General features: G+C 45.7%; 2 protein-coding genes and 1 non-coding gene across 4 annotated transcripts in view; 1 reads left to right on the top strand and 2 right to left on the bottom strand.

The window, feature by feature from the left end:
• Positions 1 to 12,808: 12,808 nt before the first annotated feature.
• On the top strand, positions 12,809 to 21,859 carry LOC123111428 (serine/threonine-protein phosphatase BSL1 homolog). 2 transcript variants are annotated; one of them, XM_044532236.1, is made up of 21 exons: positions 12,809 to 13,195; positions 13,297 to 13,357; positions 14,183 to 14,261; positions 14,344 to 14,423; positions 14,531 to 14,625; positions 14,774 to 14,873; positions 15,980 to 16,049; positions 16,935 to 17,036; positions 17,224 to 17,305; positions 17,398 to 17,565; positions 18,186 to 18,255; positions 18,430 to 18,655; positions 19,097 to 19,267; positions 19,337 to 19,575; positions 19,731 to 19,815; positions 19,914 to 20,012; positions 20,090 to 20,289; positions 20,379 to 20,454; positions 20,645 to 20,780; positions 20,857 to 20,996; positions 21,243 to 21,859. In XM_044532236.1, the coding sequence occupies exons 1-21, from the start codon at positions 12,982 to 12,984 to the stop codon at positions 21,324 to 21,326; spliced, it is 2,577 nt and encodes an 858-aa protein (XP_044388171.1). In that variant the 5' UTR covers positions 12,809 to 12,981; the 3' UTR covers positions 21,327 to 21,859. The 2 variants fall into 2 exon arrangements, with proteins under 2 accessions (XP_044388171.1, XP_044388163.1); XM_044532228.1 differs by having other exon boundaries at positions 12,810 to 13,195; positions 18,186 to 18,351.
• A 693-nt stretch (positions 21,860 to 22,552) lies between these two features.
• TRNAN-GUU (transfer RNA asparagine (anticodon GUU)) lies at positions 22,553 to 22,626 on the bottom strand. The gene has a single exon. It is a non-coding gene; the product is annotated as a tRNA-Asn (tRNA).
• Positions 22,627 to 70,827: 48,201 nt separating this feature from the next.
• LOC123111441 (probable E3 ubiquitin-protein ligase XBOS34) overlaps positions 70,828 to 72,089 on the bottom strand; it is a 5,234-nt gene continuing 3,972 nt past the window's right edge. The window contains exon 10 of the mRNA XM_044532246.1: positions 70,828 to 71,866. Coding sequence (XP_044388181.1) covers positions 71,072 to 71,866 — 795 coding nt within the window. The 3' untranslated portion in view covers positions 70,828 to 71,071. The remainder of the gene's footprint in view (positions 71,867 to 72,089) is intronic.

Consider the following 72,089-nt stretch of genomic DNA (forward strand, 5'->3'; position numbering starts at 1 on the left):
TTTGGGTGTTAGTCACATGGGGATGTGACCTGTGAGTGTTAATCACATGGCGATGTGAACTAGATTATTGACTCTAGTGCAAGTGGGAGACTGTTGGAAATATGCCCTAGAGGCAATAATAAATTAGTTATTATTATATTTCCTTGTTCATGATAATCGTTTATTATCCATGCTATAATTGTATTGATAGGAAACTCAGATACATGTGTGGATACATAGACAACACCATGTCCCTAGTAAGCCTCTAGTTGACTAGCTCGTTGATCAATAGATGGTTACGGTTTCCTGACCATGGACATTGGATGTCATTGATAACGGGATCACACCATTAGGAGAATGATGTGATGGACAAGACCCAATCCTAAGCATAGCACAAGATCGTGTAGTTCGTATGCTAAAGCTTTTCTAATGTCAAGTATCATTTCCTTAGACCATGAGATTGTGCAACTCCCGGATACCGTAGGAGTGCTTTGGGTGTGCCAAACGTCACAACGTAACTGGGTGGCTATAAAGGTACATTATAGGTATCTCCGAAAGTGTCTATTGGGTTGGCACGAATCGAGACTGGATTTGTCACTCCGTGTAAACGGAGAGGTATCTCTGGGCCCACTCGGTAGGACATCATCATAATGTGCACAATGTGATCAAGGAGTTGATCACAGGATGATGTGTTATGGAACGAGTAAAAGAGACTTGCCGGTAACGAGATTGAACAAGGTATTGGGATACCGACGATCGAATCTCGGGCAAGTATCGTACCGCTAGACAAAGGGAATTGTATACGGGATTGATTAAGTCCTTGACATCGTGGTTCATCCGATGAGATCATCGTGGAACATGTGGGAGCCAACATGGGTATCCAGATCCCGCTGTTGGTTATTGACCGGAGAGTCATCTCGGTCATGTCTACATGTCTCCCGAACCCGTAGGGTCTACACACTTAAGGTTCGGTGACGCTAGGGTTATAGAGATATTAGTATGCGGTAACCCGAAAGTTGTTAGGAGTCTCGGATGAGATCCTGGACGTCACGAGGAGTTCCGGAATGGTCCGGAGGTAAAGAATTATATATAGGAAGTGCTATTTCGGCCATCGGGACAAGTTTCGGGGTCACCGGTATTGTACCGGGACCACCGGAAGGGTCCAGGGGGTCCACCGGGTGGGGCCACCTGCCCCGGGGGCCACATGGGCTGTAGGGGGTGCGCCTTGGCCTACATGGGCCAAGGGCACCAGCCCCTAGAGGCCCATGCGCCAAGAGAAGAGAAAAAGGGGAGAGTCCTAAAAGGGGAAGGCACCTCCGAGGTGCCTTGGGGAGGATGGACTCCTCCCCACCCTTGGCCGCACCCTTCCTTGGAGGAAGGGGCAAGGGCTGCGCCTCCCCCCTCTCCCTTGTCCCTATATATAGTGGGGAAAAGGAGGAGCAACCATACCTAAGGCCTGGCGCCTCCCTCTCCCTCCAGTGACACATCTCCTTCCTCCCGCAGCGCTTAGCGAAGCCCTGTTGGAATCCCGCTACTTCCACCACGCCGTCGTGCTGCTGGATCTCCATCAACCTCTCCTCTCCCCTTGCTGGATCAAGAAGGAGGAGACGTCTCTGCTCCGTACGTGTGTTGAACGCGGAGGTGCCGTCCGTTCGGCGCTAGGATCATCGGTGATTTGAATCACGACAAGTACGACTCCGTCAACCCCGTTCTCTTGAACGCTTCCGCGCGCGATCTACAAGGGTATGTAGATCCACTCCTCCCTCATTGCTAGATGACTCCATAGATAGATCTTGGTGACACGTAGGAAAATTTTGAATTTATGCTACGTTCCCCAACAAAGCAATCAACAAATGAATGGATTCAAGGCGAGCAACGGGAGCAAAGGTTTCACCATAGTCGATACCCTCGACTTGGGAGTAGCCTTGTGCTACCAATCTTGCCTTGTTGCGAATGATGTTCCCATGAGCATCTTGCTTGTTCTTGAAAATCCACTTGGTTCTAGTGACGTTGTGGTTCCCCGACGGCCTTGGCACCAATCTCCACACCTTGTTGTACTCGAAGTTGTTGAGTTCTTCATGCATGGCATTGAGCTAATCCGGATCTTCGAGCACCTCATAGAACTTTTGGGGTTCAACACAAGAGACAAACACGTGATGTTCACAATAGTTTGCTAATTGTCTACGAGTGCTTACCCCCTTTCTTAGGCTTCCAACCACATTCTCCATGAGATGACCTTTGGTGGTGAGCTTGGAAGCAATCTTCGTGGCACGACGCTCTAATTCCTCCTCGGATGTGGAAGGAGGAGGGTTCACTTGATTATCTTGAGCGTCGTCTTGAGCTTGTTCTTGATCTTGAACTTGCTCGAGGGGGAGAACTTGACCTTGGGCATCATTTGGTGGTTCACCACCACCTTGAGGTTGATCTTGCCCTTGGTCTTGTTCACGAGGTTGAGGGCCTTCACTTTGTTCTTCAGAAGCGTGTGGGTCTTGGGGAGGTGATGGCTCCACTTGAGTGGAGCATTGTCCTTCTCCTTCGGCCACAAGGGGTTCCTCAATGGGTAGAATATGACCAATACCCATTCTTCTTATGGCTCGGGGAGGAATTTCATCACCTACATCACAAGTACCACTTTGCTCCACTTGGGAGCTGTTATTTTCGTCAAATTCCACGTTACACGTCTCCTCAATGAGTCCGGTGGACTTGTTGAGGACAGGGTAAGCATGAGAGTTTGTAGCATAACCAACAAATATGCCCTCATAAGCTCTAGCCTCAAATTTAGACAAACGAACACCTTTCTTAAGAATGAAACACTTACACCCGAACACCCGGAAGTACTTGAGATTGGGCTTGTTACCGGTGAGTATTTCATAAGGAGTCTTGTTCAAGCCTTTGCGGAGATAGAGTCGATTGGATGCATGACATGCTGTGTTGATGGCTTCAGCCCTAAAGTTGTATGGAGACTTGAACTCCGCCATCATGGTCCTTGCTGCATCCATCAACGTCCGGTTCTTCCTCTCTGGGACACCATTTTGTTGAGGGGTATATGGTGCAGCATATTGATGCTTGATCCCCTCATCACTAAGAAACTCATCCAAGGTGTAGTTCTTGAACTCGGTGCCGTTGTCACTCCTTATTGTCAAGATCTTTGCATCATGTTGACGTTGAGCTTCATTTGCAAAGTCGATGATGGTTTGTTGAGTCTCACTCTTCCTCTTGAAGAAGTATACCCAAGTGTATCTTGAATAATCATCCACAATCACCAAGCAATACTTTCTACCTCCAAGACTATCAAAGGATGGAGGCCCAAAGAGATCCATGTGAAGGAGCTCCAAGGGTCTCTTCGAGTAGATGATGGTCGTGGGAGGGTGAGCCTTCTCATGAAGCTTTCCTTCAATACAAGCACTGCAAGCACGATCTTTGGCAAAACTAACATTTGTTAGTCCACGGACATGGTCCCCCTTGAGGAGACTTTGCAAAGATCTCATATTGACGTGGGCTAAACGGCGATGCCAAAGCCATCCCACATCAACTTTAGCCATTAGGCATGTCGCGGTCTTAGTGGGTTGCTCTGAAAAGTTAATTACATAAAGACCATTCTTGACATGCCCAACAAAGGATACTTTAAGAGTCTTGCTCCACAAGAGGGTCACGGTATCAATATCAAAGAAAGTGGCAAAGCCCATGAGTGTAAGTTGACAAACGGAAGAAGATTGAATGCAAGGGACTCAACAAGCATGACTTTCTCGATCGTTAGATCATGAGAAATGACAACCTTGCCAAGACCCAATACCTTAGAAGATGAGGCATCACCCCACTCGACATTGGTGGGCATAGAAGGAATCTTGTGCACGTCCACCACCAAGTCCTTGCTCCCGGTCATATGATTTGTTGCTCCACTATCGAGCAACCATGATCCCCCACCGGAAGCAAACACCTACAAGAGATCAATGCTTGGTTTTAGGTACCCATTTAGTAATGGGTCCTTTGATGTTAGTAACAAGGGTCTTAGGAACCCAAATAGACCATTCAATGTACTCATAAGGAGAACCAACAAATTTAGCATAAACATGCCCATCACTAGCATGGCACAACACATATGAAGGGTTAAAGTCGCCGGCTTTGTTGGGGAAGGAGGTGATTTTGCCCTTTTTGACATCAACACCCTTCACATTGTTCTTCTTCTCCTTAGGAGCACCCTCTCCCTCTTTCACAAAGGTTTGCTTGAGAGGAGGAGGTCGTTTGGTCTTGTCGTTCTTCTTCTTGTTCTTGGACTTGCGTGCGAACCCAATTCCTTCCTTGGCAGCAACTTCCTTTTGATTGCTCAAAAGGTCGTTGAGGTTCTTCTCACCTTGAATGCATGTCACGAGGCCTTTCTCAAGTTGATCCTTCAACTTGGCATTCTCCTCCACAAGATGCACATGCTCACAACACGGGTTAGTGGCATATGCATTATCAATTAATACCATATGAGGAAAGGTGGCCTTTTCTTTGGTTAGCTTAACTTGGAGTTGAGCATGAGACTCCTTGAGGTTAGTGTGAGCACCCTTCAAGACCTTGTGGGCCTTGTCAAGTACATCAAACTCCTCCTTGAGTCTAGCATGATCAACCCCAAGTTTAGCCTTCTCGGAAGTTAGCACACGAGACACAACAAGAGCATGATCAATATCTTTCTTTAACTTAGCATGGTCATCGTTGTGTGACTCCTCAAGAGTCAAACGATGCCCACGCTCTTCCTCAAGAGCATTAGAGAGATACGATATCTCATCGGCATAGTCGCGACTATGACCTTCCATCTTAGAGATGGTTTCTTCATGAGCCTCGATCATGTCATTGGCTTCACCAAGTTGTTCCAAGAGAGCAACAAAGTGCTTCTTGGATTTGCCCTTGAGCTTACTCATAAATGACTCAAATTCATTCACATCCTCATTAGACCCCTCATGTTCATCAATGCAACCCTCCAAAGAGGGATTAGTAATGATGGTGGTTTTGATGTTGGGGGTTACCTTGTTAGAGGCTTTGGCCATGAGGCACTTGGCGGTGATGTTCTTGTTGGGTGAATCAAAGAGGGGCATCCGGGGAGTTGTGGCAATGGCAACGGATGCCATGGCCACCGCTTCACTATCTTCATCATCATCGTCATCCTCACGGTATTCTTCTTGAACCACCAACCCTCAAGAAGGAGTCTTTTTGGTGAAGTTGTTCTTGTTGGGGAAGGACTTGGCTTTGTCTTTTCGGATAAGCTTGCCACCATTGTCTTCCCGGTTCTCGTAAGGAATCCGCAACGAAATGGCTCACATTGCCACAGTTGTAACATGTTCTTACTCGTTGCTTGCCCTTGAAGCCACTTGACTTGGTCTTGTTGAAGTTTGGCCTTGAGTTCTTCTTGCTCCAAAATTGTCTTGAAGCAAGAGCCATGTGCTCATGATAATCATATTTCGTATCTTCGGGGTTGCTCTCCTCATCCTCCTCTTCTTCCTCTTCTTCCACAATAACCTTGGCCTTCAAGGCAAGGTTGGGCTTCTTTGCCCTTTGAGAGCGGAGCACCGCGTTGTCAGCGGTCTTTGTCCAAGATGCTCATTGCAACGAACTCATCCAACACTTCACTTGAGGTCATGGAGTGGAAGTCCGGTCTTTGACGAATGACGGAGGACATGGCCTTGTTGTAGGGCATCATGGCCTTGAGGAACTTGCGCTTGATCCAATTGTCATCCGTGTCCTTGCTCCCATGATCTCGGAGTGAGACCGCGAGTTTGGTCACTCTTCTAAAGAGCTCACGAGGTTCTTCATCTTCTTTCATTGCAAACTCATCGGCTTCATCTTGCACCACTTCATAGTTGGAGCGTTGAATGCTTGCACTTCCCCGATAGAGAGACACAACGCATTGCCATGCGTCTTTGGCCATGGCATGGGTCGAAGATGAGGGAGATCTTCGGGGAGGATAGCATCTTGGATGATGAAGAGAGCATTCTCATTGAATTGATTATCCACTACTTCTCTAGGGGTGAAGTTGCTTCGTTCATGCGGATAGAAACCTTCTTCAGTGATTCTCCAAAGATTAGTATTCACATGATTTAAATGACGCTTGAAGCGATACACCCAAGAATCAAAGTCCTCATTTTTCACGATCTTAGGAGGAGGACCGGCATGATTTAAATGAGTAGAGGGAATCGGTCCTCCGTAAGTTGGAGGTTCCACAGGGCAAAGATGTCGGTGCCATTTCTACCACTAGTAGAAGGACCCTTCTCACTATTAGCTTCCCCCTTGTCGGAGTTAGCATCCGTCACCTTGTTAGTGGGATCACCCACTTTCAACGGCAAGGTAGGTAGTTTAAGTCCTTCTAAGAATTTATTAAACATGCTTTCAACCGTGGTTGTCATGGAGGTCTTCAATGTGTCCAAGGCCACATTGAATTCCTCACGGGACACCGTGGTTCCCCCATCACCCGTAGACGAGATCGGATTCATACCGGAGTGCTCCTCCTCCTCACCATCTACGGTGTCAACCATACTCTTCGGACGGTAAAGTCCTTAATAAAGAGACGAGGCTCTGATACCAATTGAAAGGATTGATATAGTTGGCTAGAGGGGGGTGAATAGGCAACTAACATTTTTTAACTTTTCTTTACCAAATTAAACTTTGCATCAAAGTAGGTTGTCTAGATATGCAACTAGGTGAACAACCTATATAATGCAACAATAACAAGCACACAAGCAAGCAAGGGATACAACACAAGTAAGCTTGCAAAAGTAAAAGCGCGAGATAACCAAGAGTGGAGCCGGTGGAGACGAGGATGTGTTACCGAAGTTCCTTCCTTTTGAGGGGAAGTACGTCTCCGTTAGAGCGGTGTGGAGGCACAATGCTCCCCAAGAAGCCACTAGGGCCATCGTATTCTCCTCACGCCCTCATACAATGCGAGATGCCGTGATTCCACTATTGGTGCCCTTGAAGGCGGCGACCGAACCTTTACAAACAAGGTTGGGGCAATCTCCACAACTTAATTGGAGGCTCCCAACGACACCACGAAGCTTCACCAGGATGGACTATGGCTCCGAGGTGACCTCAACCGTCTAGGGTGCTCAAACACCCAAGAGTAACAAGATCCGCTAGGGATTAGTGGGGGAATCAAATTTCTCTTGGTGGAAGTGTAGATCGGGGCCTTCTCAACCAATCCCGAGTAAATCAACAAGTTTGATTGGCTAGGAGAGAGATCGGGCGAAAATGGAGCTTGGAGCAACAATGGAGCTTAGGGATGGAAGAGGTAGTCAACTAGAGGTAGGAGACACCCCTTTTATAGCTGTGGACAAAATCCAACCGTTATCCACTTATCCAGCCCGCGACATGCGGTACTACCGCTCCAGAAACGCGGTACTACCGCAAGGCCACGCGGTACTACCGTGAGGGACCACGGTACTACCGCGACAGCTGCAAAGACTAGAACATGCCTAACTGAAAGCAGTACTTCCACGAGCGCGATACTACCGCTCCCCCTTGTGGTACTACCGCAAGGCAGGAAAGTCCTAGTCTGGGAAGGGCGCGGATGAATAAAAATACATCCGCGCCTACTTCCGCTGGAAAAGAAACGATGCAACAATCCGACACGGTACTACCACTGGGGAGCGATACTACCGCATGGTAGCTGAAAACAGGCCGCGCGCGGTACTATCGCGCATGAAGTGCAGTACTACCGCGGAGGCGCGGATGTAAAAAATTACATCCGCCCCTACTACCACGAAGCAGCGGCACTTGGCAGGTCGAGTGCGGTACTACCACGCACGAAGTACGGTACTACCGCGGAGGCGCAGATGTAAAAAAATTACATTCGCCCCTACTACCGCGAAGCAGCGGCACTTGGCCAGGGAGCCACGGTACTACGACTCCAGAGGAGCGGTACTACCATGGGCTCCCGCGGTACTACCGCGCCGTTGCACGGTACTACCACAGGTGCCTGCGGTACTACCGCTCCGGGGAGCAGTACTACCGCAAGCTCAGCAACAGCAGCCAGGACAATCGCATAGAGGATAAACGGGGGATGCTTCAAAGTGCAAGGGAAAGGTGGAGACAAGGAAGGAAACGTGTACGTGATGATTCCACCCGAACCTTTCCTATGCGGATCCCCTCTTAATAGTACGGCTCTCCTACGATTCAAATCCACCAAAAAGAAACGTAGAAAAACGCCGTCTTCAATAGTCTTTGAGGGGCACCGAATCGTCTTGTGCCTAGCGATGAAGCGTCTGAGAAACTCAAGGCACACGATTAGTCCGCAAAACCATTGTCATCAAGCACCAAAACACCATAGGGATAAATATGCCCTTACACACACAAATTATGAATTCTTGTGAAAGCATTATAGATGCATAGAAAATACAAATGATACACGCAAATATGAAGTTGTCAAGATATGATAAGATGAAGGCTATACCACAAGCAAAGCATGAACTAATACCGGATTGCCATGGTGTAAAAGAAAATGTGCTAACTAGATTATTGATTGTAGTGCAAGTGGGAATATGTTGGAAATATGCCCTCGAGGCAATATTTTTGTATTATTTATATTTCCATGTTCATAATTAAGAGTTTATATTCCATGTTATAACTCCTATGATCCAGGAATATGCGATTCAGTGCAAAATCATATGCACGTGTGGAATGATACACGGTAAAATATGATTCCTAGCCTCTCCTCTAAGACTAGCTCAAGAATTGTTGGTGATCATGTTTTCCGGGTCTTAGGATATTGTTAAGCGTAATGATAGTCCTAAAACAACATTGAGAGTATGACGTTGGAAGAACGATCATATTGAATGGATCCAAAACTTTTTTCTTATACTTTGAGATGCAATCATCAAAAGTCAATTATTATAACACGAAGTTTTAACTTGTGATTTAGTTCCTTAGACCATGAGAGTATTGCAACCACTTCTTACCGTACGATGGACTTTGGGGTTTCTCAAACATCATTTGGAACTGTGATCATAACAACAACTTACATGCTCTAATCTCCTCCCTCTAATTCTCCTGCGACGAGTAGCTCTGGATGGCGAGGCGCTGCTGGATCATGAAGACCGTACACTTGCAACCAAGTAGAGAGACCGTGCTTTTGGTCTTCCATCCGAGGGATCATTTGTGGGTGGTTCGAGGGATCGTTCATCGAAAGTTCGAGGGACTCCAAGTACAGTCTACACCGACTCATCTACTATCGTTGCACTCCGGAGTCGGTAACGATTGTGATCCAAACCGTTTTATGCATCTTCATACTGCTCCTGGGTGATCGTAGGGTGAATTTTTTTACTACTACGTTTCCCAATAGGTTCCGCCTCGAGACGATGATGCTTCATCCCGAAAGTCTTATTGTATTTTCTTCTAGGGAAAATGATCTCATATAGTAGAAGGAGGGCACGGAGGGCATCTGTAGCCCACACAAGGGGGCATGGCACGCCCTGGTGACTTGTGGGCCCATGATGAGTCTTCTTCGGTGCTTTTTCCTTACAATATATTTTTATATATTCCAAAATAACTCTCCGCAAAATTTCAGGTCATTTGGAGCTCCGAAGAATAGTTATCTCTGCTACAACTCTTTTTCCAGCCGTCGACGATTTCCCTCTTCATGTAACTCTTGCATATTAAGAGAGAAAAGGCATTAGATTGCAACATAAAGTAAAATATTAATAAAAACACTATAACATAACAGTAGAAAACATGATGCAAACTGGACGTATCAATGACCCCCTCCCTAGAGTTCTTCATCGAGCTTGTTACTCTTGGAGTTGTGGGGACTCCTAGGCGGCTGGAGTCATTTCATACGCTTCCAAGTTGTGGAAATGATTTAAAAGGTTTGTGAAGGTCTAGAGGTCCCCTCAAGAGGCCTACTAGTAGCGATTGAGCTCTGTCATGGTTTCTCGAGGCTCAAGGAGAAGAAGGACACAACTTTATGTTGTGAGGTGCTTTGTTGGGCCTTGTCCTCCCCAACGAAGATCGACACCCCGCCCATGGGTGTGAACTTTGGGACAGATCTTTGTCTGTTACTTGTGGTTACCACGTCCCACCTTTTACTTTAGGCTTGCTATCACTAGCTTTGTTTACCTTCGTGTTTATCTTGAGCTATTTGTCTCTTGTCATATAGGGTGATTCATTTAGTTGCAGATTTAGAGATCGTATCCTTCCACTCTTCCCTAAAGCAACTTAGAAAGTACAAATTTATGGTAATCTATCTAGGCCCACTTCTCGACATCTTGATCGTTCACCTACCTCGCTTGTCAAATAACATTGTGTTTTCCCACACGCTTCAAGACAATCAATACCATGCCCCATCTTTCACTGGAGTTTGATGGCTTTGCCCCTTATTAATTAGTTTAGCCTTTTCTTGGAACTGCATTTTCTCAACCTTATTCGTCATTTGATCATTTTCCCTTATTAATTTGTTTAGACTTCCTTAGAATTTATATCTCATACATAGACCATTGTGTCCCTCCTTTATCATTCATCTTCCTCCTCGGCTCAAAGTTCAAGTAGTGAATCATGAATACTTCATGAAAAGCATACTCATCAATATTTATGTAGTAGGATAAGAAATATACCACATTTCTATGATGTACCTACATGCGATGATAGATCTCCACCAAGTTAAATATCACAAAGTATCAATGTAACCTAAAAAACATACCATGCGATGCAAGCCATCAAAGTATGGCACGTGCTGGTTGAACATAAAGATAAGCAAAAATATAAAAGAGGCTTGTATTTATGACTTGCAGTTGGCTTAAATTTGAAGGAGCAAATCCGATGTTGATGTTTTTTCATGGTTTTGTTTCTTCTTGCGGGTTGGAGTGAACTATATGCATGTTTATAGTAACAACATCATTAACTTAATTATATGTCCATCCTTATAAAGTTTATTTCGAAGAGTGCTAGAAGTAATGATCGCCAACATGCCGAACATACATTATGTTTCTTCGAATGCCACCCTCAGACCTATAATCCATCTTTCATGTGGATTATAGTAGTTCGTCAATATCTTCACAATGATGTATTTATACTTTTGTTTTCCTCTTGTCAATATGCTTTCTGTCTAAAGTATATATTGGCGCATAGTGTCATCATCAATGCCTCCACCATTTACCACCCAGATGTGCAGAGAACCAAAAGATGTATGTAATATGATCACAATTATAGACCGTATGCATCATTGATAGGTGGGAAACCATGAGACAATCTCACTATTATCTCATAGTATTGCTCCAGCGTATCATTCTAAAAGTATGGTTTATTACTGTATCAACCACTCGAGATCTAATTGGATACTCTGTGAGTTTGCATACGAGTATATATTAAACACCCTTCTCTTGTTTTCTTAGAAAAGGAGAATCAACTCATGGCCTCTGCATCACTTATGCACACAATTATTTATTAATATTATCTAACAATGCCATGTAAAGCCAACATTGATGCCGAATGAGTTGCTTAAAGAAAATATCCGCTTCACGACAGTATTCCCCAAACCTAGCACAGACACCATGACACATGATTGAGCAATAACTACTCCTTGGCAAATCCTTCAGAAAGGCATCACCACACACACGTGGATGTTGACGGATCCAACCAAAGGTTGCACTTGGGATTTTCCCAACACCTTCAACAAGGGCACGACGCACCCCATGTCGACGTTGCCATCTCAAGACGAAGATAGGGGATCACGGGTTTTCACCTTGGATGCACACACTTGTTGTCGAAACCATAGTTGCCAACAACCGTTATACTAGTTGGCGATGACTCATTAGTCCCACTGTCGTGAGATGTCGGATACCACCCATGCCGCTAGAGAAAACACTCGAAGTAGGTAGATGGCTTTGCCGTCTCTGCTTTCGGACATTGCCGCACCGCCTCCAATCTTTGTCGGTGACGAAGATTGGGATGCTGGATGTAGGGTTACGGCCAAATGGGACAGCTGCCGCAGCCACCTTGCATATCTGCCGACCACATTCCAAAGCCGTCGTCCAAACGCTCACCACCACAGGTCAGACTCCTAGGCGGGAGCGACAATAAGTGAGAGTGAAGATGGACCGCAAATAGGGCTATCACCCGTTGTAGCCCCTCCGGCCCTAACGCACACACGCCAAATCTAGGCGCCATCTTGCCACAATGCCACCGTGTCTCCAACCGCCTCCACCCCACCATTCCTGCTATGACCATGGCCACATCGTCCTGGGCGCCGCCGCCGTAACCGTGCCACTCGCCACCGCCACCGCCACAAGCAAATCACCTTCCCATGTGACATTTACATGGGGCTGACTTGAGAGTTCTAGTTTGCATTCCTACAACTAGCTGACTAGCCATGCTCCATCGAGTTGACGATGATCTCCGCCGCACCGTCGCGGCCAGCCCCCGCCATCGTGGCCGTGGCACTCCCCCCCTCCACCAGCCTGCTCACCTGTCAGGATGTCTCTCTCTGTGGGTTTCCCTACACGTTCCAATCCAAAAGGAGAAACCTTTGTGAACTGTACCTATTCGAAAAGGCAACCAGTTATAAAGTCAGCCAGCCGGGCCGGTGGGGCCCACAGCCCACCCGGCGGCGGCCGTGCCTACCATTCATCCCTCGCCTCGCCAGCCCCTCCCTCCTTCCGTTGTGTACTTCCCTCCCCACCTCTGAGCTGTAGATGATGACGAAGGCCCCCATTGACTCCCCCAGCGCCCGCACCCGCGCACCATTTACCCCCGCCCACCGACACCCCGGCCCCACCGTATTAACCCCCTCCCACCGCCACCCCAGCCCCACCGTATTACCGCACACCCCGGCCCCCGCTGTCGCCTCTCTCCGCGTCCAGTGCGAACTGCAGTACTACTCTTCTCTTCTCTCCCAGCCGTTTCTCTTTCTCTCCTCACTCCCCACCTCCTCGGATCCCAAGCTGCGGGCTGCGTCTGCGTCGGCGCCGTCGCGGCTGCAGCCTAGGGTTTAGCGCGGGGAGTGGGGAAGCTAGGGTTTGGGTCCGACGAGTTGGGGCGGCGATGGGGACGGCGGGGAAGGGCGCGTGGGTCGTGCCGGCGCCGGCGTACAGGGAGGTGGAGGGGTGGGAGGGGTCGGGGGACGACTCGCCGGGCTACAGGTGCGGCCACTCCCTCACCGTCATCGCGCCCACCAAGGGCCACGGCCCGCGCCTCATCCTCTTCGGCGGCGCCACGGCGATCGAGGCCGGCGCGACCTCCGGCCTCCCCGGCATCAGTTCGGTGCCCCTTTTCTCTCCCCTCTCGCGCGCGCTGTGCTCGAGTTGAAATTCTCCTTCTGTTGTGCTCTAATGGTGGGTTTTTGGTCTTGGACTGAAGGGCTCGCGGGGGTGACCAACACGGTGCACTCGTACGACGTGGACAAGCGGAGGTGGACGAGGTGAGGCCGCTGCTCGACCCAGATTTTTGCTATGCTGCTTCGTCGGACGGCATAATTATAGCTCAATTTTGAGTCATATTCTGTTGCGGAGGCTGAATGTATAGATTGCGTCCGATCACTGGTACCTGTGTCTGGTTGTGTCAAATGTGGTGAACTCTGTATCTTATGTTCGAGCTCACCAGCAGTTGTTACGATTATATGCTTTACATACATCAGTTACTTTGCTTGGCGTTATTCGGTAGGCAAGCCGAATGGACTCGCAACGGTATATTCGTTAGGCAATCCGAATGGACTTGTAAAGCTAGATTAGAATGGACTCGTAATGCTTGACTTGGAACGGTATATTCGTTAGATTAAGTTCTACGTGCCTGCAGGTTACATCCAGCTGGAGAGCCTCCATTTGGCTTCATTACAAGGCATAATTCTGGGTCAATTTTAAGTCATTTCTTGTTGGGGAGGCTAAATGTGTAGATTGTGTCCGATTATGGGTTGTATTTGTGTCTTGTTTGGTTAAATGTGGTGAACCCTGTATCTTATGTTTGAGCTCACTAGCAATTGTGCACAATTATATGCTTTCCATACATCAGTTACTTAGCTGGGCGTTATTTGTTTGGCAAGCCAAATGGACTCGTAACAGTATATTCGTCACGCAAGCCGAATGGACTCGTAACGGTATATTTATTATGCAAGCCGAAATGTACTCTTAATGGTAGATTCGTTAGGCAAGTCGAATGGACTCACAATGCTAGATTCGTTTTTCGTAATGCTAGAATTGTATGGATTCGTAACGGTATATTCATTAAATTAAATTCTACATGCCTGCAGGTTACATCCAGCTGGAGATCCTCCATCTCCAAGGGCTGCACATTCTGCTGCTGCTGTGGGCACCATGGTTGTTTTCCAGGTATGAGGAACTTGGTATTTTTGAGTTTCGATTTGGTGCCATCCAACTTAGTTCAGTGGTGAGTGGTGCAATGTCTGTGCAGGGTGGGATTGGACCAGCGGGGCATTCGACAGACGATCTGTATGTGCTTGATCTGACAAACGACAAGTTCAAATGGCACCGGTGAACACAAAGATACTTTTTTTTTGCTTGTTTGTCAGTTTGCTCGCCTTTTTGGAGTTGATCTTTGGATGGGGATGTGATGTTTCCATTTCTGCCATCCGATGCAGGGTTGTTGTTCAGGGGGCTGGTCCTGGTCCTCGCTATGGTCATTGCATGGATTTGGTAGCGCAGCGTTACCTTGTGTCAGTCTCGGGAAATGATGGTTAGCTCTTAGCTGCAAAATTTACTGTATCATATATCTGCGATAATTACTTTGACAATTTGTTTTCTTACTATTTCATGGAACGGCATTTTATTCTGGCTAGCAGTATCCACATGAACTTGTCAAATGACTTATTTTTTTGGTACAGGCAAGCGGGTCTTATCAGATGCTTGGGCTTTGGACACAGCTCAGAAACCATATAAGTGGCAGAAACTTAACCCTGATGGTGATAGACCTTCAGCAAGGATGTAAGTGGATCCATGCTCTCCAGAGAGGTGGAGAATCAAGTCACTAATCATTGAGGCATACTTGCATATGTTATTTTATGCGTTCTAAATGTCTGTGGGCCTTTTGCCATCTAATCTGACGTCAGTTGATAGTTGACGGTGCCACTATCACGGGGTTGTTATGGCCTGAGTCTAAGGATCTTAGGTTGTACTCCCTCCGTTCCAAATTAGATGACTCAACTTTATACTAACTTTAGTACAAAGTTGGGTCATCTATTTTGGAACGGAGGGAGTAGGTGTGTTGGACAGGGAGGTGAGGTTGATAACCTTGCCAATGACTAGGTGCCATGGTGGCACGCTGTCTGCCAGCTAAAGAGAAGGCTAGAGGAGATAATGAAACTTCTTGTTTCTTCTTGATCTAAAAAAGCAAACATAGCCTTCTATTTATAGAGGTGCCTAACAACCCATCTCTAGTTTATAGGAACTCCTGAATTCCTTATATACGATAAGGTAACTGACCAAACTAAGGGATATCCTTCTATTTAAAACGCATCCTGCTAATTTTGGAAACAATTATCATAATGAAGTATCTGGAAGAGTTGGCCTCCAAGCCTAGGCACCGCGGCTGCTGTGGAGACACGGTGACTAGAAGTGAACATGTTCCCGCGTAACAATTATTGTAACTCACAGCATCCCGGCTTTAAGTATCACTCCATTTTGGAAATATTTGAATTTCTGTTGGGCTTCTTTTATAACTGAATGGACGAGCCCCTCAAAAGGAAGAAATAAAAACTGCATATGTAAGCCCGTGTTTCACGTAAATTCTAGTACTCTTAATTTACGGGCTTATTAGGGTTTTCCTGTATACTAAAATAACAATGCTGCCTTCTGCCCATAACACAACGGTAACTATCTCCCTCTAAACAAATGTTATGCTAATTATTGAGAAAAGCTACTGTTGCACTACATAAATAGGGCATACGCAGAATGTAGTACCTTTACTGCAAGCTTTACATGTGAAAATAAACTGTCACTTCAAATCTCCTAGGCACTAGACTTGATTGCAATTCAACCATTTGTATAAATATGCAATTGTCTTACTTTCAGTCTGTTTTAAATCACTATAGGTATGGCACTGCCAGTGCACGCTCCGATGGCATGCTTTTACTTTGTGGTGGAAGGGATGCTTCTGGGACGGTACAATCTTCTGCCTTATTACTGTTTGATAGTCATCCTGGGCCCTGTTTGTTTGTTATTATGTTATCTGTCAATGTTTAGCTCTGACATACTAATGCGGAACATCATATGTATTTTAATAAGAAGATCACCGGTAAAGCGTGATATAGTACCTATTGATAATTTTAAAATATGCCCTTTCATTACTTTGCAAATTTATATCCAGGAAGGCCTACATATTTACAACTTATGCAGCTGTGAAATCACTTCATAATACTCCCTCCAGACTTCAGCCTCTGAAAATAACATTTTGGACATTGACACAGTCCGTTATTTGCTATAATATGTTTGTTATACCTAATGAAATTATGGTTTATAATGTACTTTTCAGGATAAATCACAATCAGCACATATGATCACCAAGAGTCCAATGAAAATATTTTAAGTTACATATATAGTCAAGCCTCTACAGTTTAACAACACCCATGGTCAAAATATCAAACTTTCAAACACTGGAGGGAGTAATCTCTTTTGAATGTTAGATGTAGAATCATTTGTAAGGTAAAATTAGTTTAGTAATGTCACAAAAAAGTAATAAAAGACTAAAAGTAGAGAAATATCATGGTAAATAAGTTACTGCTAAATGACATCGGTCAATGATTGTTATGCAAAATGACAATCATGTGGGTGTACCATGTTGTGGGCTTGGAAATGCTATATTCATATAGTGAGTTCTGCAGCACATGACATTGTAACATGCACTGTTTTATCATTCTTAATTTTGATTTGTTTGAACTTGGGACCATTGGATGCTGGTCTAACTGGAGGTTCTAATATGTTCTTATTTATGCTGTTAATTTGTTGTATATTGAGATTCATTTGATGATAATTGTAATGCATTTACAGCCGCTCTCTGATGCTTATGGACTACTTATGCATACAAATGGTCAGTGGGAGTGGACTCTGGCTCCCGGGATATCTCCATCTCCAAGATATCAGCATGCAGCTGTAAGTTAGATAGAAGTGTGACAGCTGAATATGTTGTGATGTTCATGAAGAATAATTGTTTAGATTGCGTGGATAGTCGATGTCTCAATTGCTTGTTTCTTGAAAATGTTACCATATTGATTTGATTTGTGCGCTTGTGTTCAAATATTAGCTTCCCTTGCTTCTCCTGACAGTCTTAAGTTTTTAGGTCTTTGTTGGTGCTCGGCTGCATGTTACTGGAGGTGTCCTTAGAGGAGGGAGAGCTATTGAAGGGGAGGGTGCAATTGCAGGTTAGTGGCTTAGTGCACACTCTTAATACTTCCATTACATTCAAATACATATGTTTACTCTCCTAGACTCACTTGGCGAACACTTTCTGAAGTTCTGGACACTGCTGCTGGAGTTTGGTTGGATAGAAATGGCATTGTGACCTCTCGCACTCTAAAATCTTCCAATGAACATGATGCTTCTTCGGATCTACTTCGTCGTTGCCGCCATGCAGCTGCTTCTGTTGGTTCTCAGATATACATTTATGGTGGACTGAGGGGAGGTAAGTAATAGGAATATCAGTTTGGTGCTTCTTGCCACTTTTTGTATTGGTTCATCTGAAAATCGAGGAAACTATTTCCAATGACAGCATGTCATTGTTGTTTTTCTTTTGAGGAAACACATGATGATTGTTATTCTTTTGATGAAGCACATGATCATTGTTATTTTCCTTTTGAGGAAACACATGATCATTGTCATCGGAGCTGTATTTCCATTTTGCTGTCACTAGATGGCATTATCACATTAATGTTTATTTCTCAGTGGAGTGGATTTTGGCATGATAGTGTAGACAGTCTATCCATACACAGTCAGATGATCATACTCATAATATCAGGTAATTACAGTAGTTGCAACGTTTTACCTGAACTACTGCAGCATGATTGTACCAAGATCGCAGTATTAGGCGATGACAGGATCTCCTATCTTATGCATAACAAGTTCATGAGAACTTAAAATGGTTGAGCAGAGATAAGCACACGTGTTGGTCCTTGATTATATTGGTTTGTATTGTTACCTTTGACTCCGGGATTGAATTATTTTTGTTCCATCTTTGCATGATGAAAGATATATCACCAAATTTGTGAAGCTGAAATCTTATAGATGTTTTTTTTGTCTGAACAGATATCCTCCTTGATGATTTTCTTATTGCTGAGAATGCACCCTTCCAATCAGAAACTGATAGGGTCCCAAGGTCAGAAAATCAAAATAGAAACCATAATTTTAATTCTGACTCTCCGCCCTTCGAGCAATATACAAATAACAGTCATGAGACAGCTCCTGGTTTCAGGTTTCATACTCATCTTCTGTAGAGTTTGTACATCACTTGTGTATGGTGAAAGCTAAATATTTCTCCCATGAATTTCAGCACGGACAAGAAGTCAATTGACATGCTGACAGAGGCATCAGCTGCCGAAGCTGAAGCTGTTAGTGCTGTATGGCGAGCTGCAAAGGAAGCATCTCATGCATCTTCAGAAGACAGTCTTTCAGATGGAATAGGATCTGAGTCCCCTCTCAGTGAAACTTCACCAATGGCTGATGATTTAGATGATGGGGGCTCCATGGAACCAGATGTGAAGTTGCATTCTAGGGCAGTATGTATTTTGATGAAATTTCTTCCCATTTGTTTTCTTAATTGAATATGGACAAAAGCATCCGTACAAAATTAATCGGGTTGAAAAGGAGTCCTTTATATACCATTTTGCTTTAGAAGCATCCAAACACAATTCTCAGATTGCTGTGAAGTATATGATTCTACATGCACAATTTTCCAAGAGTGTGTGGGTAATATAGTTGAATTTTAGTGTAGCTATTTACCTCAAGAGAAGTTAATTCTACCTACGGTGGTAATATACCCTCTGCTAATTTTGTATGCTTCAATGTTTGTGGGGTTTTTGTAGGCTGTAGAAATGTCTTGACTGAGTTGCCTGTTTTACTTAAAGATTCTTCTGTGTGTTTTTTGTGTGTGAATGTAGCTACTTCATTTAGGTTGTTTGTCTTGCCAATTTCTGAATTGTTGATCTTCCACCTTGAAGGTTGTAGTTGCTAAAGAAGCAGTAGGAGATTTAGGATGTTTGGTCCGACAGCTTTCACTTGATCAGTTTGAGAATGAAAGTAGAAGAATGCATCCCGCGAACAATGATCAATCATATTCATCAAAGAAAGCATTAAATAGACAAAGGTCTCCACAAGGTTTGCATAAGAAGGTAAGGTCCCATCTTTAAATCCTCTGAGTTTGTGGAAGGAGCTATTTTTCTTACAATTTTTTGTTGCAGGTCATCTCGCTCTTATTGAGGCCAAGGAATTGGAATGCTCCAGCTGATAGGACCTTTTTCCTGGACTCTTATGAAGTTGGCGAGCTATGCTATGCTGCTGAGCAGATTTTTATGCAGGAACCAACTGTCTTACAACTAAAAGCACCAGTTAAAGTATTTGGTGATCTGCATGGGCAGTTTGGGGACCTAATGCGCCTTTTTGATGAATATGGTTATCCATCAACTGCTGGTGACATAACGTAAGTTGATCCTGAACCTTGTATGTACCTTTTTATGCAGGAACCGTCTTACAATCTTTTCTCTGTACACTCAATCTTCATATTCCACTATAAATTTTAAAATTATGTTGTTTTGTTTATGTAATGTGTTATTGCGCTTGCTTTCATATTTTCAGATATATTGATTATCTCTTCTTGGGAGACTATGTCGACCGAGGTCAGCACAGCTTGGAAACAATAACATTACTTCTTGCTCTTAAAGTGAGTAGTGATTTCTAATACGTGAAACATCTTTGCTGCTGTTAGAACTCTGTTTCGTGTAAAAGATAGTTCTGAGCCATTGGAAACAAATTTTGCAGATAGAGTACCCTGAACATGTCCACTTGATTAGAGGAAATCACGAGGCTGCTGACATCAATGCTCTTTTCGGCTTCCGTCTTGAATGCATTGAGAGAATGGTAGTTACGATCGTGCTTCATATATCTTTGGGGATTGAAATATTTGACGCGTTGGTTGACTTAATTCCTTTATGTAGGGTGAAAGTGATGGTATATGGGCTTGGACTAGATTCAATCAACTATTTAATTATCTCCCTCTGGCTGCTATGATAGAAAAGAAAATAATATGCATGCATGGTGGCATCGGGAGGTCAATAAACAGTGTGGAGCAAATTGAAAAAATTGAAAGGCCTATTACAATGGATGTCGGATCTATTGTCCTCATGGATCTTTTATGGTAGTACTTGGTGGCCATGCTATTTTCTTCTAATTATTGTTTACATCATTACATATCATAATTAATGAATACTTTCTACTTGTATGCAGGTCTGATCCTACAGAAAACGATAGTGTAGAGGGTTTGAGGCCAAATGCACGAGGACCTGGCTTGGTAACATTTGGGGTATGATTGTGTTATGATTCAGTTGCTGTAGGATGCTTCATATTAGCTTTCTAGTTTATCGAGTGTCAATTATTTTAGAAAAAACATTGACCATTTTATCTTATTATTGTTTCTTCCTTTCCAGCAATTAGTCTTACCGTAAGCTTATTATGGACCATGTTGATTGAACTTATTTCCTGTCAACTTGCAGCCTGACCGAGTGGCAGAATTCTGTAAACGAAACAAATTGCAATTGATCATAAGAGCTCATGAGTGTGTTATGGATGGATTTGAGCGTTTCGCCCATGGGCAGTTGATCACTTTATTTTCAGCCACTAATTATTGTGGTATGCATCCTCTCACTCATTTCATCACCTATGCAACATAATGTTCGATTGTTCGCTAAGATTGTGCATGCACCAGGCACTGCAAATAATGCTGGCGCCATACTTGTGGTGGGAAGGGGACTAGTTATTGTCCCAAAGTTAATTCATCCACTTCCACCACCTGTTAATTCTCCCGAGTCATCTCCTGAACGTGCCATGGATGCCACATGGATGCAGGTCAGAATGAGTATTTTTGTACTCTTCCAATTTCTTTAGTGAGCCGAGGCATTGATCAAATTGATCTTGGGATTTTTTTTACCAACATCATGCTTTAAATGGATGGTGGCGTTTTGAATGATTGTTTTCCATACTCATTCATCCCTGTTCTGGAAGTCCATAAACCATCATAACTCATGTTGTTCTTGTCTTGTGGGACTGGGATAAGTTAACTCACAACTGTGGTGAAATTGTAATCATCTGCAGGAACTTAACATACAACGGCCACCTACACCAACTAGAGGACGGCCGCATTCTGCTGGTGACAGGAACTCTCTTGCTTACATATGATATACATAGCCGGCCCCTCCATCTTCTTGACCCTGTATGTTTCTCGTCAGAAACTTCTTTGCCAGTTGCAAGGTACATACATTATACCTAGGGAAGCCAGCCAACAGAGCATCATGGACTCCCAAATTTTCGAGACATTTGCCCGGTAGTTAAGTTGATAGTGACTCATCAGTGTTCAGTGCAGTCAGCCCCTTATTGGGAAGCTACATACATAACAGTTCTGAAGGGAGGAATTGAATGTTGTCAGATAATTGTCGGAAAGCAGGAGTCCGTGTGTGTATCGTTGTCGTGGTTTACCTGTAACTGTAGTGTTGTACATGGTTAGATCATTGTTCATCCAGAGCAAGAAGGCTTGTAATGTGTTCCGTATACCGTGTTCGTTACCGTTTAGGACGCTGCTTGCACAGCGCAGCTATACAAGTTTTACTGAGTTAGATTGGCTGGAGGAAAACTACCTCCCCGTGATGTTGTAACTGAAGTCTGTTGTTGTTGATTAAATTTGTTATAGGAATAAATTAAGTTTATTTGAGTAACCTGAACCAAGTGGTTGGTTTAAGTTGTATCCTGTTTGGAGCGTAGGAGGAATATAAGAATACCTTCCTATTTTCTTTTCTTCAAGAAGTTGGTAGGAGCTCTGCCAATTTATCAGGAGTTTGCCACCTGTGTTTTACCGACATTTTTTTAGGCTTTTTAATGAAAGAACAACTTTTTTGCGGCTATGTTTCACAACAGATTTTAAAACAAGCTCTCAACGCAAATTCACACTGAGCCCTGCTCCGTTCAGTTAGGCAGGGAATATAATCTAAAAACTGTTCCAATCTGAATCTATGTTTGAAGTTGTGACTTGAAACACCAGTGTTTCACTCACTCTGGGGCTTGACTAAATCGTCAGCCACAATATGGGTGGATAACCACAGTTGGGTCGTTCTCTCAGAATACCGACGACGCACTACACTGCAGCTGGTTTCCAGCAAGCGCCACACGTCGGCGTGCAATATCCATGTAGAGCGGACGAACTGTTTTGACCAACCGAGCGCCCGAAAGAGTAAAACACCCAGCGTCTTAGGCATTTTCATCTTCTTCCAACTCACTCAAATACAGAAAGCACCTGGGATTCTTTATTTCTCCAAAGCTTTGGGTTTTTGTTTTACAGGCAGTCATAGGAATGACAGAATAAAAAGAATATTTTTTTAAGAAATTCAGAAGGGCTACAGGAAAAAAAATTGCGCTAGAAGGAGGGCTCGAACCTCCGACCTTGTGGTTAACAGCCACACGCTCTAGCCAACTGAGCTATTCCAGCTTTGTTCACTAGAGGTGTAAAGCACAATATTTCATATAGAGGATAAAGTCCAATGTAAGAAATAAAGTGGCGCGCTATATAAAGTCCAAGCATGACCTATGATCTTACTTTGAGTGCTCACGGTTTACATATAAAATGTGTAGATTATATATTTTCGATAAAAATATAAAAATCTGTGGAATGTACAATATAATTTGATCTAAACATCATCGTAATCCCAATAAATATTCTTAAAATTACATTGAGTTGTTACACAATTAGAGTTAACTACACATCATAAATTATTTTGCATATTTACACATGCCCCACCTCCACCCCTAGATCCAACTGTTGTTCTGTAACGCCCCAAGACCGACGCTCCAGAAGACTTCCAGCTATTCCGAGTTTCGCCGTGTGTTTTATTTGCTTGTTGCATTGCATCATATCATCTCTTGCATTGCATCGTTTCATCATGCCATCATATCATTAATTTTTATAACTCTTCTAAATAAATTGCATGGATCTTCGATCCATTTAAATCGAGGGAAGGGTGACTTCTCTTTATAACATATCTTCCAATATTAGGGAGCTATGATAAAAATTATTCCATTTATTTGGAATTAATCATAACCCACTTGCAAAATATCCCATGCCGTTGTTATCTCAATTCTTGGTCTCCAACCTTGCCCATAATTTCTTTCATCACTTTTCGGAGCCCCGCCGAAATCCTCAACATTTTTGGACACTTCAAAAACCTAGTCCTAGTTCAAACCCATTTGAGTGAAATTCAAATGAGTTTGAATTTACATCTTTCAACCTTGGCCTTTTCTATTTTCTTGGATCAAACTCATTTTTGTGAGTCCAGGAAAATAATCCCCATGCGCAAAATCTTTCCCTAACCCTCTCTTCCTTTTCCTCTCTCTATTTCTTTTCTGCTAGAAATTAGTGAGAGAGAGAGAGCCCAGCCCAGCAAACCAGGCCGACCCATTTGCCCCTGGAGGTCCAGTCGCCCCACCAGCTCGATAACCCTAGCCGCAGGGGAGAGCTCTGCTCGATCCCTTCTCCTCCCCTCGTTCCTCCTCTAGCGCCGCCAACGAACGCCCGCTGCCAGCGCCAGGAAGGGCTTCGCCCCGATCCCCTCGCGCCTCGGCTCGATCCCCATCCTCCGTTCCCATATCCCCCGCGCCCGATCTCCTCCTCGATGTCGGCCCCGCTGCCGAGCGCCGCCCCTCCACGCGACGCCTCCCCTTCTCGAGCGCCCCGCGACCACCGTGCCCGAGCCGTCCCCGCGCCCTGCCGTGCCTTGCTGCCGTTCCCCGCGCTCGTTCGCCTCCTCCCTCAACCACGCCGGCCATCGGAGCCGTTGCCGGCGGCCGCCCCGTCGACCCGACTCGTCCTTGCGTCTCCGGCTTCGTCCCCGACCCTAGGCGCCGGATCGAACAGGCCCGCGTCCACCACCACCACCACCACCATGCACCGCGCGCCAGCAACCCCCCGCCTCGCAGCTTGACCTCCTGTTCGACGCCGCCGTTCCCGCGGTATTGACCTCCCCTTCGGCTGCTCCGTTGTCGTCGCGTTGCTGCCCGCACTTCTCCTCTGCTGCACCTTCAACGACGGGCCTCGGGAACGAGTAGCTTACTCGGCCTTCTCTTGTGCCGGCCTCCTTGCCGCTGCCTGGACCAGGTGCCCCGCCCCAAGCTCTGACCAAGGTTCCGTCGCCTCCAAGCCGCTGCGCTGCTTCTCGAGTTGCCGCTCGAGGCTGTAACCCTATGTGTGCGACAAGACCACCTAGTAATTGTTGGACTCAAGCACCATCAAGACCAAGGCCGCCCTGAACCACGTCGTCTCACCGGATCGTCAAGACCATCTCGATTTTTGCAAGTACCTTTATGCCCGAAGACGTTGGATTCGTCAAGTACCTCTCCAAAACGAATGTGTACAACTACTTCCACTACCGTCGCCACGTGAACGACTACTTCCACTACGACCCGTGAATGACTACTTCCTTCGACGAACCCGAACCGCTCCGAAATGCACGCTTCAAAGGTATAATCCCGAGATGACGACCGCCCGTGAACGAATGCATGTGTTGTATGAGATGAATTGTATGTTTGCACGATGCCCGTTTGATCCTTGCACGTTCCTTCCTCGTTTGCCATGCCATCGTCCCGTAGGAACCCGGAATCCGGGAGCACCCCACCATCCTTGCATGACACGCTCACGCCCACTTCTTTTGCACCGGTATTCCCGTGAGCTACCGGAACCGATATGTTGCCGTGGCATCATTTTCGGATTCGTTGCTGTGGCACCCGTTTTGTTCCGCCATGGTGACCAAATGCTTCATAACATGCTCATGTTAACGTTTTCATAAAATTGTATAAAACTTGTATATGTCATCCGCATCATGATAACAACATTTAAAATGCTTAAAATTGTGTTTGCTTTAAATTGCTAAATGACATATGGGGATTTTCTGGATTTGTTGTGTTTCCGGCCTCATTTAAACTTGCCTAAATAGGTAGTTTAATTATGCTTCACCTCTTGCCATGTTTAACAACATTTAATATTGTTGGGTAGCCTAAACGAGAGAGGACTAAATAATTGATGTGGTGTTTCGTCAATATGCAACTCGTTGCATATTGAGCTCCACTTAATTTGTAGTATTGTTTGTTGCATATTGCCATGCCATGCCTCTTTAAACCGGACATGCATCATACTTGATTGTGCATCATGCCATGACTATGCTTGTGTGTTTACCATGTTGTTTGCTTCTCTCGTTAGCTTCGGTTTCGTTCCGGAGTTGTGAGGATTCGTTCGACTACGTCCGTTTGTCTTCTTCTTAGACTCGTACTTCTTCCTTGCGGGATTTCAGGCAAGATGACTATTACCCTCGATATCACTTCTATCTTTGCTTGCTAGTTGCTCCGTTCTATCGCTATGCTGCGTTACCTATCACTTGTCTACCATGCCTCCCAAATTGCCATGTCAGCTTCTAACCTTTTCACCCTTCCTAGCAAACCATTGCTTGGCTATGTTACCGCTTTGCTCAGCCCCTCTTATAGCATTGTTAGTTGCAGGTGAAGTTGAAGATTTCTCCATGATGGACAAGATTATGATTGGGATATCACAATATCTCTTATATTATTAATGCATCTATATATTTGGTAAAGGGTGGAAGACTCGGCCTTATGCCTGGTGTTTTGTTCCACTCTTGCCGCCCTAGTTTCCATCATACCGGTGTTATGTTCCCGGATTTTGCGTTCCTTACGCGGTTGGGTGATTTATGGGACCCCCTTGACAGTTCGCTTTGAATAAAACTCCTCCAGCAAGGCCCAACCTTGGTTTTAACATTTGCCACCTAAGCCTTTTTCCTTGGGTTCTGCAGACTCAAGGCTCATCTTTATTTTACCCCCCCGGGCCAGTGCTCGTCGTGAGTGTTGGTCCAACCTGTCAACCGTCGGTGGCCACCAGGGGCAACTCTGGGCTGGCCTATCGGAAGTTTGGACAATCCGGTGTGCCCTGAGAACGAGATATGTGCAGCTCCTATCAGGATTTGTCGGCACATCGGGAGGCTTTGCTGGTCTTGTTTTACCATTGTCGAAATGTCTTGCAAACCGGGATTCCGAGTCTGGCCGGGTCTTCCTGGGAGAAGGTATATCCTTCGTTGATCGCGAGAACTTATCATGGGCTAAGTTGGGACACCCCTGCAGGGTATAAACTTTCGAAAGCCGTGCCTGCGGTTATAGGCAGATGGGAATTTGTTAATGTCCGGTTGTAGATAACTTGACACTTGACCTCTTTAAAATACATCAACAGCGTGTGTAGCCGTGATGGTCTCTTTTCGGCGGAGTCCGAGAAGTGAACACGGTTTTGGGTTATGTTTGACGTAAGTAGGAGTTCAGGATCACTTCTTGATCATTGCTAGTTCACGACCGTTCTGTTTGCTCTCTTCTCGCTCTTATTTGCATATGTTAGCCACCATATATGCTTAGTCACTGCAGCAACCTCACCACTTTACCCCCCTTCCTTTCCCATAAGCTTAAATAGTCTTGATCTCGCGGGTTTTGAGATTGCTGAGTCCTCGTGACTCACCAGATACTACCAACAGTTGCAGGTGCCGATGATACCAGTGCAGGTGACGCAATCGAGCTCAGATGGGAGCTCAACGAAGGTCTTGATCATTGCTATGTTTCGTTTCCAGATGATCAGTAGTGGAGCCCAGTCGGGACGATCGGGGATCTAGCAGTTGGGTTATCTTCTTTTCTGTTGGCTTCGTCCGTAGTCGGACTATGTGTGTGTACTCTGAATGATGTATGATTTATTTTATGCTCATTGGTGAAGTGGCGATTGTAAGCCAACTCTTTATCCCATTCTTGTTCATTACATGGGATTGTGTGAAGATGACCCTTCTTGCGACAAAACCACAATGCGGTTATGCCTCTAAGTCGTACTTCGACACATGAGAGATATAGCCGCATCGTGGGTGTTACAAGTTGGTAATCAGAGCCATCCCCGACTTAGGAGCCCCCTGCTTGATTGTTTGCTGGCGTTGTTGAGTCTAGAACAAAAATGTTTCGAGTCTTAGGATTATATATATCGTAGAGTAGGATTCTTTTTACTCCTCAGTCCCTTCGTCGCTCTGGTGAGGTCTCCTGACGTAGATGTTTTGACTTTCCTCTCCTCAAATTTCACTAAATTTTTTTTAGGATCACGTGGGTATCTTGGAATCGTTCCGATGGCTTTGTGACGAGAACATAGTTCTTGGTGCCTCCTGTCTATTATGTGGCATTGACCCGGGGAGTTGAGCTCCGAGGTGTTGTCGTCATAATTTTATCGTTGTAGTTCTGGAATACCTGAGTTTTGCCGACATCGAAAATCTTTTTTATGCAGTTGTTGGTGAGATAACCTCGACGCCACCCAGTACTGGGGCGGGAGTTCGGGAGTATTGCCATAACTCATATAAGGGATGCTTTTCGAAGGTTGAGGTACATGATTTCCGAAGGTTTCTTGGTTGTGTGTTGATGGATGGATACAGCTTGGATGTAGGAATTGTTAGTTTTGGGTGAGATATATATTGCTTCCCCTTTATCCCCAACACTAGATTGCATAACTAGAAAGTTTCAGGAGTTTTATAGGTGGGAATTCAAGTAGCTCCTAGAATATATTTCCGACAAATGCATGATATGGGATTGGGTAAATCTCTATCATATGTATTTGTTCCGGCTTATTCTGCAAGCCAAATCCTTTGTTTTGTTTTATTTGTGGTATTCGAGTTGCTTCGAAGTCAAATGTTGAATCCATACCTTTCATAAACGGTGTTCTCATATTGCTATGTGAATACTAATCCTTCTTGATCATCGAGGTCATCATGTTAATTCTTTTCCAACCGGTGTGCTTCTCTTCAAGTGGATCCAATCATTTCAACATTTCTGAGATCAATTCTAAGTTTTTCTCAATGGTATCCATTCCATCTTCCCCAAGTTGCCTCTGTTTTCCCGCCCTCCCACCCTTAACTTCAAGGACTCAGATTTCTTAATCGGGTATCCATTTTATTGATGGGAAGTCTCTCCATTCTTTTCCGTCAATGTTCTTATCCGGTGATTCTCAAGAAGCTACTAACGGAGTTTCAAGTTCATCATTTTTCATTCTTTTCTCCTCCGATGGATTCAATTCAAGCTTTCTGTGTTGATCATATCCTTTTCCTTGTTACAAATGTTTTTCTCATGCCGGTGCACCTCTTAATCATTCACTTCTTGATATTCCTTCGTTCTTGAGTGTTGAATATATCTTAGAAGGCTCGTCTTTTCATTCAAGATCCGTTCAATCTATTTGGAGATTATTATCTCATTCTAGTCATTTAATTCAACCAGTGCAATCTCTCTTCAAAATCGTTCAACGGTGTTGTCCTTTTTGAGTGGGCCCTAACCCACAGGTCTTTTCCCAGGATCTTACCTGACTCTTCTAACTTATCCGGAGTGATTCTCAAATTCTTTCAAAGTTTGACATAAGAATGATTTCTCAACAGTCAAATGTATTCTCCAAGTTCGCTTTCATATTCTTTTCATCGTTGGTTCATCATTTTGTTGGGGAACGTTGCAGAAAATTAAAATTTTTCCTACGGTTTCACCAAGATCCATCTATGAGTTCATCTAAGCAACGAGTCTAGGGAGAGAGTTTGCATCTACATACCACTTGTAGATCGCGTGCGGAAGCTTGCAAGGTGATGATGTAGTCGTACTCGACGTGATCCAAATCACCGATGACCAGCGCCGAACGGACGGCACCTCCGCGTTCAACACACGTACGGGACGGGAGACGTCTCCTCCTTCTTGATCCAGCAAGGGGGAAGGAGAGGTTGATGAAGATCCAGCAGCACGACGGCGTGGTGGTGGATGCAGGGCGTCACAGCAGCAGGGCTTCGCCGAGACCACGAGGGAGAGACGTAACGGGGGGAGGTGGAGGCGCCAGGGGCTGGTGTGTGAAGTCCTCCTCTCCCCCACTATATATAGGGGTGCCAGGGGGGCGTCCGGCCCTAGTAGATGAGATCTACTAGGGGGGGCGGCGGCCTAGGGGAGGTTTCCCTCCCCCCAAGGCACCTAGGGGTGCCTTCCACCACTAGGACTCCTCCTAGGGGGAAACCCTAGGCGCATGGGCCTATAGGGGCTGGTGCCCTTGGCCCATGATGGCCAAGGCGCACCCCCTACAGCCCATGTGGCCCCCCGGGACAGGTGGCCCCACCCGGTGGACCCCCGGGACCCTTCCGGTGGTCCCGGTACAATACCGATAACCCCGAAACTTGTCCCGATGCCCGAAATAGCACTTCCTATATATAATTCTTTACCTCCGGACCATTCCGGAACTCCTCGTGACGTCCGGGATCTCATCCGGGACTCCGAACAACATTCGGGTTTCTGCATATCCATATCTTCATAACCCTAGCGTCACCGAACCTTAAGTGTGTAGACCCTACGGGTTCGGGAGACATGCAGACATGACCGAGACGCTCTCAGTCAATAACCATCAGCGGGATCTGGATACCCATGATGGCTCCCACATGCTCCTCGATGTTGTCATCGGATGAACCACTATGTCGAGGATTCGATCAAACCCTGTATGCAATTCCCTTTGTCAATCGGTACGTTACTTGCCCGAGACTCGATCGTCGGTATCCCAATACCTTGTTCAGTCTCGTTACCGGCAAGTCACTTTACTCGTACCGTAATGCATGATCCCGTGTCCAACACCTTGGTCACATTGAGCTCATTATGATGATGCATTACCGAGTGGGCCCAGAGATACCTCTCCGTCATACGGAGTGACAAATCCCAGTCTCGATCCGTGTCAACCCAACAGCTACTTTCGGAGATACCTGTAATGCACCTTTATAGTCACCCAGTTATGTTGTGACGTTTGATACACCCAAGGCACTCTTACGGTATCCGGGAGTTACACGATCTCATGGTCGAAGGAAGAGATACTTGACACTTGCAAAGCTCTAGCAAAACGAACTACACGATCTTTTATGCTATGCTTAGGATTGGGTCTTGTCCATCACATCATTCTCCTAATGATGTGATCCCGTTATCAACGACATCCAATGTCCATAGTCAGGAAACCATGACTATCTGTTGATCACAACGAGCTGGTCAACTAGAGGCTTACCAGGGACATAGTGTGGTCTAAGTATTCACACGTGTATTACGATTTCCGGATAATACAGTTATAGCATGAATAAAAGACAATTATCATGAACAATGAAATATAATAATACTTTTATTATTGCCTCTAGGGCATATTTCCAACAGTCTCCCACTTGCACTAGAGTCACCAATCTAGTTACATTGTGATGAATCTAACACCCATAGAGTTCTGGTGTTGATCATGTTTTGCACGCGAGAGAGGTTTAGTCAGCGGATCTGCGACATTCAGATCCGTGTGCACTTTGCAAATCTCTATGTCTCCATCTTGAACATTTTCACGGATGGAGTTGAAACGACGCTTGATGTGCCTGGTCTTCTTGTGAAACCTGGGCTCCTTTGCGAGGGCAATTGCTCCAGTGTTGTCACAGAAGAGTTTGATCGGCCCCGACGCATTGGGTATGACTCCTAGGTCGGTGATGAACTCCTTCACCCAAATCGCTTCATGTGCTGCCTCCGAGGCTGCCATGTACTCCGCTTCACACGTAGATCCCGCCACGACGCTCTGCTTGCAGCTGCACCAGCTTACTGCTCCACCATTCAACATATACACGTATCCGGTTTGTGACTTAGAGTCATCCAGATCTGAGTCGAAGCTAGCGTCGACGTAACCCTTTACGACGAGCTCTTCGTCTCCTCCATAAACGAGAAACATGTCCTTTGTCCTTTTCAGGTACTTCAGGATATTCTTGACCGCTGTCCAGTGTTCCTTGCCGGGATTACTTTGGTATCTTGCTACCAAACTTACGGCAAGGTTTACATCGGGTCTGGTACACAGCATGGCATACATAATAGATCCTATGGCTGAAGCATAGGGGATGACACTCATCTCTTCTTTATCTTTTGCCGTGGTCGGTGACTGAGCTGAGCTCAGTCTCATACCTTGTAACATAGGCAAGAACCCCTTCTTGGACTGATCCATTCTGAATCTCTTCAAAATCTTATCAAGGTATGTGCTTTGTGAAAGACCTATGAGGCGTCTCGATCTATCTCTATAGATCTTGATGCCTAATATATAAGCAGCTTCTCCAAGGTCCTTCATTGAAAAACACTTATTCAAGTAGGCCTTAATGCTGTCCAGAAATTCTATATTATTTCCCATCAGGAGTATGTCATCTACATATAATATGAGAAATGCTACAGAGCTCCCACTCACTTTCTTGTAAACGCAGGCTTCTCCATAAGTCTGCATAAACCCAAACGCTTTGATCATCTCATCAAAGCGAATGTTCCAACTCCGAGATGCTTGCACCAGTCCATAAATGGATCGCTGGAGCTTGCATACTTTGTTAGCATTCCGAGGATCGCAAAACCTTCCGGCTGCATCATATACAGTTCTTCCTTAAGATGCCCGTTAAGGAATGCTGTTTTGACGTCCATCTGCCATATCTCATAATCATAGTATGCGGCAATTGCTAACATGATTCGTACGGACTTTAGCTTCGCTACGGGAGAGAATGTCTCGTCGTAGTCAATCCCTTGAACCTATCGATAACCCTTAGCGACAAGTCGAGCTTTATAGATGGTAACATTACCATCCGCGTGCGTCTTCTTCTTAAAGATCCATTTGTTTTCTATCGCTCGCCGATCATCGGGCAAGTCTGTCAAAGTCCATACTTTGTTTTCATACATGGATTCTATCTCGGATTTCATGGCTTCAAGCCATTTGTTGGAATCCGGGCCCGCCATTGCTTCTTCATAGTTCGAAGGTTCATTGTTGTCTAACAACATGATTTCCAGGACAGGGTTGCCGTACCACTCTGGTGCGGAACGTGTCCTTGTGGACCTACGAAGTTCAGCAGTAACTTGATCCGAAGTACCTTGATCATTATCATGGTTTTCCTCTTCAGTTGGTGTGGGCATCACAGGAACGGTTTCCTGTGCTGTGTCACTATCCCGCTCAAGAGGTAGTACTTCATCGAGTTCTACTTTTCTCCCACTTACTTCTTTCGAGAGAAACTCTTTTTCCAGAAAGCATCCGTTCTTGGCAACAAAGATCTTGCCTTCGGATCTTAAGTAGAAGGTATACCCTACAGTTTCCTTAGGGTATCCTATGAATACGCATTTTTCCGACTTGGGTTCGAGCTTTTCAGGTTGAAGTTTCTTGACATAAGCTTCGCATCCCCAAACTTTTAGAAACGATAGCTTAGGTTTCTTTCCAAACCATAATTCATACAGTGTCGTCTCAACGGATTTAGATGGTGCCCTATTTAAAGTGAATGTAGCTGTCTCTAGAGCGTATCCCCAAAATGATAGCGGTAAATCGGTAAGAGACATCATAGACCGCACCATATCCAATAGAGTGCGATTACGACGTTCGGACACACCGTTTCGCTGAGGTGTTCCAGGCGGCGTGAGCTGTGAAACGATTCCACATTTCTTTAAGTGTGTACCAAATTCGTGACTTAAGTATTCTCCTCCACGATCTGATCGTAAGAATTTTATCTTTCGGTCACGTTGATTCTCCACCTCATTCTGAAATTCCTTGAACTTTTCAAAGGTCTCAGACTTGTGTTTCATTAAGTAGACATACCCATATCTACTCAAGTCATCTGTGAGAGTGAGAACATAACGATATCCTCCGCGAGCCTCAACGCTCATTGGACCGCACACATCGGTATGTATGATTTCCAACAAGTTGGTTGCTCGCTCCATTGTTCCGGAGAACGGAGTCTTGGTCATTTTGCCCAAGAGGCATGGTTCGCATGTGTCAAACGATTCATAATCAAGAGACTCTAAAAGTCCATCGGCATGGAGCTTCTTCATGCGCTTGACACCAATGTGACCAAGGCGGCAGTGCCACAAGTATGTGGGACTATCGTTATCAACTTTAAATCTTTTGGCATCTACACTATGAACATGTGTAATATTACGCTCGAGATTCATTAAGAATAAACCATTGACCATCGGAGCATGACCATAAAACATATCTCTCATATAAATCGAACAACCATTATTCTCAGACTTAAATGAGTAGCCATCTCGTATTAAACGAGATCCTGATACAATGTTCATGCTCAAACTTGGCACTAAATAACAATTATTAAGGTTCAAAACTAATCCCGTAGGTAAATGTAGAGGCAGCGTGCCGACGGCGATCACATCGACTCTGGAACCATTCCCGACGCGCATCGTCACCTCGTCCTTTGCCAGTCTCCGTTTATTCCGCAGCTCCTGCTGTGAGTTACAAATATGAGCAACGACACCGGTATCAAATACCCAGGAGTTACTACGATTACTGGTAAGGTACACATCAATCACATGTATATCAAATATACCTTTGGTGTTGCCGGCCTTCTTATCCGCTAAGTATTTGGGGCAGTTCCGCTTCCAGTGACCCTTCCCCTTGCAATAAAATCACTCAGTCTCAGGCTTGGGTCCATTCTTTGACTTCTTCCCGGTAACTGGCTTACCAGGCGCGACAACATCTTTGCCGTCCTTCTTGAAGTTCTTCTTACCCTTGCCCTTCTTGAACTTAGTGGTCTTATTGACCATCAACACTTGATGTTCTTTCTTGATTTCAGCCTCTGCTGACTTCAGCATCGAGAACACTTCAGGAATGGTCTTTTCCATTCCCTGCATGTTGTAGTTCATCACAAAGCTCTTGTAGCTTGGTGGGAGCGACTGGAGGATTCTGTCAATGACCGCCTCATCTGGGAGGTTAATGTTCAGCTGGGTCATACGGTTGTGCAACCCAGACATCTTCAGGATGTGCTCACTGACAGAACTGTTTTCCTCCATCTTACAACTGTAGAACTTGTCGGAGACATCATATCTCTCGACCCGGGCATGAGCTTGAAAAACTAGTTTCAGCTCTTCGAACATCTCATATGCTCCGTGATGCTCAAAACGCTTTTGGAGCCCCGGTTCTAAGCTGTAAAGCATGCCGCACTGAACGAGGGAGTAATCATCAGCGCGAGACTGCCAAGCATTCATAATGTCTTGGTTCTCTGGGACGGGAGCGTCACCTAGCGGTCCTTCTAGGAAATATTGTTTCCTGGCAGCTATGAGGATGATCCTCAGGTTCCGGACCCAGTCCGTATAGTTGCTGCCATCATCTTTCAGCTTGGTTTTCTCTAGGAACGCGTTGAAGTTCATGTTGACATTAGCGTTGGCCATTAATCTACAAGACATATTTGCAAAGGTTTTAGACTAAGTTCATGATAATAAAGTTCTAATCAAATTATGAACTCCCACTTAGATTAGACATCCCTTTAGTCATCTAAGTGTTACACGATTCGAGTCGACTAGCCCGTGTCCGATCATCACGTGAGACGGACTAGTCATCGTCGGTGAACATTTTTATGTTGATCGTATCTTCTATACGATTCGTGTTCGACCTTTCGGTCTCCGTGTTCCGAGGCCATGTCTGCACATGCTAGGCTCATCAAGTTAACCCTAAGTGTTTTCGCTGTGTAAAACTGTCTTACACCCGTTGTATGTGAACGTAAGAATCCATCACACCCGATCATCACGTGGTGCTTAGAAGCGACGAACTGTAGCAACGGTGCACAGTTAGGGGAGAACACTTCTTGAAATTTTATAAGGGATCATCTTATTTACTACCGTCGTCCTAAGTAAACAAGATGCATAATACATAATAAACATCACATGCAATTATATAGTTGTGACATGATATGGCCAATATCATATAGCTCCATTGATCTTCATCTTCGGGGCTCCATGATCATCTTGTCACTGGCTTGACACCATGATCTCCATCATCATGATCTCCATCATCGTGTCTTCATGAAGTTGTCACGCCAACGACTACTTCTACTTCTATGACTAACGTTTAGCAATAAAGTAAAGTAGTTTACATGACGTTATTCAATGACACGCAGGTCATACAAAAAATAATGACAACTCCTATGGCTCCTGCCGGTTGTCATACTCATCGACATGCAAGTCGTGAATCCTATTACAAAGAACATGATCTCATACATCACAATTCATCATTCATCACAACTTCTGGCCATATCACATCACATGATCAATCGCTGCAAAAACAAGTTAGACGTCCTCTAATTGTTGTTGCATCTTTTACGTGGCTGCAATTGGGTTCTAGCAAGAACGTTTTCTTACCTACAAATCACCACAACGTGATTTTGTCAACTTCTATTTACCCTTCATAAGGGCCCTGTTCATCGATTCCGCTCCAACTAAGGTGGGAGAGACAGACACCCGCCAGCCACCTTATGCAACTTGTGCATGTCAGTCGGTGGAACCGGTCTCACGTAAGTGTACGTGTAAGGTTGGTCCGGGCCGCTTCATCCCACAATACCGTTGAGCAAGAAAAGACTAGTAGAGGCAAGTAAGATGACAAAATCCACGCCCACAACAAAGTTGTGTTCTACTCGTGCAAAGGGAACTACGCATAGACCTAGCTCATGATGCCACTGTTGGGGAACGTTGCAGAAAATTAAAATTTTTCCTACGGTTTCACCAAGATCCATCTATGAGTTCATCTAAGCAACGAGTCTAGGGAGAGAGTTTGCATCTACATACCACTTGTAGATCGCGTGCGGAAGCTTGCAAGGTGATGATGTAGTCGTACTCGACGTGATCCAAATCACCGATGACCAGCGCCGAACGGACGGCACCTCCGCGTTCAACACACGTACGGGACGGGAGACGTCTCCTCCTTATTGATCCAGCAAGGGGGAAGGAGAGGTTGATGAAGATCCAGCAACACGACGGCGTGGTGGTGGATGCAGGGCGTCACAGCAGCAGGGCTTCGCCGAGACCACGAGGGAGAGACGTAACGGGGGGAGGTGGAGGCGCCAGGGGCTGGTGTGTGAAGTTCCTCCTCTCCCCCACTATATATAGGGGTGCCAGGGGGGGCGCCGGCCCTAGTAGATGAGATCTACTAGGGGGGGCGGCGGCCTAGGGGAGGTTTCCCTCCCCCCCGCAAGGCACCTAGGGGTGCCTTCCACCACTAGGACTCCTCCTAGGGGGAAACCCTAGGCGCATGGGCCTATAGGGGCTGGTGCCCTTGGCCCATGATGGCCAAGGCGCACCCCCTACAGCCCATGTGGCCCCCCGGGACAAGTGGCCCCACCCGGTGGACCCCCGGGACCCTTCCGGTGGTCCCGGTACAATACCGATAACCCCGAAACTTGTCCCGATGCCCGAAATAGCACTTCCTATATATAATTCTTTACCTCCGGACCATTCCGGAACTCCTCGTGACGTCCGGGATCTCATCCGGGACTCCGAACAACATTCGGGTTTCTGCATATCCATATCTTCATAACCCTAGCGTCACCGAACCTTAAGTGTGTAGACCCTACGGGTTCGGGAGACATGCAGACATGACCGAGACGCTCTCAGTCAATAACCATCAGCGGGATCTGGATACCCATGATGGCTCCCACATGCTCCTCGATGTTGTCATCGGATGAACCACTATGTTGAGGATTCGATCAAACCCTGTATGCAATTCCCTTTGTCAATCGGTACGTTACTTGCCCGAGACTCGATCGTCGGTATCCCAATACCTTGTTCAGTCTCGTTACCGGCAAGTCACTTTACTCGTACCGTAATGCATGATCTCGTGTCCAACACCTTGGTCACATTGAGCTCATTATGATGATGCATTACCGAGTGGGCCCAGAGATACCTCTCCGTCATACGGAGTGACAAATCCCAGTCTCGATCCGTGTCAACCCAACAGCTACTTTCGGAGATACCTGTAATGCACCTTTATAGTCACCCAGTTACGTTGTGACATTTGATACACCCAAGGCACTCTTACGGTATCCGGGAGTTACACGATCTCATGGTCGAAGGAAGAGATACTTGACACTTGCAAAGCTCTAGCAAAACGAACTACACGATCTTTTATGCTATGCTTAGGATTGGGTCTTGTCCATCACATCATTCTCCTAATGATGTGATCCCGTTATCAACGACATCCAATGTCCATAGTCAGGAAACCATGACTATCTGTTGATCACAACGAGCTGGTCAACTAGAGGCTTACCAGGGACATAGTGTGGTCTAAGTATTCACACGTGTATTACGATTTCCGGATAATACAGTTATAGCATGAATAAAAGACAATTATCATGAACAATGAAATATAATAATACTTTTATTATTGCCTCTAGGGCATATTTCCAACACATTTCTATTCTTCTCTGTTCCGAAGTGCCTCAACAATTTTGGTGGTTCTCGTCATCATTCTCAGCACGTGAAGACCGAAGAAGAGTTCCTCTTAAATCCTTACCCGTTCTTCCAAAGAGGCGTAGTTCAAGCTTGATGCCATCCTCTCATAATTGTTTTTGATTGTGAGAATTCTTTTCTTACCATCCGGAGCATTTCATGAGTTGTTCCCATTTCTTTCCTCTGTAGGCCATCATGTCATAATTATTCGTTCCAACTTTCAGCTCTCGTTCTCCAAATCTTACCGGTGAATCGTTCAAATACCCTCTAATCAGTTCATGATCTATTCGTTCTCTTGTATCTAAATCCCCTCAAGTATCTTCATTCGTTTTCCAATTCTTCCCGGTGAATTGTGCCTTTGTTATTTTCATTTTCAATTCTTACGGTGGTTCTTTCAACATTTCTCTTCCGTTGTTATCATATAAATTAATTCGTTCTTTCCGAATTGTACTGGTGGTTTGTTCAAGTTTTTTTTCCCAAGTTTGCGCTATGTCTATCCTTAATCCCTCAAGAAGAATAAGTAGTATGCCAAATCCGTTGCTTGTCATCAATTTAAATCGGTGAAGGATAGGCATGACATAATTCTTATTCTTGTTTCATCCAAGTGATTAATCTTTTCCTTTGGAGTTTGTTCAGGAGGAATAAATTCTTGGCTTCTTGTTGTTCATCTTTTTTTCTGGAGTTCCATGTTTTCTCGGTTATATCATCGCGAAGCTTCATCTAAATCACCGCAAGGCTTCACCTTGTGTTTTCAACTTCCCTTTCTTTTTATCATCCTTTTATTACCGGAGTTCTCCATGGAGGCTCTACATGATGGTTCATCAAGGATTTAATTCCTTCTCGAAGTGTTCATCGAGATTCTTTTCAGAGGAGTTCAAGCATTCTTCATCTTGCATTCCAAAGTGCAATTCTCCTACCTTATCTTTTGAGATGGTGTTATATCACTCTTGACAATTTCCATTCATGTTTCGCGATTCACATGTTGTCAAGAACGAGGTATTTTAAATCCATCAATCTCTTCGTTGGAGTTATCTTGGTATATATTTCACCTAAAGCCTTCCCTAAGGAATGTTGTATTGTGGTGCTTATCAATGATCCAAGTTTTCTCCTATCCTCTCGGCGAAAGCAGTTTTCATCTCTTCATTGATCTCAAGCAAGTAATTGTTTCCGTTAGTGCCCGGTTGTCACCTCATAATTTTGAGATGTTTTCCATAAGTCCACTACAAGCTTATCCTTTTGTTGTTGATAATCCAACAACTCCGTTCTAACAATTCCTGTTAGTGTGCTCTTTCAAGATCAAGTTTTACTCCGTTCATTCCATTCCATTTTTTACATTTCTTCTGGAGGCTTTGTGATGTTGCTCTCTTCACTCCTCTTCTCATATTAAGGATCGTGTTCTTTTCGTGCTTATCCATTTAACCGGAGTGTTGTGTTCTCATTCAAGTTCTTTTCATCTTATCAAGTTTTGACTCTCTTTTCTACCGATTGCTGTCTGAAATCCTTCTTACCCCTTGTGCCATTCTTTAAATAGTTCCGGACGCAGTGTGTTGTTGATTTCATCAAGTATCATCCCATCTTCTCAAGTTCATGTTCTATTCCTTCCATGTTCAACCGGAGTGCTGCCCGAATTCTTCCTCTCTCATCTTGTTTTAACCGGAGTGGTTTCGAATTCTATCTTGTCCATTAAACTCTTGATTCATGTCTTTGCAACCTTCAAGTTCTAATGTTCTTTGTTCCTCTTTTCTAATGGATTGTTCGCAATCTCGTTCATCTATGTTGTACTCTTTCTTTTAAATTGCTCAACTTCTCAAGGTTCTTTGGTTTCACTCATTGGTCGAAGAAGCAACTTAGTTTTACCTCTTCTCTTCCTCTTCCGTTTCTCTCCGGTGCCATTCTAGATCTCAGGACGAGATCCTCTTGTAGTGGTGGAGTGTTGTAACGCCCCGAGCCGACGCTCCAGAAGACTTCTAGCTATTCCGAGTTTCGCCGTGTGTTTTATTTGCTTGTTGCATTGCATCATGTCATCTCTTGCATTGCATTGTTTCATCATGCCATCATATCATTAATTTTTATAACTCTTCTAAATAAATTGTATGGATCTTCGATCCATTTAAATCGAGGGAAGGGTGAATTCTCTTTATAACATATCTTCCAATATTAGGGAGCTATAATAAAAATTATTCCATTTATTTGGAATTAACCATAACCCACTTGCAAAATATCCCATGCCGTTGTTATCTCAATTCTTGGTCTCCAACCTTGCCCATAATTTCTTTCATCATTTTCCGGAGCCCCACCGAAATCCTCAACATTTTTGGACACTTCAAAAACCTAGTCCTAGTTCAAACCCATTTGAGTGAAATTCAAATGAGTTTGAATTTACATCTTTCAACCTTGGCCTTTTCTATTTTCTTGGATCAAACTCATTTTTGTGAGTCCGGGAAAATAATCCCCATGCGCAAAATCTTTCCCTAACCCTCTCTTTCTTTTCCTCTCTCTATTTCCTTTTTGCTAGAAATTAGTGAGAGAGAGAGAGCCTAGCCCAACAAACCAGGCCGGCCCATTTGCCCCTGGAGGTCCAGTCGCCCCACCAGCTCGATAACCCTAGCCGCAGGGGAGAGCTCTGCTCGATCCCTTCTCCTCCCCTTGTTCCTCCTCTAGCGCCGCCAACGCACGCCCGCTGCCAGAGCCAGGATGGGCTTCGCCCCGATCCCCTCGCGCCTCGGCTCGATCCCCATCCTCCGTTCCCATATCCCCCGCGCCCGATCTCCTCCTTGACGTTGACCCCGCTGCCGAGCGCCACCCCTCCACGCGACGCCTCCCCTTCTCGAGCGCCCCGCGGCCACTGTGCCCGAGCCGTCCCCGCGCCCTGCCGTGCCTTGCTGCTGTTCCCCACGCTCGTTCGCCTCCTCCCTCAACCACGCCGGCCATCGGAGCCGTTGCCGGCGGCCGCCCCGTCGACTCGACTCGTCCTTGCGTCTCCGGCTTCGTCCCCGACCCTAGGCGCCGGATCGAACCAGCCCGCGTCCACCACCACCACCACCACCATGCACCGCGCGCCAGCAACCTCCCGCCTCGCAGCTTGACCTCCTGTTCGACGCCGCCGTTCCCGCGGTATTGACCTCCCCTTCGGCTGCTCCGTTGTCGTCGCCTTGCTGCCCGCACTTCTCCTCTGCTGCACCTTCAACGACGGGCCTCGGGAACGAGTAGCTTACTCGGCCTTCTCTCGTGCCAGCCTCCTTGCCGCTGCCTGGACCAGGTGCCCCGCCTCCTGCTCCGACCAAGGTTCCGTCGCCTCCAAGCCGCTGCGGTGCTTCTCGAGTTGCTGCTCGAGGCTGTAACCCTGTGTGTGCGACAAGACCACCTAGTAATTGTTGGACTCAAGGACCATCAAGACCAAGGCCGCCCCGAACCACGTCGTCTCACCGGATCGTCAAGACCATCTCGGTTTTTGCAAGTACCTTTATGCCCGAAGACGTTGGATTTGTCAAGTACCTCTCCGAAACGAATGTGTACAACTATTTCCACTACCGTCGTCACATGAATGACTACTTCCACTACGACCTGTGAATGACTACTTCCTTCGATGAACCCGAACCGCTCCGAAATGCACGCTTCAAAGGTATAATCCCGAGATGATGACCGCCCGTGAATGAATGCATGTGTTGTATGAGATGAATCGTATGTTTGCACCGTGCCCGTTTGATCCTTGCACGTTCCTTCCTCGTTTGCCATGCCGCCGTCCCGTGGGAACCCGGAATCCGGGAGCACCCCACCATCCTTGCATGACACGCTCACGCCCACTTCTTTTGCACCGGTATCCCCGTGAGCTACCGGAACCGATATGTTGTCGTGGCATCATTTTCGGATTCGTTGCCGTGGCACCCGTTTTGTTCCGCCATGGTGATCAAATGCTTCATAACATGCTCATGTTAACGTTTTCATAAAATTGTATAAAACTTGTATATGTCATCCGCATCATGATAACAACATTTAAAATGCTTAAAATTGTGTTTGCTTTAAATTGCTAAATGACATATGGGGATTTTCTGGATTTGTTGTTTGTGTTTCCGGCCTCATTTAAACTTGCCTAAATAGGTAGTTTAATTATGCTTCACCTCTTGCCATGTTTAACAACATTTAATATTGTTGGGTAGCCTAAACGAGAGAGGACTAAATAATTGATGTGGTGTTTCTCAATATGCAACTCGTTGCATATTGAGATCCACTTAATTTGTAGTATTGTTTGTTGCATATTGCCATGCCATGCCTCTGTAAACCGGACATGCATCATACTTGATTGTGCATCATGCCATGACTATGCTTGTGTGTTTACCATATTGTTTGCTTCTTTCCGGTTTGCTTCTCTCATTAGCTTCGGTTTCGTTCCGGAGTTGTGAGGATTCGTTCGACTACGTCCGTTTGTCTTCTTCTTAGACTCGTACTTCTTCCTTGCGGGATTTCAGGCAAGATGACTATTACCCTCGATATCACTTCTATCTTTGCTTGCTAGTTGCTCCGTTCTATCGCTATGCTGCGTTACCTATCACTTGTTTACCATTCCTCCCAAATTGCCATGTCAGCCTCTAACCTTTTCACCCTTCCTAGCAAACCATTGCTTGGCTATGTTACCGCTTTGCTCAGTCCCACTTATAGCATTGTTAGTTGCAGTCTTCAGTTGAAGATTGCTCCATGATGGACAGGATTGTGATTGGGATATCACAATATCTCTTATATTATTAATGCATCTATATATTTGGTAAAGGGTGGAAGACTCGGCCTTATGCCTGGTTTTTGTTCCACTCTTGCCGCCCTAGTTTCCGTCATACGGGTGTTATGTTCCCGGATTTTGCGTTCCTTACGCGGTTGGATGATTTATGGGACCCCCTTGGCAGTTCGCTTTGAATAAAACTCCTCCAGCAAGGCCCAACCTTGGTTTTAACATTTGCCACCTAAGCCTTTTTCCCTTGGGTTCTGCAGACTCAAGGGTCATCTTTATTTTACCCCCCGGGGCCAGTGCTCGTCGTGAGTGTTGGTCCAACCTGTCAACCGCCGGTGGCCACCAGGGGCAACTCTGGGCTGGCCTACCGGAAGTTTGGACAATCCGGTGTGCCCTGAGAACGAGATATGTGCAGCTCCTATCGGGATTTGTCGGCACAGCGGGAGGCTTTGCTGGTCTTGTTTTACCATTGTCGAAATGTCTTGTAAACTGGGATTCCGAGTCTGATCGGGTCTTCCTGGGAGAAGGTATATCCTTCGTTGATAGCGAGAGCTTATCATGGGCTAAGTTGGGACACCCCTGCAGGGTATAAACTTCCGAAAGCCGTGCCTGCAGTTATAGGCAGATGAGAATTTGTTAATGTCCGGTTGTAGATAACTTGACACTTGACCTCTTTAAAATACATCAACAGCGTGTGTAGCCGTGATGGTCTCTTTTCGGCGGAGTCCGGGAAGTGAACACGGTTTTGGGTTATGTTTGACGTAAGTAGGAGTTCAGGATCACTTCTTGATCATTGCTAGTTCACGACCGTTCTGTTTGCTCTCTTCTCGCTCTTATTTGCATATGTTAGCCACCATATATGCTTAGTCACTGCAGCAACCTCACCACTTTACCCCCCTTCCTTTCCCATAAGCTTAAATAGTCTTGATCTCGCGGGTTTTGAGATTGCTGAGTCCTCGTGACTCACCAGATACTACCAACAGTTGTAGGTGCCGATGATACCAGTGCAGGTGATGCAATCGAGCTCAGATGGGAGCTCAACGAAGGTCTTGATCATTGCTATGTTTTGTTTCCAGATGATCAGTAGTGGAGCCCAGTCGGGACGATCGGGGATCTAGCAGTTGGGTTATCTTCTTTTCTGTTGGCTTCGTCCGTAGTCGAACTATTTGTGTACTCTGAATGATGTATGATTTATTTTATGCTCATTGGTGAAGTGGCGATTGTAAGCCAACTCTTTATCCCATTCTTGTTCATTACATGGGATTGTGTGAAGATGACCCTTCTTGCGACAAAACCACAATGCGGTTATGCCTCTAAGTCGTGCTTCGACACGTGGGAGATATAGCCGCATCGTGGGTGTTACATGTTCCATACTCCCTCCATCCACGAATAAGTGTATATCTAGTTTTTGTTCTAAGTCAAAGTTTTAAAATCTTGACCAACTATATGGAAAAGGGTAGCAACATATATGACATCAAATTGGTATGTTATGGAAGTATATTTTAAAACAGATATATTAATGCTAATTTAGTGTCATAAATGCTACTACTTTTTTCTATAAAGTTGGTCAAAGTTTTAAAATTTTGACTTGGGGCAAAAGCTAGATGTACACTTATTTGTCGATGGAGGGAGTATGTGTCTAGTACGCAAATGACGATTTTTTGTCCAAAAGGACCACCTACTGAATTGAATTGCCAGAAAATATCACCTATGGGTCCAAATGACAGAAAGGACCAGCTACACTGTGGTGGCAGAAGTGCCAGCCCGACAAGTGGCACCTGTCGACACGCGCGGAGGCGGCAACCATTGCCGCCACAGGTCCAGGCGGCAAGAGCTGCATAAGATGATTCGGCGGCCACAAGCGAGCCACGACAGAATGTGGCTGGGCAGGTGGGCCCTGCCACCACACCACGAGGCGGCATTTGCTGCTACTGCTGCTCCACACGCCATGACAACAGTGCTATTGTTGCGGCCGGTGCGACTGAGGCTGCGGTAGGTGAATTTTGATGCCTTGTGCTGACACTCCCGTGCTCCTCTCCTTTATATGCGCTACAACTGCTCCCTGCGTAGACGCAATCTCTCTGGTTGCCTTTGCCTCTCTCCTCTCTCTCTCTAAGTCACCAATAATACATAGATAGAAAACCTAAGTAGCCACTCTCACTCATGATTTTGGGCGATTTATAGTTAGATTTTGAAGATGGTGAAGTTGAAGAAAAGATAGATCAAGGCAAGACCTATCCATTTTCGTTGGTTTCGTTCACATGCATGCTATATTTGTTTTGTCTGACTAGTCTCTAAATACGTACAGTCTTCTAATTTTTTTGCATTAGTTGAGCACTTTGTGAAGTCATTTGAAGCATTTTGACTAGGATTTGTCAGGAGAAGCGGACTAAGAAGTTGAAGACCAAAGTACAGGCTTTGCAATACATGGATTTTTTTGTGCATGCACAATGGAAATTAGTTAGTTTTTAGCTCACAAATTAGCTATGCGATGTTCTAATGCTTGGAAGTTAGTAAACTTTTAAGCCAAGATATCTTGTACTTATAGTACTTCTTTAGAAGAGTACGTTGAAGATGTTGTAGATCGATGTTAGCTCCGTTCATTATTACTATTTTTTCTGACATGCACGATGTTGTTAGTGTTGTCATTAAGTCATAATTAGAGATTGGGTTACAACCGGAATCTGGACAACAAATATTTGACTGTATTGTAGATCGGCGTTAGGCCTTTGAAATGTTTCAATTTAGTTTGACATGCAGGAATATTTAAATATGCTAAGTAAGAAAACATTTATGTTGTTACTGGTCATTGGATGATTAAATGTGTTGTTATTTCGTGTGCTATGTTTATTAATAAGTTGTATAGTTAGAAAACCATAGGTCTATTTTATTGTCTCGTAATAATCTAAGTTTTGTATATTAACTTACCTGGCCGATGATAGCAGTGCCATATTGTGTTAATTTGGTGTAGGTTGGTGTTGTTTGGTTGCCCAAACGTTCATCGTGTCAATGTTGCTGTCCTATTAACTGACCTGGCCAATGATAGTAGTGCCATATTGTGTTAATTTAATGCAGGCTGCTGAAGATAAGAAGAGAAAGTCTCAAGGCAGCAAGGCAACCCCGTTGTTTCTCTCCAATAAATCTAGTGCAGGCAATATGAAAATTACTCTTGATTAATCTTTCTAGTTTCCCCCTAATTAAATTATGATGCAATGATCGAGACACTCTCCACTATTGGTGATACAAGCCTACCAAAATCGCCATTAGAATCTGTTCAGTTTTCTTTGTCACGAATCAAATGAAAAAGATGTACGTTTGTCAAGCAATTAGTGGCTGAAGCAACAATGAAAATCATGGAGGAATCAGAGGTGCACATTCTTGCACAACAACTACTATTCGATGATTTCAGTGACGATGTAGCAAAGAACATTTTTTTTCTTAGATGCTTCACCATGCCGATGCCATCATCACCACCATGACTGCACCGTCGCCACCAGATTGGTCGTGGAGGGACTAGTGTTCTTATACGGGTTAGGATGCCAAGGTAATTCAAGGTGTGAGTAAAAGCCTCAATCCCGAGTCTTTGCAATTGATAGGGGAGTAACAGGTAAACCCATATCTGGCTGCATCCACGGGGAAACCCTTAATTGACTGTATGTGATAACTGGCGTGGGGAAGCTACAATTGGTGGTGGATGTGGCATGAAGTTTATGTTAGAGTATAACATGTTATGTATTAGGAACCACCCACTTATGCATGCGAAGGATGGATAGAGGATAGGATAGAGAGCGTTTGCTCCACACATGTTGCACATGTCATTTTTGTAGTGATGACTTCGAAACACTCAAGAACACTTTACTACCCAAGCACCGTCCTACTAACTTAGTCTAATTTATTCCTGCTTTTACCTTCTTGTTCGTAGTGTAGTAAACACTTTTAATCTAGTTTCTCTAGCAATTTATAGAGTAGACTATTTCCAAACTCTGGTTTGGGTGCATACGTGACTGCGTTAAGTCACACCGTAGTTGTGGGGTTTGTGGTTCCTTCCTTTCCGCTCCCTATGGGTTCGACACTTACTTATCATGAAAGTTGTACAACAACCCTATGCACTTGCATGGCATCAAGAAACAATGGCACTGGAAACTAAACATGGCACTGAAAGTGCATAAATCTGAGAATAAAACATTACCTGAAGAGACATTTGAACTATTCTACCTTAAAAAGACAAAGAAAGATGGCTTGCTTGGTGACAACCAAAACATGATTTAGGCGGGGTTTGGGCAAACACATTGACCTCGTCCCATTTGGCAATTCCGAGACCCAAAATAAGGTAAGACCTTCAATGCTCCTAAGAATTTAATGAATAATTTGGATGTCCACATCAAAGCATGTGGATATCGACAAACGGCTTAGATAAGAATCTAGGCATACAAAAACATGAAACAAATGAAAATGAAGCACCAAAACCAAAAGCTTGAATTAAGTTCACATGAAAGGAAAATGAAGAATGATGCACGATGAGCCAGGAGTTCCAAGGCATCGTTCATGAAGGAATCATTGGTCGAGGACATGGAAGAAAAATAAGAAGCTTCACATGAAGAAAATGAATAGTTGATACGAACATTGGGAAAGAGTTGGTAAAGTGCAATTGTAATGCAATTCCTTGCCAAAAAGGATTAGCATAACGACAAAATGTTGAGGATACCACTTGGAAAGGTATGGATCCAACATTTGACAATGAAGAAACTTCGAGTACACAAAATAAACCTAAGTGCTATTGGAATTCCCAAACCAAGATTCCAAAATTTGGTTATGCAATCTGGCATAATTGATACAAGGAGCTGCAAGGAGAGGGATGGGAATCGGTTAAGATATAGAAAATTGTAGCCGAAACAATCCAACCGACAAAGATCTCACTTTCTTATATACAACCCCTTTCAACACATAACCAAAACTTCACAAACTCATCTACCTCAGACTGTTGAAGCTACAACGATATTAGATCTGGGATAGTACACCAAGATCCACCCAGTACCGGCGCCCGCGAGAAAATAGTATGGAAACAATATAAAAAAACTTACAACCTCAGGCAATGGAACTGAAACGGTATCAAATCTGGCACATATACCAACAAGCACATCAAGAGAACATGAAATCCGATGCATCAAAAGCTTACCTGATCTGTAGAAACATGAGGCATCAGATACACCAAATATAAGGGTTGTTACACCTCATCAACTACCCGCAAGAAATTAATATCGCAATGATTCTAAAACCCACGAGAATCTAAAAGGTTTTTGAAGGGGATAATGAATAGATCACAACACTTCTGTCACACTACCTTACCAGAGGGAGGGCGGGTGGGGAAAGAAGTAAAAATAATTCCTACTATCCAAAAACTACGTGATAAGAAATTACCAAAATTGTTTTTATAGACTCAACAATGACCAACAAAGCGATCCTACAGTCGGTACTTACCTGATACCAACTTTTAATGCCCAAGATGCAATCATTGTCTCACCAAAGACTTTGCAATCCTCGCTAATACTAGAAGCGCATATTATTTGGCCCAACATATGACTTCAAAAAATACATGCACTGTCATATGCTAGTGAACAGAGGTGGAATATCACAACAAGCACAACTAAACAAGATAGAACAGGTTAATATGAGTGAACAATAGGGCAAACTATTGGGGAACGTAGTAATTTCAAAATTTTCCTATGCACACGCAAGATCATGGTGATGGCATAGCAACGAGAGGGGAGAGTATTGTCCACGTACCCTCGTAGACCGTAAGCGGAAGCGTTATGACAACGCGGTTGATGTAGTCGTACGTCTTCACGATCCGACCGATCCAAGCACCGAACGTACGGCACCTCCGAGTTCAGCACACGTTCAGCTCGATGACGATCCCCAGGCTCCGATCCAGCAAAGCTTCGGGGTTGAGTTCCGTCAGCATGACGGCGTGGTGAAGATGATGATGCTCTACCGGCGCAGGGCTTCGCCTAAACTCCGCGACGATATGACCGAGGTGGAATATGGTGGAGGGGGGCACCGCACACGGCTAAGGAACGATCCGTAGATCAACTTGTGTGTTCTGGGGTGCCCCCTGCCCCCGTATATAAAGGAGGGAGGGGGGAGGCCGGCCGGCCCTTGTTGGGCACGCCAGGAGGAGGAGTCCTCCTCCTAGTAGGAGTAGGACTCCTCCTTTCCTACTCCTACTAGGAGGGGAAGGAAGGGGGAGAGGAGGGGAAGGAAAGAGGGGGGCACCGCCCCCCTCCTAGTCCAATTCGGACCAGAGGGAGAGGGGGCACGCGGCCCTTCCTGGCTGCCCCTCTCTCTTCCCACCAAGGCCCATGTGGCCCATTAACTCTCCGGGGGGGGTGGGGGTTCCGGTAACCCTCCGGCACTCCGGTTTTCTTCGAAATCACCTGGAACACTTCCGGTGTCCGAATATAGTCGTCCAATATATCAATCTTTATGTCTCGACTATTTTGAGACTCCTCGTCATGTCCGTGATCACATCCGGGACTCCGAACAAACTTCGGTACATCAAAACTTGTAAACTCATAATAAAACTGTCATCGTAACATTAAGCGTGCGGACCCTACGGGTTCGAGAACTATGTAGACATGACCTAGAACCATTCTCGGTCAATAACCAATAGCGGGACCTGGATGCCCATATTGGTTCCTACATATTCTACGAAGATCTTTATCGGTCAAACCGCATAACAACATACGTTGTTCCCTTTGTCATCGGTATGTTACTTGCCCGAGATTTGATCATCGGTATCCAATACCTAGTTCAATCTCGTTACCGGCAAGTCTCTTTACTCGTTCTGTAATACGTCATCTCATAACTAACTTATTAGTTATAATGCTTGCAAGGCTTAAGTGATGAGTATTACCGAGAGGGCCCAGAGATACCTCTCCGACAATCAGAGTGACAAAACCTAATCTCGAAATACACCAACTCAACATGTACCTTCGGAGACACCTGTAGTACTCCTTTATAATCACCCAGTTACATTGTGACGTTTGGTAGTACCCAAAGTGTTCCGCCGGTAAATGGGAGTTGCATATTTCTCATAGTTACAGGAACATGTATAAGTCATGAAGAAAGCAATAGCAGTATACTAAACGATCAAGTGCTAGGCTAACGGAATGGGTCATGTCAATCACATCATTCTTCTAATGGTGTGATCTCATCAATCAAATGACAACACATGTCTATGGTTAGGAAACATAACCATCTTTGATTAATGAGCTAGTCAAGTAGAGGCATACTAGTGACTATATGTTTGTCTATGTATTCACACATGTATCATGTTTCCGGTTAATACAATTCTAGCATGAATAATAAACATTTATCATGATATGAGGAAATAAATAATAACTTTATTATTGCCTCTAGGGCATATTTCCTTCAGTCTCCCACTTGCACTAGAGTCAATAATCTAGATTACATAGTAATGATTCTAACACCCATGGAGTCTTGGTGTTGATCATGTTTTGCTCGTGAGAGAGGCTTAGTCAATGGGTCTGCAACATTCAGATCCGTATGTATTTTGCAAATCTCTATGTCTCCCACTTGGACTTGATCCCGAATGGAATTGAAGCGTCTTTTGATGTGCTTGGTCCTCTTGTGAAATCTGGATTCCTTTGCCAAAGCAATTGCACCAGTATTGTCACAGAAGATCTTCATTGGTCCCGATGCACTAGGTATGACACCTAGATCGGTAATGAACTCCTTCATCCAGACTCCTTCATTTGCTGCTTCAGAAGCAGCTATGTACTCCGCTTCACATGTAGATCCCGCCACGACGCTTTATTTAGAACTGCACCAACTTACAGCTCCACCGTTTAATAAAAACACGTATCCGGTTTGCGATTTAGAATCGTCTGGATCAGTGTCAAAGCTTGCATCAACGTAACCATTTACGACTAGCTCTTTGTCACCTCCATATACGAGAAACATATCCTTAGTCCTTTTCAGGTATTTCAGGATGTTCTTGACCGCTGTCCAGTGATCCACTCCTGGATTACTTTGGTACCTTCCTGCCAAGCTTATTGCTAAGCATACGTCAGGTCTAGTACACAGCATTGCATACATGAAAGAGCCTATGGCTGAAGCAAAGGGAACATCTTTCATTTTCTCTCTATCTTCTGCTGTGGTCGGGCATTGAGTTTGACTCAACTTCACACCTTGTAGCACAGGCAAGAAACCTTTCTTTGCCTGATCCATTTTGAACTTTTTCAAAATTTTGTCAAGGTATGTGCTTTGTGAAAGTCCTATTAAGCGTCTTGATCTATCTCTATAGATCCTGATGCCCAATATGTAAGCAGCTTCACCGAGGTCTTTCATTGAAAAACTTCTATTCAAGTATCCCTTTATGCTATCCAGAAATTCTATATCATTTCCAATTAATAATATGTCATCTACATATAAAATCAGAAATGCTACAGAGATCCCACTCACTTTCTTGTAAATACAGGCTTCTCCAAAAGTCTGTATAAAACCATATGCTTTGATCACACTATCAAAACGTTTATTCCTACTCCGAGATGCTTGCACCAATCCATAAATGGATCGCTGGAGCTTGCACACTTTGTTAGCACCTTTTGGATCAACAAAACCTTCTGGTTGCATCATATACAACTCTTCTTCCAGAAATCCATTCAAGAATGCAGTTTTGACATCCATTTGCCAAATTTCATAATCATGAAATGCAGCAATAGCTAACATGATTCGGACAGACTTAAGCATCGCTACGGGTGAGAAAGTCTCATCGTAGTCAACCCCTTGAACTTGTCGAAAACCTTTTGCAACAAGTCGAGCTTTATAGACAGTTATATTACCATCAGCGTCAGTCTTCTTCTTAAAGATCCATTTATTCTCAATGGCTTGCCGATCATCGGGCAAGTCAACCAAAGTCCATACTTTGTTTTCGTACATGGATCCCATCTCAGATTTCATGGCCTCTAGCCATTTTGCGGAATCTGGGCTCATCATCGCTTCCTCATAGTTTGTAGGTTCACCATGGTCAAGTAACATGACTTCCAGAATAGGACTACCGTACCATTCTGGTGCGGATCTTACTCTAGTAGACCTACGAGGTTCAGTAGAAACTTGATCTGAAGTTTCATGATCAATATCATTAGCTTCCTCACTAGTTGGTGTAGTTGTCACAGGAACCGGTTCTTATGATGAACTACTTTCCAACAAGGGAGTAGATACAGTTATCTCATCAAGTTCTACTTTCCTCCCACTCACTTCTTTCGAGAGAAACTCCTTCTCTAGAAAGGATCCGATTTTAGCAACGAAAATCTTGCCCTCAGATCTGTGATAGAAGGTGTACCCAATAGTCTCTTTTGGGTATCCTATAAAGACAAATTTCTCCGATTTGGGTTCAAGCTTATCTGGTTGAAGTTTCTTCACATAAGCATCGCAGCCCCAAACTTTAAGAAACGACAACTTTGGTTTCTTGCCAAACCACAGTTCATAAGGTGTTGTCTCAACGGATTTTGATGGTGCCCTATTTAACGTGAATGCGGCCGTCTCTAAAGCATAACCCCAAAACGATAGCGGTAAATCAGTAAGAGACATCATAGATCGCACCATATCTAGTAAAGTACGATTACGACGTTCGGACACACCATTTCGTTGTGGTGTTCCGGGTGGCGTGAGTTGCGAAACTATTCCGCATTGTTTCAAGTGTAGACCAAACTCGTAACTTAAATATTCTCCTCCACGATCAGATCGTAGAAACTTTATTTTCTTGTTACGATGATTTTCCGCTTCACTCTGAAATTCTTTGAACTTTTCAAATGTTTCAGACTTGTGTTTCATTAAGTAGATATACCCATATCTGCTCAAATCATCTGTGAAGGTGAGAAAATAACGATACCCGCCGCGAGCCTCAACATTCATTGGACCACAAACATCAGTATGTATGATCTCCAACAAATCAGTTGCTCGCTCCATAGTTCCGGAGAACGGCGTTTTAGTCATCTTGCCCATGAGGCACGGTTCGCAAGTACCAAGTGATTCATAATCAAGTGATTCCAAAAGCCCATCAGTATGGAGTTTCTTCATGCACTTTACACCGATATGACCTAAACGGCAGTGCCACAAATAAGTTGCACTATCGTTATCAACTCTGCATCTTTTGGTTTCAACACTATGAATATGTGTATCACTACTATCGAGATTCAATAAAAATAGACCACTCTTCAAGGGTGCATGACCATAAAAGATATTACTCATATAAATAGAACAACCATTATTCTCTGATTTAAATGAATAACCGTCTCGCATCAAACAAGATCCAGATATAATGTTCATGCTCAACGCTGGCACCAAATAACAATTATTTAGGTCTAAAACTAATCCCGATGGTAGATGTAGAGGTAGCGTGCCGACCGCGATCACATCGACTTTGGAACCATTTCCCACGCGCATCGTCACCTCGTCCTTAGCTAATCTTCGCTTAATCCGTAGTCCCTGTTTCGAGTTGCAAATATTAGCAACAGAACCAGTATCAAATACCCAGGTGCTACTGCGAGCATTAGTAAGGTACACATCAATAACATGTATATCACATATACCTTTGTTCACTTTGCCATCCTTCTTATCCGCCAAATACTTGGGGCAGTTCCGCTTCCAGTGTCCAGTCTGCTTGCAGTAGAAGCACTCAGTTTCAGGCTTAGGTCCAGACTTGGGTTTCTTCTCTTGAGCAGCAACTTGCTTGCCGTTCTTTTTGAAGTTCCCCTTCTTCTTCCCTTTGCCCTTTTTCTTGAAACTGGTGGTCTTGTTAACCATCAACACTTGATGCTCCTTCTTGATTTCTACCTCCGCAGCTTTTAGCATTGCGAAGAGATCGGGAATAGTTTTGTTCATCCCTTGCATATTATAGTTCATCACGAAGCTCTTGTAGCTTGGTGGCAGTGATTGGAGAATTCTGTCAATGACACTATCATCAGGAAGATTAACTCCCAGTTGAATCAAGTGATTATTATACCCAGACATTTTGAGTATGTGTTCACTGACAGAACTATTCTCCTCCATCTTGCAGCTGTAGAACTTATTGGAGACTTCATATCTCTCAATCCGGGCATTTGCTTGAAATATTAACTTCAACTCCTGGAACATCTCATATGCTCCATGACGTTCAAAACGTCGTTGAAGACCCGGTTCTAAGCCGTAAAGCATGGCACACTGAACTATAGAGTAGTCATCAGCTTTGCTCTGCCAGACGTTCTTAACGTCGTCAGTTGCATCAGCAGCAGGCCTGGCACCCAGCGGTGCTTCCAGGACGTAACTTTTCTGTGCAGCAATGAGGATAATCCTCAGGTTACGGACCCAGTCCGTGTAATTGCTACCATCATCTTTCAACTTTGCTTTCTCAAGGAACGCATTAAAATTCAATGGAACAACAGCACGAGCCATCTATCTACAAACAAACATAGACAAGCAAAATACTATCAGGTACTAAGTTCATGATAAATTTAAGTTCAATTAGTCATATTACTTAAGAACTCCCACTTAGACAGACATCTCTCTAGTCATCTAAGTGATCACATGATCCAAATCAACTAAACCATGTCCAATCATCACGTGAGATAGAGTAGTTTCAATGGTGAACATCACTATGTTGATCATATCTACTATATGATTCACGTTCGACCTTTCGGTCTCCGTGTTCCGAGGCCATATCTGTATATGCTAGGCTCGTCAAGTATGACCTGAGTATTCCGCGTGTGCAACTGTTTTGCACCCGTTGTATTTGAACGTAGAGCCTATCACACCCGATCATCATGTGGTGTCTCAGCACGAAGAACTTTCGCAATGGTGCATACTCAGGGAGAACACTTCTTGATTATTCAGTGAGAGATCATCTTAAAATGCTACCGTCAATCAAAGCAAGATAAGATGCATAAATAAACATCACATGCAATCAATATAAGTGATATGATATGGCCATCATCATCTTGTGCTTGTGATCTCCATCTTCGAAGCACCGTCATGATCACCATCGTCACCGGCGCGACACCTTGATCTTCATCGTAGCATCGTTGTCATTATGCCATCTATTGCTTCTACGACTATCGCTACTGCTTAGTGATAAAGTAAAGCAATTACAGGGCGTTTGCATTTCATACAATAAAGCGACAACCATATGGCTCCTGCCAGTTGCCGATAACTTCGGTTACAAAACATGATCATCTCATACAATAAAATATAGCATCACGTCTTGACCATATCACATCACAACATGCCCTGCAAAAACAAGTTAGACGTCCTCTACTTTGTTGTTGCAAATTTTACGTGGCTGCTACGGGCTTAGCAAGAACCGTTCTTACCTACGCATCAAAACCACAACGATAGTTTGTCAAGTTGGTGCTGTTTTAACCTTCGCAAGGACCGGGCGTAGCCACACTCGGTTCACCTAAAGTGAGAGAGACAGACACCCGCCGGTCACCTTTAAGCAACGAGTGCTCGTAGCGGTGAAACCAGTCTCGCGTAAGCGTACGCGTAATGTCGGTCCGGGCCGCTTCATCTCACAATGCCGCTGAACCAAAGTATGACATGCTAGTAAGCAGTATGACTTATATCGCCCACAACTCACTTGTGTTCTACTCGTGCATATAACATTAACGCATAAAACCTAGGCTCGGATGCCACTGTTGGGGAACGTAGTAATTTCAAAATTTTCCTACGCACACGCAAGATCATGGTGATGGCATAGCAACGAGAGGGGAGAGTATTGTCCACGTACCCTCGTAGACCGTAAGCGGAAGCGTTATGACAACGCGGTTGATGTAGTCGTACGTCTTCACGATCCGACCGATCCAAGCACCGAACGTACGGCACCTCCGAGTTCAGCACACGTTCAGCTCGATGACGATCCCCGGGCTCCGATCCAGCAAAGCTTCGGGGTTGAGTTCCGTCAGCACGACGGCGTGGTGACGATGATGATGCTCTACCAGCACAGGGCTTCGCCTAAACTCCGCGACGATATGACCGAGGTGGAATATGGTGGAGGGGGGCACCGCACACGGCTAAGGAACGATCCGTAGATCAACTTGTGTGTTCTGGGGTGCCCCCCTGCCCTCGTATATAAAGGAGGGAGGGGGAGGCCGGCCGGCCCTTGTTGGGCGCGCCAGGAGGAGGAGTCCTCCTCCTAGTAGGAGTAGGACTCCTCCTTTCCTACTCCTACCAGGAGGGGAAGGAAGGGGGAGAGGAGGGGAAGGAAAGAGGGGGGCACCATCCCCCCCTCCTAGTCCAATTCGGACCAGAGGGAGAAGGGGCGCGCGGCCCTTCCTGGCCACCCCTCTCTCTTCCCACCAAGGCCCATGTGGCCCATTAACTCTCCGGGGGGGGGGGGGTTCCGGTAACCCTCCGGCACTCCGGTTTTCTCCGAAATCACCTGGAACACTTCCGGTGTCCGAATATAGTCGTCCAATATATCAATCTTTATGTCTCGACCATTTTGAGACTCCTCGTCATGTCCGTGATCACATCCGGGACTCCGAACAAACTTCGGTACATCAAAACTTGTAAACTCATAATAAAACTGTCATCGTAACGTTAAGCGTGCGGACCCTACGGGTTCGAGAACTATGTAGACATGACCTAGAACCATTCTCGGTCAATAACCAATAGCGGGACCTGGATGCCCATATTGGTTCCTACATATTCTATGAAGATCTTTATCGGTCAAACCGCATAACAACATACGTTGTTCCCTTTGTCATCGGTATGTTACTTGCCCGAGATTTGATCGTCGGTATCCAATACCTAGTTCAATCTCGTTACCGGCAAGTCTCTTTACTCGTTCTGTAATACGTCATCTCATAACTAACTTATTAGTTATAATGCTTGCAAGGCTTAAGTGATGAGTATTACCGAGAGGGCCCAGAGATACCTCTCCGACAATCGGAGTGACAAAACCTAATCTCGAAATACACCAACTCAACATGTACCTTCGGAGACACCTGTAGTACTCCTTTATAATCACCCAGTTACGTTGTGACGTTTGGTAGTACCCAAAGTGTTGCTCCGGTAAACGGGAGTTGCATATTTCTCATAGTTACAGGAACATGTATAAGTCATGAAGAAAGCAATAGCAGTATACTAAACGATCAAGTGCTAGGCTAACAGAATGGGTCATGTCAATCACATCATTCTTCTAATGATGTGATCTCATCAATCAAATGACAACACATGTCTATGGTTAGGAAACATAACCATCTTTGATTAATGAGCTAGTCAAGTAGAGGCATACTAGTGACTATATGTTTGTCTATGTATTCACACATGTATCATGTTTCCGGTTAATACAATTCTAGCATGAATAATAAACATTTATCATGATATGAGGAAATAAATAATAACTTTATTATTGCCTCTAGGGCATATTTCCTTCACAAACATATGCCAATATGATAACATAGTTAAACACCAATCAGATGTCACATGACCCAATATTACCACATGCAGAAGAAGAATTAGAACATGGGTCTAAGTACAGACGAGAACCAATTTTGCCTAAAGAGGCTCGAACATAAGCAAACACCCCATAGCCAACGGGTTCCAGGATGCCGTCTGGGATCCTTATCTCTAGTAGTCATCGTTGAAGAAGAACTCCATGTAGAACGTTCCATGCTCTCACCTTAGAGCAAAGCTTTACCCAAACCTATACCTACATGTGGGGTTGATGTGGCAAGGGTAAGTCCATTGGACTCACCTTGAGCACCTCGGGTAAGACTAACAATACTCATGGGTTGGATATGAATAAGTGGTTGATACGTCTCCAACGTATCTATATTTTTTTATTGTTTCATGCTATTATATTATCAACCTTAGATACTTTATATGCAATTTTATATCATTTTTACAAACGAACCTATTAACTCAGTGCCCAGTATCAGTTCCTATTTTTGCCCTATTTTATTGTTCTGCAAAAAAAAGTACCAAAGAAAGTCCAAACCCGATGAAACTTTACAGTGATTTTTTATGGACCAGAAGGGACCCTAGAAGCTTCGGAAGGAGGCCAAAATACATATGGGAGAGGCACAATCTCACTCGACGCACCCCCAGGGGGGTGCCACCTGAGCTTGTGGGTCCCATGTAGCTCCATTTGACCTAATTCCAAGCCTATAAGTTCTCATAAATCCCAAAACCAAAATAGAGAAAGTCGAAACAATTTATCCGCCGCCGCAAGCTATTGTTCTCCCGTGATCCCATTTGGATGCCTTTTTCGGTACTTTGCCGAAGGGGAATTGATCATGGAGGGCTTCTACATCAACCTTGCCGCACCTCCGATGATGTGTGAGTAGTTTACCATAGACCTACGGGTCCATAGTGATTATCTAGATAGCTTCTTCTCTCTCTTTGATCTTTAATACAATGTTCTCCTATGAGTTCTATCCGATGTAATCTTCTTTTGGGGTGTGTTTGTTGGGATCAGATGAATTTTGGGTTTATGATGATATTATTCATTGAAACTATTTGAGTCGTTTTTGAACTTTATTATGCATGATTGTTATAGCTTTGTATTTCTCTCTGATCTATCCTTTTTGGCCAACTAGATTGATTTATTTTTAGTGGGAGATGTGCATTGGCTCAGTGGTTGGGCATGCGGTTGTGCATCCTAACAACCCAAGTTCAATTCCTAGAATTGATAGGTGATGCACAAGGGGTTTCCCCCATTTATTGAGGATCAATCTTGGTGTGTGATGGAACCACTCATCAAAAAATATCTTGGTACTCATTTAAAAAATTATGAGAACCATGTTTATCTTGGTACTCATACTAAAATAGTTAGTTGGTGCATAGGCTAGGAAGTGAAAATATCTCCCATTTAAAGGGGTTTGTCCCCCATCTGATCGAGAGTCCTAACCAACCCAGCATGTCCCCCACATCGCCCCCCGCCAGTGCGAATTGGGCAGAGATCCTAAACTGCACCACCTGCATCCCCAGCCTCTCCTCCGTCGCTGCTGGCGGTGGCGGAGGACGTGTTCCCTCCCATGTCAAGATCGGGTGTGGCGGGTCACCCAACGGTGCTGGGGCGCTTCCACCAGATCTGGATCACGACGGCGCGACAACTAGCCTTCAAGGACGGCACAAGGCAGGGGCATGGTGGTGGGTGGAGGCAGTGGAGTTGTAAGGCGACATGGAATATCAGGTGGTGATGGCTGCTCGGCATGTCCGCGTGGTCATAGCGGCCATGGCTGCAGTTGCCGGTGGCTTGACGGTTCAGCAGCGGTGGAATGTGGCTGGTGGTGGCGGTAACACTCGTCTTGGATCCCAGGGTGGCGGCCCTAGAAGTTGGCGGCAGGTGAAGCTCGGACTTCCCGCGACAGCATGGCGTTGTGCTATCACTGACCAAGGCGGATCTGCACCAGAGATCTGGTGGCTTTGGCTCCAAATCGGACCAGATACGATGATGGGCGCATGGGATCCCTCTCGATAGCTCTCACGGTTTGGCGAAGTGGGGTGGTGGCCCTCCTTCCAGGCTCTAGTGGTGGCACACACAAGCAGTGGTGATACGTCTCCAATGTATCTATAATTTCTGATTGTTTCATGCTATTATATTATCAATCTTGGATACTTTATATGCATTTTATGCTATTTTATATTATTTTTGGGAACTAACCTATTAATCCACTGCCTAGTGCCAGTTGTTGTTTTCTACTTGTTTTCGGTTTTCTAGAAAATTTGTACCAAACGGAGTCCAAATGCCTGAAACTTTTTGACAATTTTTTCTGGACAAAAGAGACCCTGGAAGCTTTGGGAGGAGTCGAGGGAGAAACAAGGAGACGACAAGGTAACAGGGCTCACCCTGTTACCTTGTGGGCTCCACGTGGCTCCCTCTGACCTAATTCCACTTCTATAAATTCTCAAATATTGGGAAACTCCCAGAGAGCCACCTGAAACACTTTTTATGCCTCCGCAAGCTTCTGTTCTTCTATGATCCCATTTGGAGGCCTTTTCTGGTACTCTGCCGAAGGGGGAATCAATCACGGAGGGCGTCTACATCATCCTTGTTGCCTTCCGATGATGTGTGAGTAGTTCACCACAGACCTACGGGTCCATGGCTAGTAGCTAGATGGCTTCTTCTCTCTCTTTGATCTTCAATACAATGTTTTGCTCGATCTTCTTGGAGTTCTATCCGATGTAACTGAGGGAGTCCTGGATTAGGGGGTGTCCGGATGGCCGGACTATGACCTTTGGTCGGACTCCCGGACTATGAAGATACAAGATTGAAGACTTCGTCCCGTGTCCGGATAGGATTTTCCTTGGCGTGGAAGGCAAGCTTGGCGATTCGATATGAAGATCTCCTCCCATTGTAACCGACTCTGTGTAACCCTAGCCCTCTCCGTGTCTATATAAACCGAAGAGTTTTAGTCTATAGGACAAACAACAATCATACCATAGGCTAGCTTCTAGGGTTTAGCCTCTCTGATCTCGTGGTAGATCAACTCTTGTACTACCCATATCATCAATATTAATCAAGCAGGAGTAGGGTTTTACCTCCATCGAGAGGGCCCGAACCTGGGTAAAAACATCATGTCCCTTGTCTCCTGTTACCATCCGCCTAGACGCACAGTTCGGGACCCCCTACCCGAGATCCGACGGTTTTGACACCGACATTGGTGCTTTCATTGAGAGTTCCTCTGTGTCGCCTCCTTTAGGCCCGATGGCTCCTTTGATCATCAACCACAACGAGGTCCAGGGTGAGACCTTTCTCCCCGGACAGATCTTCATGTTCGGAGGCTTCGCATTGCGGGCCAATTCGCTTGGCCATCTGGAGCAGATCGAAAGCTACGCCCCTGGCCATCAGGTCAGATTTGGAAGCTTAAACTACACGGCCGACAACCGCGGGGACTTGATCTTCGACGGATTCGAGCCATGGCCGAGCGCGCCGCACTGTCATGACGGGCATGATCTAGCTCTGCCGCTGGATAGCGCTCAGAGCGCCGCTCAGGTGTCCGCTCTGACCCTTAGCTCGGAGCCGACCGCGCCAATAGGGGACGGACGGTTGGATGTCGCCCCGGAAGCTGCAATCCCTATGGCGATCGAGCCGAATACCAGCCTGGTCCTTTGTGAGGCCTGTGGCTCCAAGGTGCCGGACTCCGTTCCAAACTCCGGATCTTCCACACCCCTTCCGATCGAACCCAATTGGGCTCCGATCATGGAGTTCACCGCCGTGGACGTCTTTCAGCACTCGCCCTTTGGCAACATCCTGAATTCACTAAAGTCTCTCTCCTTGTCAGGAGAGCCCTGGCCGGACTATGGTCAGCAAGGTTGGGATGCGGACGATGAAGAAATTCGAAATCCACCCACCACCCACTTCGTAGCCACTGTCGACGATCTAACCGACATGCTCGACTTCGACTCCGAAGACATCGACGGTATGGACGCCGATGAAGGAGACGACCAAGAACCAACACCTATAGGGCACTGGAAAGCCACCTCGTCATATGACATATACATGGTGGACACCCCTAATGCAGGGAATGGCGATGAAAAAACGGAGGACGACCCCTCCAAGAAGCAACCTAAGCGCCGACGTCAGCGGCGCCGCTCTAAATCACGCCAAAGCAAAAACGGCGAGTCCGGCACTGGAGACAACAACACCCCGGACAGTGCCGAAGACAACCCCCTCCAGCAGGATTCAGCGCAGGAGGATGGAGAAGCCAGCCCCCATGAGAGAGCGGCAAACAGGGAGGTCGAGGACGACAATTATATGCCTCCCTCCGAAGACGAGGCAAGCCTCGACGACAATGAATTGGTCGTGCCAAAGGATCCCGTCGAACAAGAGCGTTTCAAACGCAGGCTTATGGCCACGGCAAGCAGCCTCAAGAAAAAACAGCAGCAGCTCAGAGCTGACCAAGATTTGATAGCCGACAGATGGACTGAAGTCATGGCGGCCGAAGAGTATAAACTCGAATGCCCCTCCAAGAGCTACCCAAAGCGCAGGTTGCTACCCCAACTAGAGGAGGAAGCAACTAAACCTACATCACCAGTGTATGATGCAGCCGATCGGCCACCCCGTGGCCACGACAGAGAGGCCTTTCGGCCCTCAACTCAAGCCGCACCCCGGCGCCGCTCAAAAAATACCAGAGCACGGGGAAATGCAACAGACCTGCGAGACATATTGGAGGATAAGGCAAGGCAAACAAGATCGATCTACGGATCGCGTGGGCGCCCCACGTCACGTGACGATAACCGTCACGCCGGATATGATAAATACGGCCAGGCCGAACACAGCAGACAAAGCTCATTCGAGCTACGTCGCGATATAGCCCAGTACAGGGGCGCCGCACACCCACTATGCTTCACAGACGAAGTAATGGATCATCAAATCCCCGAGGGTTTTAAACCCGTAAACATCGAATCATACGATGGCACAACAGATCCTGCGGTATGAGGATTATCTCCTTCATATCCACATGGCCCGTGGTGATGATCTACATGCCATCAAATACCTGCCGCTCAACCTTAAAGGACCAGCTCGGCATTGGCTTAACAGCCTGCCAGCAGAGTCAATTAGTTGCTGGGAGGACCTGGAATCCGCATTCCTTGACAACTTCCAGGGCACTTATGTGCGACCACGAGACGTCGATGACCTAAGCCACATAATCCAACAGCCAAAGGAATCATCCAGACAATTCTGGACACGGTTCCTAACCAAGAAAAATCAAATAGTCGACTGTCCGGACGCAGAGGCTCTTGCAGCCTTCAGGCACAACATTCGAGATGAATGGCTTGCCCGGCACCTAGGACAGGAAAAGCCGAAATCTATGGCAGCCCTCACGACACTCATGACCCGCTTTTGCGCGGGAGAAGATAGCTGGCTAGCTCATAGCAATAACATAACCAAGAGCCCTGGTAACTCGGATACCAAGGACAACAATGGCAGGTCACGTCGCAACAAGCACAAGCGCCGCATTAACGACGACAATACTGAGGATACGATAGTTAATGCCGGATTCAGAGGCTCTAAACCCGGACAGTGGAAGAAGCCATTCAAAAGAAACCCTTCGGGCCCATCCAATTTAGACCGGATACTCGATCGCTCGTGCCAGATACACGGCACCCCCGAACAACCAGCCAATCACACCAACAGGGATTGTTGGGTGTTCAAGCAGGCAGGCAAGTTAAGTGCCGAAAACAGAGACAAGGGGCTGCATAGCGATGACGAGGAGGAGCCCCGGCCGCCGAACAACAGAGGGCAGAAGGGCTTCCCCCCACAAGTGCGGACGGTGAACATGATATACGCAACCCATATCCCCAAAAGGGAGCGGAAGCATGCTCTCAAGGACGTCTATGCGTTGGAGCCAGTCGCCCCAAAGTTCAACCCATGGTCCTCCTGCCCGATCACTTTTGATCGAAGGGACCACCCCACTAGCATTCGTCACGGCGGATTCGCCGCATTGGTCCTAGACCCAATCATTGATGGATTTCACCTCACTAGAGTCCTCATGGACGGCGGCAGCAGCCTGAACCTGCTTTATCAGGATACAGTGCAAAAAATGGGTATAGATCCCTCAAGGATTAAACCCACAAAGACAACCTTTAAAGGCGTCATACCAGGTGTAGAAGCCAGCTGTACAGGCTCAGTTACACTCGAAGTGGTCTTCGGATCCCTGGATAATTTCCGAAGCGAAGAGTTAATCTTCGACATAGTCCCGTTCCACAGTGGCTATCACGCCCTGCTCGGACGAACCGCATTCGCAAAATTTAATGCGGTGCCGCACTACACATATCTCAAGCTCAAGATGCTAGGTCCTCGCGGAGTAATTACGGTCAATGGAAACACCGAACGCTCTCTCCGAACAGAGGAGCACACGGCGGCCCTGGCGGCGGAAGTACAAAGTAGCCTCTCAAGGCAATTCTCCAATGCGGCTGTTAAACGCCTGGACAACGTCAAGCGCGCCCGCAGTAACCTACAACAAAACCGGCTGGCACGTCCCGAGCAAGCATAGCAGTGCGGCCCCAACCCCAGCCCTCGCCAGATGGCGATAGCAGTACCACGCGTACATAATTACGCTCTGGAAATACCATGGGCATAAGGGGAGGGGCACAACCACGGCACGCCCAGAATGCAGCTCAACCGCACTAGCGGCTCCATATTCTGTTGTTTCCTTTTTTATACTTTCAGGACCCAACTATTCAGAAGGCCTGTCCGGCAATACACTCGCCGAACACACGATGCAACAGCCAGGGAGACAACAAGCCGCGTCAAATGTCCAGGTGGTCTCTATAATGAGCTAAATACCTGTTTTACTTAAAGTCTCGCAGCTTGCCCCTAGAGAGGGACATGTCAAATAATTCCATCTCTTGCTTATCGCACTATTTGTATTATTCTGCTCTCACAGCAGCCCTTTTTAATAAACAATACATAGCTCTTATCTATTATTGTATTCATTTATTTTTATACAAATATGTTCAGTCATGACATTATGCAACCGTACACTTTGGTACGGCCAATACACCAGGGGCTTAAGTACCCCATAATACGGTGTGAAAAGACCGAACACTCTCACGAGTGCGGCACCCCGAACTTATAGCACTATATGCATCGGCTCCGAATCATGTCTTGGGTCAATAGTTGGGTTTGCCCGGCTCCCATGTTTTGGTACCTTACGTTCCGCAGTGTCGGCTAAGGTAGCGCTGGGAGAACTACTGCGATTGTGCCCCAGTTGAGCTGGGTTAACACCTCAGTAGAGAAAGGTAAAACTGACCGTCATGATAGTGCGAGAGATTGGTCGCTGTTCGAGAGGTTTTTCGAGTCCCTAAAGACTTATGCCACTTAGAGCGAGGAGCCGGATTTATCCGGCCTAGGAGTGGATAGTGCCCCGAACTCGGTCTTCCGAATACTAGGGGCTTCGCCAAAATTTAAAATTATAGAATTCTATGGCTAAGTGAGAGTGATAAAGCATTATAAGTCCGATGGCCTGGTTCGTTGTGCTGAGCGCCTCCCTAGATGGACCCAACAATGGGAACAAGAGCGCTCAGGTTTATCCCGAACACCCCAGCACTCGTGGCATGGGGGTAGAAGCCGACGACTTGCATCTCTCAGATTTCATAAACGGTCGCACAGAAGGTAATATTTTAAATTCAAAAAGCATTGCTTAGCGCATATGGACAAGTTTTCAGTGCACAGGATAAACACGAGCGAGTTTACTCAAAAATTACATCCCCGGTACATTCATTCGCTACAAGACGGGCACCCTTCAGGACACCCTCATAATACATCTCGGGACGGCGATGCTCCTTCCCCTCCGGTGGCCCATCCTTCACCAGCTTCTCAGCATCCAGCTTGGCCCAGTGCACTTTAGCACGGGCAAAAGCCCTGCGGGCGCCCTCGATGCACATGGAGCGCTTGATGACTTCAAGCCATGGACAGGCATTTACCAGCCGCCGCACCAGCCCAAAGTAGCTTAACGGCATGACCTCCCCAGGCCACAGCCGGCCTATCAGGCCCTTCATGGCCTGTTCGGCTGCCTTATGAAGCTCGACCAGCTGCTTCAGCTGGTTGCTCAAAGGCACCGGGTGTCCGGCCTCAGCATAATGGGACCAGAACACCACCTCGGTCGAGCTCCCTTCCTCGGCCCGGTAGAACACGGCGGCGTCGGATGCACTGCGGGGCAGATCTGCGAATGCTCCTGGGGAACTCCGGATTCGGGTAAGTAACAGGTAATTTACTTTCACATGCTTGCTTTGCATAAAGAATGCCTTACCCTCCGCAAATTTTTTTCATCGCCTCAATCTCCTAGAGGGCTTTTTGGGCTTCGGCCTTGGCAGATTGGACGCTTTCAAGTGCCGAGGCAAGCTCGGACTCTCGAGTCTTCGAGTCAAGCTCTAACCTCTCATGTTTTTTCACAAGAGCATCGAGCTCTTGCCGCACCTCTGCCACCTGCGCATCTTGCTTCTCTCGCTCTGAGCGCTCCATGGCCGCATTATCTTCGGCCTTGGAAAGTGCTTCCTTCAGGGTTGCCACCTAGGTTGTGGCCCTTGCAACATTCACGTTGGTCCTGTCATTATTTGCAACCAGGTATTTCTATATACATTTACATAAGGTATTACATGCCTTCCTTGTCCTCGAGCTGCTTCTTGGCACGGCCGAGCTCGTTCTTGGACCGCTCGAGGCTCTGCTTCAATGCTTCGACCTTCGCAGTCAGTGCGGCAGAGGTCAGCAGCGCAGCCTGCATTCCCATATTGACATATTTATGTTAGACTCCTGCGTATATCTTTTTTTTAGATCCTCAGTCCGGCTTTTCTTTCCGAACACCAAACTAAGCATCAGGGGCTACTGTCTATGCGGTAACATTTTTATATGTTTTAAATACATACCTCAAAGCCTATTAGCAGGCTGGTACAGGCTTCTGTCAGCCCGCTCTTGGCGGACTGAACCTTCTGAATCACCGCACTCATAACAGTGTGGCGCTCCTTGTCGCTGGAGGCGCCGTTAAGCACCTCTAGCAAATTGTCCAGCGTCTCCGGTTGGACGGAGGTCGTCGGCGTCGTAGGATTGCCCTTCTTACGAAGGGGCCGCCTGCCGGACTCCAGAACCACTGAAGGCTCCGGAGCGGTGTCTAGCCCAGGGCCGGACTTAGATCCCTCTGGGGCTTTACCCCCTTTGGGCCTGGAGTCCGGGAGGTCGCCTTGCGGCGCCTCTAGGACCACCTCCTCCTGGTTTAGTCCCTTTTGGGACTCCACCTCGGCGTTGTCTGTGGGGAGAGGGGAGGAGGCCGTCGGAAGTGAAGCGCTATTCACATCCGACGAATCCAGGGAGCCGCTCGACAAATCGCCGAGCTGAGCCTTGGGCGGACTGCATGATTGAATTCGGCGTTAGAAGGTACCGTACAATAGAGGAACGCCATAAGTTATTCTGGTATCCGGATACTTACAATTTTGCCAGGGGCTTTGACCCTGGATGGCCATTCCTCCCCGCCATCTTCGGCATCGGAGGCGTAGTCCGGCAGAAGGGTCTTCCCCTTCTTGGACCCTCCGGCCTCCCCAGTTGGGGCGACCTTCCTTTTTTTTCCTCCCCCCGCTGGAGGGGGAGAGGCTTCTTCTTCTTCCCCCTCCTCGTCCTCAGAGGCAGAGGGCGCTTCGGGGTTGTCAGGCGATGAATCCGACACCACCAGGCATCGGGAACTCTTTCGAGTCCCCGTGGCCTTCTTCTTGGCCTTCTTCTCGGGCACCACGTGAGGTGCCGGAACCAGCAGTTTCGTCAAGCATGCGTCTGCTGGGCCTTCACGCAAAGGGGCCGGACAGTCAAACTGTTCGGATGTCCTCTTCCAGTCCTGTCAAAGGAGCAGGAGTTTAGATCCTACATAGAGTCAAACTATGAAAATCAAGTGTCCCGTGAAGGGCTAAAAGCAAGCTTACTTCGGTGGCTTGGCGCTTGGCGCAGAATCCGCGATCCTCGGTGACGGGAGGGGAGACCTCAGAGCTCTTGAATAGCACCTTCCAGGCGTCCTCGTGCTTTGTGTCGAAGAGCCGGGACAAAGTCTGGTGCTGGGCCGGGTCGAACTCCCACAAGTTGAAGGCCCGTCGTTGACATGGGAGGATCCGACGGAAGAGCATGACCTGGACTACGTTGACAAGCTTAACCTTCTTGTTCACCAGGTCTCGGACGCAGGTTTGGAGTCCGGTCACCTCTTCCGGACTACCCCACAATAGGCCCGTCTCTTTCCAAGATGTGAGCCGTGTGGGGATGCCAGATCGGAATTCGGGGGCCGCTGCCAATTCAGGGTCACGCGGCTTGGTGATATAGAACCACCCCGACTGCCACCCTTTGATGGTCTCTACGAAGGTGCCCTCGAGCCATGTAACGTTGGCTATCTTGCCCACCATGGCGCCTCCGCACTCCGCTTGACGGCCGCCCACGACCTTCGGCTTGATGCTGAAGATCTTCAGCCATAGGCCAAAGTGAGGCTGGATGCGGAGGAAGGCCTCGCACACGATGATAAACGCCAAGATGTTGAGGATGAAGTTCGGGGCCAGATCGTGGAAGTCCAGGCCGTAGTAGAACATGAGCTCCCGGACGAACGGGTGAAGAGGAAAGCCCAGTGCGCGGAGGAAATGGGGGAGAAATATGACCCTCTCATGGGGCCCAGGGGTGGGGATGAGTTGCCCCTCATCTGGAAGCCGGTGCGCGATGTCGTCAGACAAGTATCCGGCCTTCCTCAACTTTTTGATGTGCCCCTCCGTGACGGTGGAGGCCATTCATCTACCTCCCGCTTCGGACATGATTGGACAAGGTTGAGGTGGGAAGTGCGGACATGGGCGCTGGAGCTCGAGTGCGCAGGAATGGATAAGCAAAGGAGGAAGAAGGCGTAGATGGAAAGGGTGGGTCCTTATCCCCTTATATGGGCGGCCGAAACTATGAGCCTCCACCAGCCTAATAAAACCCGCTTATCTCCCAAGCGCCACGGTTAATGGCACGGTTGGGTTACCCACGCCCGTATTGATGAGAATCCCGGAATAAGGGGACACGATCTCTGCTTTGACAAGACGTGCCAAGGAAACCGCCTCGCTAAACGCGCTGAGGTGGAACAGTAAAACGATTCGAATAAAGGCTTGGCCGTGGCGTGGTGTCACACTGCGAAATACATCAGTAGATTAGATTTGTGCAGATATTATTCTCTCTACGGTGGTATGTGGAACTTATTTTGCAGAGCCGGACACTATCCTTGTGTTCAACATCTTCTATGAAATATTCGGAGGAGGAACCCACCTTGCAATGTCGAAGACAATTTGCGCGCCGGACTCGTCATCATTGAAGCCTGGTTCAGGGGCTACTGAGGGAGTCCTGGATTAGGGGGTGTCCGGATGGCCGGACTATGACCTTTGTCCGGACTCCCGGACTATGAAGATACAAGATTGAAGACTTCGTCCCGTGTCCGGATAGGATTTTCCTTGGCGTGGAAGGCAAGCTTGGCGATTCGATATGAAGGTCTCCCCCATTGTAACCGACTCTGTGTAACCCTAGCCCTCTCCGGTGTCTATATAAACCGGAGAGTTTTAGTCCGTAGGACGAACAACAATCATACCATAGGCTAGCTTCTAGGGTTTAGTCTCTCTGATCTTGTGGTAGATCAACTCTTGTACTACCCATATCATCAATATTAATCAAGCAGGAATAGGGCTTTACCTCCATCGAGAGGGCCCGAACCTGGGTAAAAACATCGTGTCCCTTGTCTCTTGTTACCATCCGCCTAGACGCACAGTTCGGGACCCCCTACCCGAGATCCGCCGGTTTTGACACCGACACTAACCTTCTTTTGTGATGTGTTTGTTGGAATCCGATGAATTGTGGATTTATGATCAAATTATTCATTGAAAGTAATTGAGTCTTTTTATGAACTTTATTATGCATGATTGTTATAGCTTTGTATTTCTCCCTGATCTATCTGTTTGGTTTAGCTAAAATGAAATCTAGAAATATATTTTTAACTCATGATTTGTTTTTGAAATTCAGAAGAAAAAATCATATTTCCTAAAACTAAATAAAATCATGATTTAAAAAACAGGAACATTTTAAATTTTTTGTGAACATTTTTTAAGTTTTTGATTTTTTAATTCGTGAACATTCTTTGAAATCCTTGAATATTTTCTAAATCCACAAACATTGTTTGAAAACATGTTTTCAAAATCTAAAAGATTTTTAAAAATTTCTTGAACAACTTTTTCAATTCGTGAACAGTTTATTCTTGAATACTTTTCTAGATCTTTTTTAAAAATTGCATTAATAGGTTTTTTGCAACAAACGTTCCGGAATAACATGGGAGAGGGGCATGTGTTGATGACCAATTCTACTTGCATGAAATCGTCCTTAAGATGACACCAAATAAAAAAGTACTCAACATGAAAGTTACCCGCCTAGTACATGTGAGCAACTTTTCTCTTTGGATCATCTTAATCCAAGAGCATATGCAACCTCTACATGAAAAATAGTGACTTGTATAAAAGATTAGTCCTAGAGGTTCCGGGCTACCTCCGGAATTTACAGGAGGTTGTAAAAGTGTACATGAAAAAATAGCCTGGAGGTTCCAGACAACCTTGGGCCCACCTCTAGGATAATAAAAAACTTGCAACACCATTCTTAGAGTACCCTGGAGGTTCCCCAGTTCTGCCTTTGAGGTGCCCGGAGGTTTCTAGCTAACTTGTCCGCATTGAGATAGGCTTGATGTTTAGGACGGGATTTTGAGAGTTTTTCTTGTACGAAAAATCCAGTCGCCTCATATAGATGAGAGGTGATGGACGGTTGATACAAGACACAATTGAATAAATCAATTTGCTACCATTTCATCTATTGCTCTCTCGTGTTTGCTCCCTATTCTTCGTTGTTCGTCGTGTTGGGAACCTTGAGGCTATAGGGATAGTTAGGCCAACCTAGGGCAGCCCATAGCAACCACACTCCCAGATGGATCCCTCCCATGCATGTGTGTTCTCAACCTTCAAGAGACCTCGCCACCGTGTCTTACATATAACAATCTCAACGAGGCTTACTCCTCCGACATGCCTTACATAGTGCGCTCGATGCTTGGGACACACGGTGATATGTTCAAGTGCGAGTAGTTTCATGTTAGTCTAGCCTATTTAGCCCATGTCAACCCTACCCACCCATAGGAGACATCAATTAGCACACCTCCTCTTGTTGTAACTATTTCCTTTCGCTAAAAAGCACAGCGGCACTCTAGTTACATAGGTTGTAATCTCGCATCCAAAGCAAAATGGGAAAGAAGAACTAGTGACGGGATGATTAGGACTTCAGCCACCACCGCCCATGGGCATCCATGCTTCTCGTCTTTGGTTGCCTAGGCTCCAACAACAAACGTGTACCATTTCTTATCCCCTTATTCATGCAATACTCGTTAACAAGCGCTCTCTCTCATCCCCTCATTAGATGTTTGTGCAATAGTGGTTAATGAGTGCTCATGAGCCTAACGAGCTTCAGACTAGCCTAGTCAAGCTTTTGCTCGTTAAGCTTAACAAGCACAAACTTAACAAATATGAGATTAACAAGTCAAGCATGAATTAGTCGAGCAACTCGTTAATCCATCCCTAGTTCTATACATTGAAGACATATCATGAAATTTATTTAAAATGAGTAAAGGCTGTAACATATACTTTTTTGACATATTCAATATAATTTATTAGTCAAAATAAAGACCGAAAATCCCATGCCCACATTATAAGCTCAAGCTCAGAAAGAGGGAGCACAGCTAAAAAATGGGTTTGAAGCCGAGTTGGGTGTTTTGGATACCGAGCTCCATGGAGGCCTTAATTTTGAAAATTTCAAAATTCAAACTTCTCATTTTAGAAAAATTCTGAAAAACAATATACATGTATACAAGGATGTAATGTATATGTGCGTAAAATTTCATGATCTACCTTGAATTGCAAGTTGCACAAAAAAAGCATGGACTTAAGTATGAAACACAAAAGTATGAATTTGAAATTTTCAAAATTAAGGCCTCCATGGAGCTCAGCCTCCATTTGGCATTTTCGTTCGAAGCCAGCATTTGCAGGTGCTCTCAGGCCGTATGGATAACTAGCTTTGTAACCTAGCAGACGCAATAATCTATATCATGAAAGCAGAAGCAGTTGAACTGAATTTCTCTGATCATGACAAATGCGCGCACACTCTTCGATACAGAACAGGAAGTCTTAAAACTATATACATGAGTTGCCTTCAGTGTTGTAGCTTCAAGATCACATAAAACGAAAGGAATAATTTGTAATAGTACACCTGCAACAGCAATATAACATTACTTCTCGTATCAGAACTTAATAGGGGGAAGCACCCATCAATGATGTGTGTGACATGCCGCTTCATTGTTTTAGCTGTTCAAACCGCATACAGGCGGATAATCTGGTTGATCTTGGCACGACAAATGGGGCACCCCCATTTCTTCGACTCGATATCCTTCAAGCAGGACATGCAACCAGCCATGTGACCACATGGAATGCAGGCTCCTTCCACAGGAGCATCCAAGCAAATCACACAAGTACCAGAGGGGGTGTTACCACTGCTGCTTGCATCGGCTCCATTTTCTACAGGTTTTGCAGAGTTTAGCGCCGTACCACCACCTTCCGTGGGTGGCATGGTTACATCAACTGGTGTGAAATCTATGGACGGATACTCAATAGGGCCATCGTAGAAGGTTCCTTCAGCAAGTGGTGGCGCAGTTGGTGTTGGAAGAGTTGGAAGTACAGTTGGTGTTGGAACCGGAAGTGCAGTTGGTGTTGGAACCGGAAGTGCCTCAGGTGTAATCACAATCGAAGGGTTGTTGTTTTGACTTTTGTTAGGTTTCGATGAACTTTGGTTAGAGCTTGTTCCAGGTACATCCCATCCGTTGTATTTGCTGCTGCTTGGAGCATCAACCTGTGCTTGGCCACTCGTTTTTGAAGGCGCTGGAGAATCTGGTGAGCCCCATCCGTTGAGAGAGCTGTTCGTTGATGTCATTGGCTGCACATTGGGCACCCCCTCTGCTATAGCTGATTGGATGGAGGCATTGATAGCCATCGCTAACTCAAGATCCTCCTTACTGGGAGTCGACTCCGCTGAAGGTGCCAAAGACGGATTTGGAATTGGATTTGGACTGGGGGCATTCACTGGTCGTGCAGGAACCATGCTGGCAACCTAAGAAAAGAGGATCTATGCATAATTAGATTATTTGTTTTTTCTATACTGAAGTTAACAATTCTTGTTGATTCTCATCAACACAAACCAAACTTTAGTTCAACATTAGTTCAAAGAAAATGTATTTGCATCATAATTATTGGTTGCTGAGCGATGTACTGATATACACGCATTCTATAAGCGGATGTTGGTCAAATGATGAAAACTGAAGATTAATCTTCCA

The sequence above is a fragment of the Triticum aestivum genome, chromosome 1B (genome assembly GCF_018294505.1).
Source record: "Triticum aestivum cultivar Chinese Spring chromosome 1B, IWGSC CS RefSeq v2.1, whole genome shotgun sequence".
Taxonomy (NCBI): Eukaryota; Viridiplantae; Streptophyta; class Magnoliopsida; order Poales; family Poaceae; genus Triticum; species Triticum aestivum.

Bases quoted from the DNA above. Each gene is read 5' to 3' on its own strand.
- LOC123111428 (XM_044532228.1), top strand. From the start codon at position 12,982: ATGGGGACGGCGGGGAAGGGCGCGTGGGTCGTGCCGGCGCCGGCGTAC. The intron at 14,262-14,343 runs GTATGAGGAACT...ATGTCTGTGCAG, and splicing joins GCACCATGGTTGTTTTCCAG to GGTGGGATTGGACCAGCGGG. The intron at 14,424-14,530 runs GTGAACACAAAG...CATCCGATGCAG, and splicing joins GACAAGTTCAAATGGCACCG to GGTTGTTGTTCAGGGGGCTG.